The sequence below is a fragment of the Chanodichthys erythropterus genome, chromosome 16 (assembly GCF_024489055.1).
Source record: "Chanodichthys erythropterus isolate Z2021 chromosome 16, ASM2448905v1, whole genome shotgun sequence".
Classification (NCBI taxonomy): domain Eukaryota; kingdom Metazoa; phylum Chordata; class Actinopteri; order Cypriniformes; family Xenocyprididae; genus Chanodichthys; species Chanodichthys erythropterus.
In genome coordinates, this window is record NC_090236.1 from 19329485 (window position 1) to 19401573 (window position 72089).

Here is a 72089-nt window from a genome sequence, read left to right on the forward strand (position 1 = left end):
ATTCTTTGGCAGACACCATGGTTCATTCAACCAAATTTCTAAGTGAATTAACGGTGACAGGCTGGCATTATCTATTTTGTTCTAGCTTGGTGAGGGGGTGAGGCAAAGGGTGTTTGTGAGGCAAGCTTTGAGCCCAAGATAGCAACTCTACCCCTTTTAACAACCACACCTGTAATTCATTCAAAATGTCGTAATCCTAAATTTGCAATCCTTGAGAAAACAGTGCACTTAATTGTATTTAACATTGAATAATTTAGCAGACGCTTTTATCCAAAGCGACTTACAAATGAGGTGAACAATAGAAGCAATCAAACCAACAATAGGGCAACAATATGTGCTGTGACAAGCCCCAGAATAGAATAGAATAGAATAGAAAGTGTTAGTATTAAATAATCCTATGAATGCACTTAAAAAGTGCTGAATTGTTAATCAAATCGCATCAAATATCCAATCCAATTGCATCAAATCTCCAATGCACTATAAAACTTATTTGACGAGCATCAGCGACCACAACAAACACTTGCCAAAAGTCGTCCAGCCAAAAGTCGTGTAGGATGAGCTTGCCTTTAGGTCACATACAAATAAGTGGGGCAGTCGAAAATCTGCCCCAATGGCTCTCAATTAGAGCGTGCTGCAGTTCCATTTTTCACCACAGATTTACATTGGGAATTTGTGGGGCGCTGTAGAGCTGGGGAGGGCTCTGAGACCGGCTGCCTCATTTAGTATCATAATCAATGTGCTTTATTTTAATATATCCTGATTTCCTGCTCACTTTACGACTTAAAATAAGTCATTAAGAAAATCTTAAAAATATTTGTTGCAGAATGCTGAACACACTTATAATTTATTATTAATTCAGTGTATATAGAGGTCTATGTTTGGATGAATATTTTGGTGCCCTTACAGATGAACTGTGGCTGGTCTGGCCAAAGCCACTGGAAGGCAAGCCTGCAACCTTTAGCCAAAAAAGCATAATGGCTAATGCTTACGCTCCGCCTCTGGCGTTACGCAGGGAAGGAGACCAGAGGCTGTTTTTTGATTGGATGTCAATGGATGAGAGGCTTTACTATGCTGATTAAACAGCTTTTGTAGGGAAATAGCTAATCATTGAATTAAACGACAGCCTGTTTGCTAATCTTCAGCATGTTTCACACTAAACGATACATTCGTTGGGAACTATATATAGATTTTAGCCTGATAAAAGCGTATTTTTTTAAGAGAAGGCAGACTAGGGAATGTTGCGACAGGTAGGACTCATTTACGGCATTACCAACAGCAAATGTGCCACATTACTGTTTAACAGATAGAACAATAGATGTTGTGTAAAAGCCACTGGAAGGCAAGCCTGCAACCTTTAGCCAAAAAAGCGTAATGGCTAATGCTAAGCCTCTGGCTGTGGCGGTACGCAGGGAAGGAGTTTTGAACGGCGGGCACTGATGTCACTGCCATCATGTGATTAAGTTAGCTGTTACGCTTTCTCCAATGGTAAGAGATACAGACCCTCTCATCTCCCTATAATATACAATCTCTGGTCTGGCCTCTCCGGCCCTTCAGTCAGACACAGCTTTCAAGCAGCAAGAGAGCAAAACAGACACTAGGTTCCCATTCAGTCGGTCACGTTCGACGTACGTCGGACAGACCGACGAATAGGAATCTCGCCAGAGAAGCCAATCTACTTCGAGTGTAACTAAACAAGCCAATGCACATTGGCATGCAATCATCTGCATCAGCTGCTCACCTCGCAGCGCGGGTATATAATGAGCAGCAGGTGCGTTGCATCTTCAGCTTTTCGCTTCGGAGCCGAACTACTGCAAACACGGTGGTTTCTACGATCGAGTGTTTGAAGAACGGGCTTCAACGAGCCAGCTCTCTCTCTGACTGCTCTTCTCGTCCGGTGCAGGAGGAACAGCACAGCAGCGGGGCCGATTTTTTCTTCTTTGCTTTGTGTTTTGCCTTTTTTATTTGAGCAAATTAAGCTGTGTATCAGCGTGAAGGCCGTTTTCACGGCTGGTGACGGTGCGCTTTAAGAGCGCTAAAAAGCTGTTCTCACAGCTGGTAAGAGCAGCGTCTGCAAAGAGAGTGCACACGACAGGCTGCACATTCCCTGTCTGTGCTGCAGCGGCTATTCCCCTGCGTGCTTCAGCACCTAAAAGAGTCAGTCCTTGAAAGAGCTTACACGAGTAGTTCGCGTCTTTTTAAAGATGTCGTTCTACTTGTGTGCTGCTGGATGCGGTCGTTACCTGGCGCCCCGGGATGGTCACCAACGCTGTATCGCGTGCTTGGGCTTAAGGCACGCTGAGGCGGCGTTTGTGGACGAGTCATGTACCCATTGTGGGATGATGACCGTCGCGGAGTTGCGGTCTAGACTCCAGTTCCTGCAAAGGGGCGGAGTCCCGGTGCCGTTGCCTCATTCCAATCCTCCTCAGAGGGTTGCTTCGGGCAGCGGCACTGGTGACCTGAGGATCACGGTGAGCGCGCTTCCTTCGGGGAACCAACCCCCTAGGAACCCTCATCCCTCCTGCACTCCGCAGCCAGTAGAGCTGCCGGGGGAGCGCGGTGGACCACCCCAGAGGTGTGTACCATCCGTATCCTTCGGAGCTCCCCAGGATGACCGGATGTCGATCACTGCATCGGAGGGTGAACCTGATACTTCCGCGGATGACGATTCGGCGCAGCTGTCTCCCTCGGGAGTGACAACTGTGCCCGATTCAGACCCGGAAATGATGGCTATGCTTTCCCGGGCCGCCAACAGGGTCGGGCTCGTGTGGAATCCTCCACCGTGTCCCGAACCCTCGAGGTTGGACGATTGGTATCTCGGGGTGGCAAGGGCTGGTTCTCAGCCCCCCACCCCAGTGCCTTTCTTCCCGGAGGTGCATGAAGAGCTCACTGGCACGTGGACGGCACCTTTTACTGCCCGAAACCGTGTCGGTGGGTCCTCCTCCCTCACCACCCTTGACGGCGGGGCAGCGAAGGGTTATATGCGCATACCCCCTGTGGAACGGGCCGTTGCTATGCAACTGTGCCCTAACTCCACCTGGCGGGGGGAGCTGTCTCTCCCTTCCCGGGCCTGTAAGCACTCGTCGGATCTTACCGGCAAGGCTTACCAGGCCTGTGGGGAAGCTGCCTCTGCCCTACACGCTATGGCGTTGTTGCAGGTCCATCAGGCCAAGGCACTGAGGGATCTGCACGAGGGTGGTCATGACCCACAAGTTCTTCAGGAACTTCGTGCCGCGACAGACCTCGCGCTTTGTGCGACGAAGGTTACGGCGCGGTCAGTGGGTCGTGCGATGTCCACACTTGTGGTCCAGGAGCGCCATCTCTGGCTGTGTCTCGCGGACATGAGGGATACCGACAAGGTCAGGTTTCTTAATTCCCCCGTGTCCCAGACCGGCCTCTTCGGCGACGCGGTCGAGAACTTTGCCCAACAGTTCTCGACTGTACAGAAGCAGTCTGAGGCCATCAGTCATATCCTGCCGAGGCGGTCAGCTGCTGCTCCACCACCGCCCGCAGCACCTCAGACTGCTCGTCGCCGAGGGCGCCCCCCTGCGGCCGCCCCCGCTCCCGCGCCCCAGCAGCAGCAGCCTCCGGCTAAGCGGCGCCGTGGAGCCGGTCGCGGTCGGGGCGCCCAGCCCGTCCCGCCACCCCCCAAGAAGAAGGGTGGCAAGGCCAAGTCCAAGCGGCCCTAGGACGGGCGACCCGGAGATGGAGAGGACTGCTCTACAGGAGGTGGTGACCGCACCGCTCCTTCCCCCGGAGGAGGGCCGGGTGGAGAATCTTTTGTTTCCTTCTGTTTTTGTTCTGCCGCTGGCCCAACAGCCAGCGGTACCCAAATTCTCAATAAAAGAGCAGTTTCCTCTATCTCCGGGTCCGAAGAGGGCTCGGAGAGCAGTGGGAGGGCAAGAACCTCACCACTCTCATCCCCCTCTTCTCTCGCCAGCGGACAGCAGCGAGCAGCAGGCAGTCAAAGCCTCGACTGCTCCCTCTGTCCACCCGTGGAAGCAGGTAAGTGTTGCACAGCACACTGTGACGCCGCGTCGGGCCGCCTCGCAGAGAGAGCCCCCCGGGCCGCGTCCCTGCGTTCCACCTCGCTGCCCCGCTGCGGGTGCGCCTGTGGTTCCTCTGGTCCCGCTGGTACGGTCTCTGGGGGCCTGGTTAGCGCTCACCAGTCCGTCCCGCTGGCTCATTCGGACCATCAGGCTCGGCTATGCGATTCAGTTCGCCCGGCGTCCCCCCAGGTTCAGGGGTGTCCACTTCACTGTAGTGAAAGATGTCGATGCCCCTGTCTTGCGTGCGGAGATCGCAGTCCTACTGGCGAAGGATGCGATAGAGCCGGTCCCTCCAGCCGATATAATGTCAGGGTTCTACAGTCCCTACTTCATTGTACCCAAGAAAAGCGGCGGGTTACGACCGATCCTGGATCTGCGCGTCTTGAATCGGAGCCTTCACAAGCTACCGTTCAAGATGCTCACGCAGAAACGCATTTTCGAATGCGTCCGTCCCCGGGATTGGTTTGCAGCGATCGACCTGAAGGACGCGTACTTTCATGTCTCGATCCTTCCGCGACACAGGCCTTTCCTGTGGTTCGCGTTCGAAGGTCGGGCATATCAGTACAGAGTCCTACCCTTCGGGCTGGCCCTGTCTCCCCGCGTCTTCACGAAGGTTGTGGAGGGAGCCCTTGTTCCCATGAGAGAACAGGGTGTTCGCATTCTCAACTATCTCGACGACTGGCTCATTTTAGCACAGTCCCGGGATCAGTTGTGCGAACACAGGGATTTGGTGCTCAGACACCTCAGCCAGTTGGGGCTTCAGGTCAACTGGGAAAAGAGCAAACTCGCCCCGGTGCAGAGGATCTCTTTTCTCGGTATGGAGTTGGATTCGCTCGAGCAGATAGCACGCCTCACAGAGGAACGTGCTCGGTCAGTGTTGAACTGCCTGAATACGTTCAACGGCAGGACAGCGGTCCCACTGAAGTTCTTTCAGAGGCTCCTGGGGCATATGGCGGCTGCTGCGGCTGTAACACCGCTCGGTCTGCTTCATATGAGACCGCTTCAGCACTGGCTTCACGGCCGAGTCCCGAGATGGGCGTGGCAGCGCGGCACGTTCCGGGTGTCAATCACTCAGGAGTGCCGCCGAACCTTCAGTCCGTGGTCGGACCCCTTGTTTCTTCGGGCAGGAGTGCCCTTAGAACAGGTGTCCCGGCATGCTGTGGTGTTCACAGATGCTTCTGCCACCGGCTGGGGTGCCACGTACAACGGGCATGCAGTGTCAGGGGTTTGGACGGGACCCCATCTGCATTGGCACATCAACTGCCTCGAGTTGCTGGCAGTACGCCTTGCTCTGAGCCGCCTCAAAGGCCTGCTACGGGGCAAGCATGTACTGGTCCGTACGGACATCACTGCGACCGTTGCGTACATCAACCATCAAGGTGGTCTACGCTCCCGTCGCATGTCGCAACTCGCCCGCCATCTCCTCCTGTGGAGTCGGAAGTTTCTGAGGTCGCTTCGCGCCATTCATGTCCCCGGTGTGCTCAACCGTGTGGCCGACGAGCTATCACGAGCTGCGCTGCCAGGAGAATGGCGACTCCACCCCCAGGTGGTTCAGCTGATCTGGAGAGAGTTCGGAGAGGCTCAGGTAGACCTGTTTGCCTCACCAGAAACCTCCCACTGCCAGTTGTTTTACTCTCTGACCGGGGGAACACTCGGGACAGATGCACTGGCACACAGCTGGCCCCGGGGCCTGCGCAAATATGCGTTTCCCCCAGTGAGCCTACTTGCACAGACTCTGTGCAAAGTCAGGGAGGACGAGGAGCAGGTCTGGCTGATTGCGCCTTACTGGCCCAACCGGACCTGGTTCCCAGAACTCTCACTCCTCGCGGCAGCCCCTCCCTGGCCCATTCCTCTGAGGAACAACCTTCTTTCTCAGAGACGGGGCACTCTTTGGCACCCGCGTCCAGACCTCTGGAAACTCCATGTCTGGTCCCTGGACGGGACGCGGAGGTTCTAGGTGACTTACCCCCCGAGGTACTTAACACCATCACTTCGGCTCGCGCACTGTCTACGAGACGTGCTTACGCCTCGAAGTGGAACCTGTTCGCCGAGTGGTGCTCTTCTCGCCGGGAAGACCCCCGAAGATGCTCGATCGGTGTCGTGCTTTCCTTCTTGCAGCAGGGGTTGGAGCGTAGGCTGTCCCCCTCCACCCTCAAAGTCCATTCTGCTGCTATCTCCGCTTACCACGACCACATAGATGGCAAATCTGTTGGTCAGCACGACCTGGTCGTCAGGTTCCTTAGGGGGGCGAGACGGTTAAATCCTCCTCGTCCCCCCTCCATACCCTCTTGGGACCTTACTCTGGTGCTCAGAGCACTTCAGATTGCTCCCTTTGAGCCTTTGCTGTCAGCAGACTTAAAGATTCTGTCTATGAAGACTTTGCTGCTGGTGGCATTGGCCTCCGTCAAGAGGGTAGGGGACCTGCAGTCATTTTCGGTCGACGAATCGTGCCTAGAGTTCGGGCCGGGTGATAGCCATGTGGTACTAAGACCCCGGCCTGGCTATGTGCCCAAGGTTCCTACCACTCCCTTCAGGGACCAGGTAGTGAGCCTGCAAGCGCTGCCCTCGGAGGAGGCAGACCCAGCCCTGACTTTGCTCTGTCCAGTTCGCGCCTTGCGACTGTACATAGACAGAACTCGAAGCTTCAGGACCTCAGACCAGCTCTTTGTCTGTTACGGAGGCCAGCAGAAGGGAAAGGCTGTCTCCAAGCAGAGGATGGCCCACTGGATAGTGGATGCCATCGCCCTGGCTTACCAAGCTCAGGGCGTGCCCTGCCCGCTCATGTTGCATGCTCACTCCACGAGAGGTGTGGCATCCTCCTGGGCGCTGGGCCTCGCTAACAGACATTTATAGAGCTGCGGGCTGGGCGACACCTAACACGTTCGCTAGATACTATAGCCTTCGTGTCGAGCCGGTCTCCTCCCGTGTTCTCGCCTCAGGTCAGAGGCACGGAGAGGCCCCGGCTTAGTGTCGGCTTGCTGCGCTACATGCGCGTTCTATTCTCCAGAGAGTCCCTACGGGCAGACCCTGTTGAGTCCTCCGGTTACCCTTCGGCAGCCGACGTGGCGGAGCGTCTGGCGCCAGGCCTATACTCCGTTGTATCCTTGAGAACCGGATTTAGGCTGGGTTCCATATGTGTGACCCTACGGGGATCCCATATGGCTTTTTCCACGGCTGCTCTTAAACGAAGCCCGTGTCTTTCCCTCTGGGAGAACCCATCTCTATCGAGTTGGAGTCACCCCAGTTCTTCCATATGTAGCACAGCCCTACAGGGTTAGTCCATATGTACTTCTCCACATAACTCCTTCGGGGAAGGATGTGGCTTCCGCAGCGTTCCTTCAAACGAAGGTTACGCTTTCCCAGCGTTATCCAATAGTCTCACTGAATGGGTTGTGGAACAACAGTGATCGACCCTCTCTGTGTGTTAGCCCTGTCCCACCGTCCGCAGGCAAGGGGGTTCAGGTGGCTTACAACAGAGCGCTGGAGGAGGGCAGCTCCTGTGGCGCTTTGGTAGGGATTCCTATTCGTCGGTCTGTCTGACGTACGTCGAACGTGACCGACTGAATGGGAACGTCTTGGTTACAAAGGTAACCCTCGTTCCCTGAAGGAGGGAACGGAGACGTACGTCCCGTCGCCACAGTTGTTGTCCTGCTGTGCTGCTGCCTGCTTGGTTCGGCTCCTCAGTGAAAACCTGAAGATGCAACGCACCTGCTGCTCATTATATACCCGCGCTGCGAGGTGAGCAGCTGATGCAGATGATTGCATGCCAATGTGCATTGGCTCGTTTAGTTACACTCGAAGTAGATTGGCTTCTCTGGCGAGATTCCTATTCGTCGGTCTGTCCGACGTACGTCTCCGTTCCCTCCTTCAGGGAACGAGGGTTACCTTTGTAACCGAGACGTTTCAGACACTTTTATGATGGATTCATGTTTGAACGGTTTTGCATATGGGGACGTAACATTAAAACCATTGGCTTCAAACATGTTGCTTCTTGTTGGTAATATTAGGCTGAAATACCAGTGTAAATATAAGAGAATAAAAACTAATATTGTCTGAAGCAGCAGGTTTTCTCTATTCATCTGTTAAATAATATAGAAGCTTTTAATGGCAGACTACAAATATCATCATGGCTGACCAGATAGGGAAGGTTGTAATAATATGAACTGAAACAGTGTATAAGGTTTTATTATTATTATTATTATTAATTAAATTGTATTTATTAAATTTTATAATTTTCAATAAATAGAAATATATATCATTTAATAATTAATTTAATTAATAATAATTTTATAGTGAATTTGATTACTTATTGTACAAAAATGTTTTCTAGTGATACAGTCTGTTACAACCCACCTGGTAATGGGGTAGGTTGTAACAAGAGCACTTTGTACTTGACATTAATTATCACCGTTTAGGGATAAGTTGTAGAATTTAAACTACTTTCATTTGTAGATAATATGGAAATAATACATCCAACAATGGTATGTCAAATTTTGAGACAAAGCGTTGCATATGATGAAAGAAAATATGTTCCTGTCTCTCCACTTGAATAACCCCCAATCCCTCACCTTGTTGCATTGTTTGTTTCCACTGTGCGATCCGCTATGGTGCAGTAAATTGTGTGATTATTTATCACCAGGTTTTGAAAGCTATGGCTTCCAGTGTCTCGGTGGACTGCACAGATGCTAACGTGGACATTTTTTTTTTTACATGTCCCTTAATTGCAAATCCATCCCCTCTTGTATCCTTTAGGTGCAGTTGTGTGGATGTCTGATTTATCTAGTGGTGTTTGCCTGTTGTTATTTTTTAATGAGTTTTTCATAAACTAAAATTCCCTGAGGCTACAGCTGGTAAGCATTTGAATCCCCTACTTTTTTACTCTACCCTGAGTAGATATTGCATATAACACCCTGCTACTGTTTTAGTCCTTTCAAATTATCTTTAATACAATTATTAAATAGTCTCTTCTTGGTTTTAAACCACTGCTTAAAAGCAATGCTTATTTTTTATTCCACTGTCAATTTTTTCTTTTATATTTTGTTGTATTCAGTGTTAGTGTTGATTATAATAACTGCACTAGTCAGAGGAAGCTGCATAATTCCTCTAGTGGAGGTTCTAATAGTATGCTGTTTGATGGGGCGTGAGCGTGCATTTGCATAATGCTCTGTTGGTGTGAGTAATGCGTAAATAACATCTTTTGCTCAGTTTTTGTCATTACTTTCAGTATTGTATTGCTCTAAAGAAGAAAGAAAGGAGATGAGGATGGACTGGACTCATGCTGGACTGAATTATCTTGAGTATGTTTGTACCCTCATACATGCATACATGGTAAAGAAGCAGATGGATTTTCAAGTTGACTATGACAGGTAGTCATTGCAACCTGAAAATCTGTCTGGAAACACTTTGATTAAAGTTTCTTATGACCTTAAAAACCTTTGTTAGGTGCTTGAAATAACCTTAATTCTAGAAATTGAGATTGAGAGAACCCCTCCTGAAAAAATTTCCTATACGATTTTGAGAGTGTGATACTGCTTTTAATTACAGTTCAATGAACAAGAAAAAAAAAAAATGACATTACCGTTGTTGGTTTGTCGCTTTTGATTGTCGCTGGTGAAATTCAGTCATTTCAAAAGAAATTCGTGCATTCTGGAGTTTTGCATGTGTGCCAATTACGTAATTTTAATTAAACCCACAAGTTCAGGAGTATCGTATGTGGATGAAAAAGTTCACCACGCAGATTTCACCTATGTTCAAGTTGGTCATGTGGATTCGCCGTGCTGACCAACAGAAAGCTGCTTGGTTTGAAAGTGACTTCTGTGTGAGCTGTGCTTCTTACATAATTGCAAGTTCAACAGAGTTCACATCATTGAAAGGTTACTGTTTTCTCTACTAGTCCTGTCTAGTCTCCTGCGTCTCCTCTGGTCCTACACAGCTCCAAGTCCCCTACATCTCCAATGGTCCCACATAGCCTCCCTCTCCCACCTCCTTTACCAAAGACAGCCAGTCCTTCAGTCCTGCCTCCACTGCCTCCCTTCAGTCCCTCAGCTCCCCCTCTGTTGACTCCACTCTGCTGCATGGATCTTCCTCAGATCTTCTGGTCTCCAGCTCCACAAGGGGATCCCCTGGCTCCGTTTCCAGCCATATAACCCAGTGATCAGCTTGTCGACCAGTCGGCTCCACCTTGGCTCCTTGTTCCCTCAGCTCCACCTGGGGCCATCGTCCTTATGGCTTCACCAGGCTTCCTCGTCCCTCTGGTTCTGCCTTGGTCAGTTGTCGCTATGCCTGTGCCACGGACTTTCAAGACTTCAGTTGCGCTTCATCCCTTTATGCCTTTGGCTCCGTCTTGGTCCTCAGTCCCACCAGCTTCGCCTCAGTCCTTTGGCACCCTGGCTCCATCTCAGATGTTCATCACTGTGGTTTCACCTCAGCCTCCAGGTCCATCGATGTCACTTGGTCTCATCATCTCTTCGGCTCTGCCTCTGTCAGTCATCTTTGTCTAGCCTCTCCATCAGGGCTCCGCCATGGCTCCTCCCTTCATCAAGCGGGAAAGGAGGGAGGGTGGTAGAATCCTAAATTCTGTCAGTTCTTTGTTCAGTGCCGTTGTTGGTTTATGTGGTTATTTTGTTTTATGCCGTTTCATGGTAATCTGTGTTTCCTGTTTGGATTGGATTTATTTAAGACTGTTTTTGTTATATTGTTATGCATTGTGTGCTTCGTTACAGTCATTTTACAATTAAAGGCTAAAGTTCCTGCTAATGTGTTTCATCAAAATCATTCAGGGTTTGCCTCTTCAAGGTTGTTGAAGATGAGTAATTCCTTATTTCTTCAGCATCTAAGGTGAGCACACCTCACCTGACACTACTTCACTATCATACAATGCCTGTGGAATGTTCTTTCAAACCATACAATAGTACTCGTCTATTTCACTTCAAGGACTCCAAGTCTTGGCCATGATGTTTTGCATTGTGTTCAATTAATGTGCCAGAACTCACTGAATATGTAATTTACAGCTACTAAAGCTACTAAGCTACCAAAACACCCCAGGTATCACTGCCCGTCTGCTGCAAACGTGTGTGTGTTTGTGTATGTCTGCTGTTTCTTACATTTTCTTTTCTCCATTTGTGTGACAATTGCAGGGCATCACTGACATTCCTGTGCAATGGTGTTATTCGAGGACAGGTCAGAATGACTCAGTGAAAAAACAGATTAGACATTTTTTTTTTTTCTGTTTTTTTGCACATTTCCTTTGTATTGATCATTCAGGCTTTTAGCTCTTTTACAGCTCAACTGTTCATTAACACCAGCCCATACCTCCTGCCCCCAGGGCAGCACAGAAACCCCCAACCACAGGGAGAAAGCCCACTGAATAGATTTATTGTTTCAGCCCCTCCATGTAAAAGCAAGCGGTGATGCATCTTTCGATGCCTAAAAACAATGTGGAAGGTTGTTTTTGGTCTTTTTACATTTTATATTTTTTTGGTCCTTCATCCCCAATCTGTTTTTTTTTTTTTTTTTTTTTAATGAAACCTTTTATGATGGACATATGTTAAGGGCTGAGATTCAGGTCTTCAGATATTTCAAATCTTATCAAAAACAGTATAAATACATATAAATGTCACATAATTGTGGCATTCCTTATTTTATAGATGAGTCTTTGTACTTTACCTGCCTATAGAGATAATACGAGAGATAGACTACATTTAAATGCAAACTGTGTTAGAGTGAAGCTCACAAAATCTTTGAAGATAATGTCAGGCTCATATTTCACCCCAAGATCAAAAGAATAAGACATTATATTTTGCTTAATGAAAATTAAGTGTATTTTTGTTTTCATTGACTTTATGCAATCACATTCTCATTATCATAATTTAGAGAAATCAGAGTCATTACCTATAAATAAATAAATACATAAAATAAAACTAATTTTAACTTTTTTATGCATTTTAACATTGTAGTACTACAAAACAATAAAAATAAAAATAAGAATTCTAAACTGAGAGTAAAGGGGCAAAAAAAGTACAATGACCATACACATATTTATGCAATATAATTTCTTTTTCTTTTTAATCTTGTCTTTATGCAGATGTAGTTAGGTGGATAATGTTTCTGACTTAAATTAATCAACAACAGTGTCATTTGTCATTAACATGAGTACAGATCTGTGGGCCCTGAATGGGATTATTGCTTGTCACTCTGCAAATATAGTCTGAGATTTTCTCTCTTATCACTCTGCATATTTAATTACGTTGTGATATTAGCATAATATTAGGTCTGTTTTGAAGTCTTTTATCTTTATAACTATTGGTACTTGCTTATTTTCTTAGTATTTTTGTCATTAGTTTTGGAGTCCCCATAGTCTCCATCTTATTATGCTGGGGTTTTGCTGGTGTTGTTATTCAGCAGAACCTGTGTCTATCAATATTTATACTGTCATAGTGAATTTCAGAACTGTCAGTTTAGTGGTCCACTTAATCTCAGTGACTTGCAGTCTTTTCACTCTGTATTTTCTTTTCATTGTCTGAAAAGTAGAAATTTTCACTCCTGTACAAAATATATGAGCATTTCTTTATCCCTGAGATGAGAAGAGATGGCGTCAGAAAAGGTTTGCATGTTTTGATATATTTCAAGCAGGTTTAATCTGAATACACTGTAATGCTACACCTCCACTGAGCCTTTGATTTGTACTTTGAATCGTTTACGATAATATCTATGACATGCATTTAGAAAATAGATAAATGTTCATTTCATCAGTCAGATGCGTTTTTATGTCAACAGTATCAACACCGAAATGAATCTGCAGCAGTGGGATGTTATGATTTCAAAGTTATCTCACTATTGCTAGCCTCTCCAAAAATGTCCTATTGCACCTTTAATATGCAGTAATGCAGTTTCTAGAAACTACTTTTTCTCCTCAGAGCATTTCAAAGTTTGATAAGCCCTTTTCCTTACTTTATATTAGGGCAGATATATAACCCTGACATTTCTGACTTCATGCCCCTGAAAAAAAAGCATGAAAATGAATTTAAATCTATAAATAAAAAACCTGCTCATTGTATAAATTGTATTTATGCATTTTTGAATAAATTGATATATGAGCATTACATCATTGATCCTTGTAAATAATTAAAAAATCCAATAATTTGCAGCACAAAACATATCACTTTCATTTTCTGAACTTCCACTGTATGGAAGTCAATGGGAACCGTAATTGTTTAGTTATGAACATTCTTCAACATATCTTTTTTTGTTCAGCAGAAGAAAGTAAGTCATAGGCTTAGCTTGGAATTACAAGAGGGTAAAAATGTGGGTGAACTATCCCTTTAAATAATGGTTTCTGATGATAAGGGCATGTCACACCACCTGTACATGTTGACATCTGTCGAACTGACTATAGCTTCGCACGAATGATATGAATGTGCAGCAAAATTTGAGTGGATGCATGGCATTTGACATCAACAAAAAAATACTTTGCATTTTAATATTTGCATTCAGTGTTGTTTCTCCGCTGTTGTCTGTGACTCTATAGGATCAGACCTGTGACCCACTGCACTTTTGTTTTCTTGCTACATATTAACATGCCATCACTCTGGTTGGATTTTTGCGTGTATCCATAGTGAACACTGACACACTGGAAATCTGGTCACCTCATGTGGCAACACCTCGCGAGTCACGCTTGTCTGCGAGATAGAAACATGGGGAAATTTACTTCACAATGCTGCTGTCAATCACGACTCAACACTCTGGAGCAGCAGATGGTTTCGCAGATCCAAAAACAAATTCATCTGAACCCCAGCAACCGAGGCAAATAGCTCACGCGCTTTGAACAGACTCCTGCAGCTGTGGAGAAGGATGTCTGATAATGGGCTCTGTCCAGGGTGCCAGCCTTTCGAGCTCTGTGTGTCTCCATCTCCTCAGTGCTCATCCATCACACCGGGAGCGATGACGGAGTGGAGGATTGAGGGAGGTCACTCTCCTCATCGTTATTCGCCTGCTGATAAGTGCCAGCGCTCGTCTCTTGAGGACCGTGCATTTAGGGCACTAAATTTGCCACAAAGAAAGTAAGAGGAAACCATATGCCGTCTGACTTTAGGGGTTGTTAAGAGCCTCTTCACATGCTAAGGTGTGATGGAACGTTGAAGGATGAGTTGGAATATATCATGTGAATCAGGAAGGAAATAATGTTTATTAATGACCATGTGATTGATGTTTCAGAACACAAATCTGATTTTGACACACGTTTTAAAATAAATCTCAGGAATGTGAAGAAATTGAATGTCTTTAAGACAAGTTCTCTCCATTGACAGATCAATACATATTTATGTATTTCAGCATTCAAATGTTTGAATTCATTTGAATATCCTGTGTACACCTGAAGCCATTACTAGTTTGTTTGCTTCACCTGATGTCTTTATGCAATAGATCTGGATTTCAACTGGAGTGACATATTTAAAGGAATAGCAGCACCTCTGCTGTCAGTGCCATTTTAATGGTGTACTTTACATTTTAAATTTTAATGGTGTACTTCAGTATTCTGTTTTAAAATTTACAGGCCTGGATTTAAAATGCATTCCCTGCATTCATTTGTATATATATATATATATATATATATATATATATATGTGGCGACCAGGGCGGGCGAGAGCCGTGAGGGAACGGCGCAAAGCTGGTGGCGCGAGTGTTAATGAGCTTCACCTGGGAGGCGCAGCGGCCTTGAGTCCCTCACGGAGGAGCTCCAGGAGCATAAAAGGAGGAGCGACTACCGTGAAGGACGAGAGAGCATGTTATGTTTGTGTGGCCAGCAGACGTCCGCGAGGGTCTGCCGGCATTACTTTTGTTTTGTTCTTTGTTTATTTTGGAATTAAACTTTGTTTGAACGTTCGCCGGTTCCCGCCTCCTTCTTCCCATATTTACGAACTTCGTTACATTGGTGCCGAAACCCGGGAGGAAGGAGGGACATGCTGTCGGAGAGCCCTCGCTGCTGAGGGGGATCGTGGTGCTGCGGAGTTCGGGCAGCGCGGGAGTGAAGACCGCGAGAGGCTGCCCGAGGCGGTGGTGCTGGAGCATAGTGAAAGGTGGGACGGAGACCCGGATGCCGTGGTCCTGGGACGAGGTGGGGTGGCTGCCGTCCAGGTCAGGAGGGAGCGGAGGAGTCGCCGCCGTCCGCCGTGGGCCGGAGCCTGCTGCCGTCCGCCATGAAGGGGAGGAGCAGGGGACGGGGGACTCGATGCCGGCTGCCCTCAGCCGGAGGAGCCATCGCAGGCCGCCAGGAAGCGGTCGAGGATCGGGCCGTCCACCAAGCGTCCAGTGCCATCGCATGTGGCACCGCGAGGAAAAGCCTCTCGGCAGGCTGAGGACCGAGCGGCAGTGTGTCTGGGAACCGGACCCAGAATTTTTTCCCTCTTTCTTTTTCCTCTCTCCCCTCTCTCGTCCTGTCGCTCCCCTTGCTTCCGTCTCCTTTCTCTCGTCTGTCCTTACCCCCAGGTGCTGCGGCCGCCGAGACAGGCCCCGGGGGGGGAGTACAGCGCAGTCTCGGGAGTACCCCCCGGCCTGCGAGGGCCGATGGGGGTATGTGGCGACCAGGGCGGGCGAGAGCTCCGGAAGCATAAAAGGAAGAGCGACTACCGTGAAGGACGAGAGAGCACCAGGCCTGGAATTTATTTTATGTTTTGTTATGTTTGTGTGGCCGGCAGACGTCCGCGAGGGCATTACTTTCGTTTTGTTCTTTGTTTATTTTGGAATTAAACTTTGTTTGAACGTTCGCCGGTTCCCGCCTCCTTCTTCCCATATTTACGAACTTTGTTACTATATATATATATATCAGTCAAGCCAAAATTAATTTAGACACCTTGAACATTTCATTCATTACAATTTATTCACTTTAGTTTAAAAAATATATAAAAAAAAGTGACATTGATATATATATATATATATATATATATATATATATATATATATATATAAAAAAAAAAAAAATTGACAAGATCTCCGCGTTGAACTGTGTCAGAAAAAAATAATTTTAATTATGTCAGATAACACTTAAAGGTGCATTATGTAATATTTCCTGTCCGCTAGAGATCGCTAGAGGCCTATTCAAAACAAAGGTGTAGATGATGCCAAGTTTGAGCGCGGAATCTTGGGACATGTGGTCTTTACCTCAACGGCTGGTGGAAAGGAATTGAAATAGGACTCGGGAAGAAATCATGTTCATGGATGCGATTATTAATGTTACTGTAGTATGAAGCAGTGCAGGACCAAGTGTTGTGGGAGCTGAACGAGGCTGCTGGAGCGATTGCGCAACACATGCCGCGAGCAGCGGAACTTTTATTATGCCATAGTCATGAGTATGAGGTAACACAGCTCTGTTTATCATATTAGATACATTTGAGTGTGTTGAAAATTATGTTATAAAGTTACTATGTGTGTTCGCTCAGCGGCTGCTGTGAGACACTGTTGCACACAGAAGTAAGCTAGATCGATTTTAGAATATCATATTCAATGCTGGATGGCTTGTGTTGATAAATGGCATGCAATTAATTTTAAAACGTATTGTATGATGGAGAAAATGCTGCATTACTGTTACTATAAATAAAGCAGCATCTTATTATGCTATTTTAGCTACTTTACAAAATAGTGTTTTTCTCTGAGGCATGGTAAAGCATGGTGCTCGCAAAAAATCAAGAAAATTAGATTTAAAAAATAAGAGTAAACATGTTGAGCTATATAACAATAATTAGTTTTCTGTCTATAAATATATCAAAACAGTTGTTCCCTTGTCTATTAAAACATGTAATTTATTAAAGCGTCTTTGGTGTTTCCATGGTTTTTACAAAATAAAACCAGAAATAAAAACACAATTGAGAGGCGACTCCTCACACGTCCCGGAGCCTTGGTTAAAATTGCAATTTTCTCACAATTTAGTAAATAAATAATCAAATAGTTGCAAACAGTTTGCTGAAGACAAGCAGACTAAGGACATGGATTACTGGAACCATGTCCTGTGGTCTGATTAGACCAAGATAAACTTATTTGGCTCAGATGGTATCAAGTGTGTGTGGCGGCAACCAGATGAGGAGTACAAAAACAAGCGTGTCTTGCCTACAGTCAAGCATGGTGGTGGGAGTGTCATGTCTGGGGCTGCATGAGTGCTGCCGGCACTGGGGAGTTAAAGTTTATGAGGGAACCATGAATGAACAGAGCATGATCCCCTCCCTTCAGAGACTGGGCCGCAGGGCAGTATTCCAACATGATAACGACCCCAAACACACCTCCAAAACGACCACTGCCTTGTTAAAGCAGCTGAGGGTAAAGGTGATGGACTGACCAAGCATGTCTCCAGACCTAAACCCTACTGAGCATCTGTGGGGCATCCTCAAACGGAAGGTGGGGAGCAAGGTCTCTAACATCCACCAGCTCCGTGATGTCGTCATGGAGGAGTGGAAGTGGACTCCAGTGGCAACCTGTGAAGCTCTGGTGAACTCCATGCCAAGAGGGTTAAGGCAGCGCTGGAAAATAATGGTGGCCACACACACTCACTTTCGTGGCCAGCGTAATGTGTTAAGACATTAATGGCTGTGTGTTGAGTTATTTTGACGGGACAGCAAATTTATAAAAGCTGTACACTTACTACTTTACATTGTAGCAAAGTGTCATTTCTTCAGTGTTGTCACATGAAAAGATATAATAAAATATTTACAGAAATGTGAGGGGTGTACTCACTTCTGTCAGATACTGTATGTATGTATATATATATATATATATATATATATATATATATATATATATATATATATATATATATAAACTTTTCTATTATCAGTGTTCAATCTTTTAAGTTCAAAAGTACAACATTTATTTGAAATATAAACTGTTAAATGGAAGTGTATATTATCTGTATTATTATTATTATTATTATTCATTTTGGGGTGAAATATGACCTTGATGTTGAGGTGTTTCATTAGATTCATTAGACTTGAGTGAATGGAAAGTTTTCTACTTTTTGTTAAACAGATTCCTAAAATGTTTCAGGGTTGGGATGCAGCCAACCCCAATCAGTGTGCTACAAAAACATAACAAAAAGTTAGAATTGCTTTATTAATTAATTTATTTTTTTTAACTATGTCTTTTTTTGCATGTTTTATTTAATTCAAACATGGCAGAATTGATAAAATTGTGCAAAACTTTGTTTAATCTGAACTACTATTTGAACCAAAGACATCAAATATATACCATGTCTATGAACAGTAATGACTTCGTATCAAACAGCAACAGTTAAATTAACTTCTCAGCAAGTAAAGCAAAACATCAAGGGCAAAAATAAATTGCTTTCTAACTACAAAGTTTCGCAGCTTCATACTCTTTGTAGAATGGCTGTTTGGCACTAAAAGTCAGCAGTGTGGTGAGTATTCTCTGTACCTCGGAGCTGGAGAGTTTGAGCCTATGTCGGAGTAGGCAGGAGAACAAATCTAATGGCAGTGGCCCAGGAGGAGAGAGTCTATTGACCCGATATCGGATCTCCATTAGCTGCAGCAGGGCAGAGTCTTGAGATCCCTGAGTGTACGGATAGTCCAACTGTAGGATCAGATCCTGGATAGCTTCGGGGTCAAAGTGCATACTGTAACCAAACAGCTGCATGCTGTTGATCTTCATGTATCCAAAGTTCTGAGAGGAATCCATAGCTTCTAGAGGCTCGAAGTAGACCGTATCATTCCCCTGAGAGGATTCGGTCCGAATGCGGCTCCTTAGGTAGAAGTGAACAGTCTCAAAAAAGCTCTTCCACCGGTTGCCTAAAGTCAAGGTCCAATTGAAGCAATCCAAAGGAATGTCCAGCTTGGTTTTCTCCCAGTCCGGGTAGCCATTTTGATTGATGGGCATAGTCCAGCTTTCTGAGTGGCTACCTCCAAAGGGGTTGACGTAGACTGACAGCCCAGGCTCCAAGGTGGAGTTCTTGGTCATGCAGATCTGCAGCGAGATGCCCAGGAGCATATGGACACGGTTGGATTTGAACTTGTTGCTCTTTAGTGTAAGCAACATCCTCTTTCTCCAAGAAGGGTCAAACCAAACGTTGAGGCGCACGTCGTTGCTGACGAAGATTGCATGGGTAGTGATGCGGCCATCTCGGTGTTGCAGTAGGTAGCGTAGCTCCAGGTCTTGTAGGTCCGTCTCAAAGCCCAGGTAGTGGTCTGTGGGGTTGGGTACGGCGTATTTACAAACTCCATGACTGAGAACGTAACCTGGGTTGCAACTGGAGCAGCGGGTGCGGTTGTCCACGGAGCAAGAAGCGCAACGGTGGCCGTCACCCACTTCACAAGGGACAATACCCTGGCATGGGGGGTTCTCGTACGGACAGGCACAAGTCCGTAATTCCTCTGAGTAAAATCCCAGGTGGTTATTCTCACTGCAGTACAGGATGGACAGGGTGAACTGTAGCCAGTAGCTCAAGGGCCTAGGGAAAACAAAGTGAGTAAAAGATTTTATAGCTTGTAATGTATGCAAATAATTCAGAAGATCATAAGGCAATGGTTTGCAACAAACGCTGACTGCCAATAGACAGTTTTGTATAGCAACAGTACTAATTGGTTTCTAACCTTCAGCTCTGCTAATATTTGCCTTTGAAAGCACTGGTAGGACAAAAGTAATCCATTAGTGCAGCAGTAGCCTCAGAGGCTGTAGTGGGTGGTTAAACAATAGATTAGTCATTAGTCTTTTACACTCGCTTGGAGATGGGGCTTGACTAAACAATTGCACTTTCAAATCAAAATCCAGTATAGTGTAATAATAATTTGAAGTGTTTTCACAATCCCAGAGGTAAATTATATTGCTCAGAGGTTACACTTTCAAAGTTTAAGAGATTTTACTTTACATTACATAAAAGCAGACAAAAGAAACCATTGTTGGTTTTAAAACTATATGATGCCTAGGGATCCCAAATATTTATTTACTCACTCCCATTTTGGGGTAAACTATCCCTTAAAGAAAAAGTTTCCATTTGTTGTGTTTTTAATTTCATTACTGTCTGGGTGAAACAACTGAGATATTGAAGGGATCTTATTTGTGATTCCCTATGGGATGGGATAGAAAAACATAAAATTTCAGCAAAAACCAAATTAATCTGGAACTTCTTCTGAGTTTAATGATGCACAAACATTCAGAATTCCTTATAGACTAAAACTTTTTAGCTTTTCATGTAGCTTCATTTGCATAGCTTGCATAATTATACAACAAAAAATTAGGATTCAAGGGTTTAATGTGTGCCTATAAATACATTTTACCTCTCCCTTAGAGACACGATTTTGGGCTGCATGCGGCATCTCTTGCTGAGGTTGAAGAGCTTGTTAGCAGTTCGTCGGGTCTTGGAGAGCAGGAGGCTAACGCGGCTTTCTAGCTGCCTGTAGCGTTGCTGTAGAGCACTGTCTGTTCTCCACAATTGCTGGATTCTTGATGAATTTAGAGCACTCTGTGTTGGTAATTTACCCATGAAGCTCTGGAACTCATCTGATGAGATAATAATTACAATTAGAATTGGATTTGTTTATTTTTGTAATGTGTTTTTGTAAAGTCATAATTGTGTTATAATACTGCTTTTTGCTATTTGCATGGGTTACTGTAAATTATTTTTAACAAATTTTTGATTCTGTACACAATTTAAAATGTTGTTTTCTGTGATACATGTTGATATTTTGCCATGGCATATGGTGACATCATGAACACAATTCACACATGGCAACAATTATTTTTAAATACATAGTGTCTGTTTGCATCCAGGTGGAAGGCATAATGAGAGACTCCATCATCATTATAATGATGAACAGATTTAATTTAGGCTTTTATTCACATATAAACATAGATCAGTGAACATAAACAAAAGCTCAACCGAACCTGCTTCATGCGTGAGAACAAACCTCTTCTGGAAGCTCAAACAAGCTGCGTAACACACAAGAATGAACCTCATTCTTGAGCTTCCGTTTACCACAACTGATCATATAAAGCGATCATGTCTCTTCAGAAAATTTGGGCTAAACCGCTTGATTCATTTTGATTTGTTTTACGATCTCCTTATGATTTTTTTGAAGCACCAAAGTGGTAGCTGTCTATGGAGGGACAGAAAGCTCACAGATTTCATCAAAAAGATCTTCATTTGTGCTCTGAAGATGAACAAAAGTCTTACGGGTTTGGAATGACATGAGGGTGAGTAATTAATGACAGAATTTTCATTTTTGTGTGAACTAACCCTTTAAAGCTTAAGCCCTTTAAAGATAAGTAGCCATCAGTTTTAGTATTATATATTTACTTGTCACAGGTGGCTGTAGTGAAGCACACGATGAAGGAGATTAATAACAAACAGTCTTTATTTAAATCCACATGGAATACTCAGGAGACAGTAGAAGATCAAAACAAAGACAACAACAATAGACTATATGGGACAAAGAATTTAACAAAACACAGGGCTTAAATAGAGGGTACGCACGGCCAGAGTGACTGTGGTTACGCCCACTGAGTGGCAGCAAGAAATTTGACAAGAAATCTGAGGAAACTGCCGAAAGCTAAAAAAAAAAAAGAGAGAAGCAAATGGATCGCTGCAATTCACAAACAACTGAACAGTAGCGAAACATGGATTTGCAGTTATTTTGTCAATATGTTGATTTTTGGGGGGTAAAACCATACCCTATATATTGTATTGTTATATATTGTATAGACAACTCATCAATTAAATATTTATCATCTTATATTCTGCATAAATGTGTGTTTTTAAATAAACACTGACAAAGATTATACAAGTTTTAAGACAAGATGATATATATAACATTTGTATAAGTGATCACCCGGTGTTAAACCTACCAATATTGTATTTATATAAAGCGTTCACAGGCAAAATTTTGTTTTATGTTTAAATTTTTGTTTTCTTTATATATTTCCCTGGCATCAAAGTCAGGAACATATAAATGTCTGGAAGCACGATTCCTGGCAGCATGTCAATATCCATGGATTACTGGATCTTTGGTAAGTTGTAACAGGAACACTATCGAGTCAAATCTTTAGTTTAATCATTTGTTTTACTCGTGTTTTACACATTTTTGCAGTTCCCCCTATTAAATCCAGTCATGCAGCAGGCTCTTTTGCCACTCAGTCTGGCTGAGGGGCGTGTTCCGGCGGGAAAGTGACATCAATGCATACCCTCTATACATGGGGAGTGTAATTAAGGATAAAACGGAACAGTTGTGGGAACAGATTAACAACCAGTGCAAACAGGAACAGAGCAAACAGAGCAAAAAGGAAACCAAAATAGAACATATAATATACACATTACAATACTATTGTAGTATTTATTAATATTTTAAATTAGCTTCTTTTTTTCAGTTTTTATTTTAGTTTAATATTTTGCAATTTTGTTGTGCTTTTGTCTTTTTTTTTTTTTTTAGCTTTCAAATTTTTATTTCAGCTTAAATTTTAGTAATTTGAGAACTTAAAGTAGTGATTATATTAATTATTTTTAATAGTTTAATAGCTTTGGTTAATAATAACAAAACTGGTAAAAGGTAATACGTTGGACAATGTACAGTATTCCTGAGAGAGAGAGAGTCAGAATTATTTTATTAGTCAGTAATGAGTTGTTGGTGAGGTTCCCAAAGAGGGAAGTCTTGCTGGTAAAGCTAGTTAAGTAGAGTCGCAACTTAATGGGGACACCAGCACCTCATGCATATGTATGGAGGTGACAAAAATGCTCCACAGAGAAAAGGAGAAAAAAAAAGATCTTTTGGCACCTGAATCTTGAAATTCCTGGTTCTCCTGCCTCCAGGCCTCCCTCATGCGCTCCAGGTAGCTTTCCTGGGAGAGAATATCAGCCTCAGGGCAGTTACACTGGGGAAACTCCTTACTGCATTGGCACCAGCAGTCATTGTCTTTGCACACAAATTGGCCTTCAGCATTGCAGCCTATGTAGCCTAAGGCAGCCTGAACAAAGCTGCTACTTAAATAACTAGGCAGAATAGCCTGAAGTCCTAGAAGGAGAAATACAGAAGTGTGAGAGCGACCACACATGCCTTTGCTTTTCCAAGGCTGAGTGTCAAAAGGGTCTCATTCTAGTCAGCTGCTAAACCCTTTAATCTAATTAGCAAGCACAGACAACTATCAACATTCAAGTTTTGTGTATAATTAGCAGGCTAATTAGACAACGGCTTTGATCATGTTGCTACCATGGCTCATCAGACAACCACAACCTCTGAAAAACACTTAAGAATTAACAGTAGGATGAGGGGAAGTGTTTTATGAGAAAGTGTGGGATTGTGTTTCTCCCTACCTTGCAACTGAACTTTGTTCTCATGGCTGTGAACCAGTACAGAGCTGACAGAGTCGAGGTTGTCATAGTTACTGCAACCCAAAGGTCCGGTCCTGGTCTCAGTTACCTAGAGAGAAAAACAAAAAGCAATCATTGTCTTTGTCTAATAAATTGATTGAAGCAACTGGTGAAAAGCAATTATACCTGACCAGTGGGTGAACGATTTCCAGTGTAACCATCTCAACAATCAACATCAATATCCTTCAAAAAGTTCTTATCAATATAGCGGATATATGTAAGCATACGAGAGATACGAGACTCCGCTTCGCGTCATGTGTAACAATGCCCTTCAGTCGTAACTTATTCCCGATACAGCATTAGCCTCGAGTACCTTATTGCTTTTATAAAATGGTTACCACACAATACAAATATTAAAGCCAGAAATATGTATCAACGCAAATTTCATGAAGTAAAATGAAGGCTTTTTTTTTAGAAAAAAGCCTTCCTTCCGCCGAAAAAAATAGTCCCTGACCGTGAACAGCAACAGAAGTTACATGTTCATGCCATTAGATGGCACTCTTTATGAGTGTGTCAGTCAGTAGCGAAGAATTTTATATTGATAAGACTGAATTGTTTTGGAAACGAAACAAGACGCAACTGATAAATGTTTTGACTAGCGCTGTTAGTCACGTGAAAACCCCTTAAATGTTAAAAGGACAAGATGATACATAGGACTGACTTGAAAGAAAATGCTAAATCTGAATGCAAGTAATAAACTTGCTCTTCTACATAATACAGTAGGCTTCAATGAACAATATCAATTGAGAACATACAGTTTACGTTCCTAAGAGTGGTTGCTAAGGGTGTTGTGTAGTGATACACAGAACCGTTGGGTGATGTGGTCATAGCCGTGTTTTATCGTAAATAAAACACAGCTATTGACCAATCATATATATAGGGGAGCGCGGGGCACAAACTAACGCAGGGTTAGTTGTAACACGCATGGTTTAAATACTTCCAAACACGCTAGCAATAAGAAACTTAGCATATTTACTAGTTGCCATATCGACCATATAGAGAAAAAAATGCGCCAAAATTCAGAAATATTTGGAAGATACCACTGAACATTTATTTAACAATAGTAACAAAAGTAAATTTCTTACTTTTCTTGCTAATTTTTCATCTATATTTTTTGTGTTTATTTAAAATTAGACAAATCTGATATTATTTTAAACTCCAATCTGTTGTTTAGCAGATTGGGTAGTTTTTTAACGGTTCACTAACTAGCAGAAGACACTAACCAGTTTTGAACTCCAGTTGCGCTTATAGGGTTCTTTGTAACACTGCGTATTAGAACTATGCTATTCTATACAATCATGATACAACTGGCATAATCAACTTTTATGAATGTCTGTTGAGAAACCATGGAAAAAAGGTGAATAAAGACTGAGAGGAAGAACCTGAACATTCAGAAAATATTATTTCAAGAAATTTACAGCATTTGTACTGGCTCGTCTATTTATTGTTCACTGTCAAACCACAAAATTATTTAAATTTGATTTTTTTTTAAAAAATGCCATTATTTTATATGAAAAAATAATTGTCTTTTATTGACAAAATATTTTAGTTTGTCATGTATGTATATTTTTTAATTAAATCAGATAACATTTTTAGTTGTCATATGGTCATGTTACAACATGTTACAATGTGCCCCACCTATGGGGCATGTTGTCACATTTCCCTTCCCTTGTCTTGGGGTAAATAAAGAAAAAAGTATACACTGTATTAATGAAACAAAGCCACATATTTGTACCAAACACGTGTGAAATTAATGTGGAACAAAATAAATTTTCTGAACCCTAAGAACATTTAGTTATATTTTAATATATACAAATCCATCTCAGTCAAGAATTCTGAAGGTAGAATGACATCACCGCATTACGCAAAGTAATGTCTACGGGCACTAAGCCCCTTCTCATGTAAGATGCTAGTACCTGTATGTAGACTTGCTATATCTATAGGTAATAACAAAGAAGTTTCAGGTAAGTCATGTAACTCAGAAATTTTATTGATAAAATAGTAGAATCTCTGATATAAGATGGCAACACGTAAACAAATGGTTTAATGAAAAAAAAAATCTAAATACTAGGATAAGTGAGATAAAAGAGAGTTAGTCTGTGCTACACTTGGACATTATGGAGGATCAATTAACCTTTTGGGAATCTTGGGAAGAGTGTAAAATACAGGACTTATTGGATGTTGACAATACAAGAAGTCAAACTCTGACTGGGATATCCAACCTTGTGTTTTTGCATTATTTACAAAGGACAATACCTCAGATTGATAAGTACTAGTGAGATCATTGGGAAGCTTCTTGTAAAACCTCATATTTTGTAATTGGGAAAGAATGTCTTGCTGATATTTAGTCGTATCTGCCCCTCCTTTATCTACAGGTTTTATAATATGTTTGGATCATTGATCAATTCAGTCAAATCTTTTTTCTCATTCAGTGAAAGATTGTGAGAAAATTTTGTACTATATAAGCAAGTTTTCATCACAAATGAATAGCATGATTAGAAATATTCAGGCAGAAAGTACTTCTAGGTCTAAATGGTGTAGGCCTAAGAGATAATAACAATGGAAATTTAGAAAATGTCTTAATATTTCCCTGATTGTGGTTCTCATTCACTTTGCTCAGTCTATTTTCTGAAACATTTTATTTTTAAAAGTTTAGTAACAATAAAAAAAATAAAATCAGCACTTTTTGTCCATGCAAAGGAACGACAACTATCTAGGCCTACTTCTGTTTGTGTAATGATTCAAGAGTTGGTTGCATCTGGTGCTAATTTATCACGAAACTAATTAGGTTAACATCACTGTATTTAATTAACATTTTTATTATCTTTGTGCAGCCGAGAGAGCACTGTTCGTCTCTTTATTCTGCTGTGGCATAAACTATGAATTTTATCCAGCAAAATAATGTAAAAGCTGAGATAGTTCATCATTTATGGAAAAAAAAAAAAAAAAAAAAAAAGCTATAAAAAGTATTCAAACGGCATGAAGTCAAGGGCAAGAATCAGCAGAGTGTGAGAGAGACAGAGAGAGAAAAATCACAACTTCATTACACCCACAGCAGGCTCTTACGCTTCTGTTAATGCTGCTGGAGGGAGATTCATTAAATCCTAAAAATTCTCTCTGAGGTCCGAGCCAGCTCATTGTCCCTGGAAAGGCCAAAAACAATAGGCCTGTTGTTGCACTCTGCATCTAATTGTACATCAAAGAAATAAATTAGAAATATTGTATTCTAGACCTAGTAAATGACAAAAACATAATGTTTCTTGTGAACTGTGAATATGGAAGAAGGGGAGATTTTCCTTGTCTGTTTTTCATACAAAGCATACAACATACGACGTTAGCAACAGACACTTGTCTGTTTTCAAATAGCAACAAATGACCCCTTTAAAATATCTTTTTATGAGCTTTTATTATATTTTTTATATTATATGTAATATTTATAAATCAATAATTCACTGTAAAATAAATGATACATACTGCTCAAAAAAAAAAAAAAAAAAAAAGGAAAACTTTAAAAACACATCAGTTCTCAATGGAGAAATATTATGCTGGATATACTGAAATGGACTGGGTAATGTGTTAGGAACGAAAGGATGCCACATCGTTTGATGGAAATGAGAATTATCAACCTACAGAGGACTGAATTCAAAGACACCCCGAAAATCAAAGTGAAAAAAATTATACAGCAGGCTAATCCATTTTGCTGAAATTTCATTGCAGCAACTCAAAATGGTACTCAGTAGTCTGTATGACCCCCATGTGCTTGTATGCATGACTGACAATGTCGGGGCATGCTCCTAATGAGATGACCGATGGTATTTCCGCCCAGATCTGGACCAGGGCATCACTGAGCTCCTGGAAAGTCTGAGGTGCACACTGTAAAAAATGGCCATGATTTTAACGGTAAAAGACTGTAAAAATGCTACGGTGAAAAACTGTAATAGATCTAACTGTACATTTAATGTAATTTTACGGTAAAATACCATTAAATTTGTTTTTGGAATTGAAAAATAACAAGTCATTGCTTAATTTACAGTGAAAAACTGTAAATTGACATTCCCACAATTCCCTGCATAAGAGTTCACAATTGATGTATTTTTGTTTAAATAACTCTGTTTCTTCTTAGTTTTTCTTACTTTTTTTCTAATCACTTATGTACATTAGGGTTTTATGTTACATCTAATGTTGTTTAATTAATGTTTATTGCATTTTTAAAATTTCATGTGTGTTACCATGATGGTGTTTAGCATTTGTGTGAATGACACAATGAACTTTGATTCATCATGTGACACATCACCACTGTGTTTGGTGGTTGTTGGTATATTACAAAAGTACAGAACAGATATTAGTATTTCAATAGGTTGATAAATTAACATTATATCAGTTAATAAAATACGGTTTTATACCGTAAATTTAAAATAGTGATGGGAGAAATAAAGCTTTTCAAAGCTTCAAATTAATTGAACCAATTGCTTCGCAAAATGAGTCACTGTTTCGAAGTGTTCAAAACACCACATGCTGGTGACCCCTGCTGGTCAAAACCATATAATTGCAACAAAAACAGCTCTTACCAATACATTGCAAATGTTTTATTGAACGTATAATCCATAAAATGGAATTAACTAATAATCTAATACCGTTAAATATTAAGTGTCTGTATAATATGTATTGTTTTATCAATTTTCAGGGCTTGTTTTGTTTGTTCTATGGATGGGTAAGCTAAACAGAGGCTATAAACTACTATTATTCCTTTAAATTATACAAATACCCCATTAAGACTACGATTGTGTAAAACTAATCAGAGATCAGGTAATAGACACTTTTAGATACTTAATATATATATATATATATATATATAAAAATATATATATATATATAAATAAATACATTTTTGAAATAACTAGTATTTAATTAGAACCGTTAAGTTCCCTTAGTATGTTGGCTAGAACAATATTCGGGAAGTACTGTTTCGGTCTTATGTGAGTGCGTTGGTTTTGCTTATTGTAAATTCACTGGTGAGACCACTCATTTCAGCTTTTAAAATAGCACTGTATCGAGTAAGCTGGCTTCCTTCCAGAATGGGAGTGGTTGTGAGCAGTGGCGTAACTTTGTTTTAAAAAGTGGGTGGGACAGAAATGTGTATGTGTGTGTGTGTGTGGGGGGGGGGGGGGTATTGTAATTTTATTATTACAATAATAATGATATGATATTAAAACTAATATGATAGTTTCTTCCTTACATCTGCTATAATACAATATGTCTCGAGAGTATGTACATTAGTTAATAAATACGTGGATCCGCTGCTGAAAATAGATTGTCCTGATGGACTGGAGGCATTATTTTCGTTTAGCATGCAAGAGATTCAGGGTTCGAATCCAACCATGTATGATTTATTTATTTATTTTTTTCTCATTAAAACCAAAGATGTTCGTCAGTGATTGTATATCAAGAGCAGGGACACGTTTATGTGTATTTTGTTTTGTGATTCAACGTAACGAATAGAGAGTCTCTGCAACAGTTACACATTAGATTGAAGCGCTCGTCCGTGTGAACACTGCGCAGTGTGCACGAGCGCCAAGAGAACACTGTTGCGCCTCTGATAACAGCGACAACGAGCACTCAACATGATTTCAAAAACAACACATCCCAGCGCCAGATCGCCTATTAATAATACAAATTGATAATCAACTAGAGGTGTTTCTTTTGTATTAGATATCCGCGAGATGCCGCGATATGTTTCAAAAAGTGGTGGGGACAATATCGACCATTTCAAAAAGTGGTGGGGACATGTCCCACCCATCCCACCCGCAAATTACGCCTATGGTTGTGAGGCCACTGCTCTGTTGAAGGCTGGCCCTCCTCAGGCTGCCTAGATAGCCACCTCAGGGTAGAGCAGCGTGTCTCCACTCGTACAAAGTTTGGAGAGTTGTTGTGCAAGAGATGAGCGCTTGAACTTCAGATAGATGCATCGGCCCATTGGGCCGCCTGACATTGTTACCTGGGTCCACCTTAGCGGTAATTAAGGTTGAGTGATTTTGCCTCCTCTCAATGTTGAGAGTCATTCTCAGAGGCTGCTGCTCTTATGAGCCCCAGGTAGATCTATACTTATGGACTCACCAGGGTTGCCTCTATAGCTAGCCTAGGCTAAACACCAGGGATAGTGGAGGCGGTCTGCTAAAGCATTCTCACCCCTGACCCCTCATTATCTGAGTTTGCCATCCCTAGTGTTGGCCTCTTCTCTCAATGGAGAGTCGTCCGGCCAAGGCCCTCCCCTTTCTGCATTTGGGATAAAAATAGATCAGGTGATTTGGTTTACTGCCCTTTTGCAGTCTCTCTTTCTGGATGTCTCCAAGAGACAAATATAAGACACTCTGTTTCTGAGAAACAGACAGGTTGCTGGCCAGACTAGATTATAGTAAAGTAAGAAGAAACCTCCCTGGTGGCATTCGGTGTTGACTTTTTTCCCTTAAGAAGTGACTAGCTGGGGTTCCTTTGGGTTCCCTAGCCATACTCCCTTAAAGGAACCCTTCTTGTTGAATTTTGTTGGTTCCAGGCCTTCATGCATTCTGGAGGCCTCTTTGAGGCTTATAGCTTGGGCTTTGTAGGGAGTGCTGTTACTGACAGCCCAGTTGTGACCCGTAGGGAGAGTGGTTCTGGCATTTCAGTTGAAACTGCTTGATTCTGACAGTTGTCACTGCCATTCTTTGGCATGCACTCCCCTCAGCATGGCGGCATAGGTATATCATCCCCCATAGTGCTTGCTTCCGAAAGTGAACGTCTCAGGTTACACATGTAACCATGGTTCTCTGAGAACAGGGAACGAGACGCTGCATCTCCCAGCCATTCCTCTGGGCCTGCCTGCCGAACAGTCCCTTCAGGCGATAAGTGGATGGCATGTTCTGTAGGCAGTCCTTGTATACTTTCGGGTCGCACCATTATGATGTTATGGGCTGTCGACATTGCCATGATTTGATAAGCGTTTCAGACATCGATTAACGTGGAGGTGTTTCACATAGCGCTTGAGGCAGTGTTTCGTTCCCTGTTCTCAGGGAACCATGGTTACATGCGTAACCTCAGACATTTTCCTACTGGGAAGTCTAACTACTGTCGTGAAAAGGAGCACTGGAGAGAGGATTGTCCTGTACTTGAGAAGAAGGCTAGACATGAAGTTAATAAGTCGTCTAAATCAGCTGCCCCCCGTGTACATATATTTTATATATGTATATATATGTATATATATATATATATATATATATATATATATATATATATATATATATTACTGGGTTGTACTGCTCAGGAACAGCTTTATAAATTAATTTGAATCCCTGATTCCTAAATTCATCTGTTTTTGGAAGGCCAAACAAAGTGGTTTTGCTTTCACATCCAGACACACAGCATCTCTGGTAAAAGCAGTGTTTGGAGTAACACAATACAGAAGTAATTACTTTTTGCTGTAATGCAGTAATATAACGCATTACTAATAAAATGTGGATAATATTATACTCATTACAATCTCAGTAATGCCCGAAATTAAGTGGTGTTAGTTTTATTTTTTACCAACAAAGCAAGATATTCCAGCACTTTTCCAGCAACTTGAAAAAACACCTGGACCGGTGCCACGCTAACACTAAGATAACCGAGAGAGCTTCCCTGCTAACACACAACGTAACAGTATGTAATGTATTCGTACTTTTTGGTAATTTCATGACTTACTAACTGACAACATAAACAACGTCGCACGCCAGTAATTTCATTACCTTCAGATTACCATCTCACACATCTCAAAATCTCCTAACGTTATAAGATTACCAAGAGCGTTCCAGAAACGTACTGTATTCATAATATATTGGTAATTCCATGACTTACTAGTAACGTAACTACAATGTTGTATGCCCATAATATTATTACCATTAAATTACCATATCGCAACGTCGTCAGTACGATCTCTTAACGTTATAAGAAATCCAAGGACGTTCCAGATACGTACTCTATTTGTAATATAATGGTCATTCCATGACTGACTGGCAACGTCATGTGCTTGTAATTTCATTACCATCATTTACACGTTCTTTATATGTTATTTTTTACCAGAGTTTGCTATTTAAAAAGTGTAATTAAACGTCAAACACAAGACTGAAATTTCCCTGAAGAAAAAAATTGTTTCTTTTCACCAAGTCAGAATATGGATGACTGCTTTTTATATATAATGACGTGACATACAGCACACGCCTCCACAAATGGAGTGCACGTGCGCCCACAGTATGTGAGTGAAGTTAATTTTTCTGAGAGAAGAATTTATTTTTCCGAGGTGACAACGAATAAATGGCTTTTATAAAAATGTATAAAAAAAACTGAGTGTAAACGGCTTTTATTTTATGTTGCTGTAGGCTATATGTTTTTATTTATAGTTTGGGTGTATTTTATTATTTTTATTAGGATTTTTGTTCATGTTCTGTGTGTTTTTCAAAATAAATGAATAAATCGCGCTATTCGCACTTGCCACAACTTGCCACACTGCCCGACCTCCTCACTCACTTTCTTTCAAGCAAGATCCTTTTTATTCCTGTTTCTATAAAAGTATGAAGATGTACAGCGACAATGATTTTGTCCTCCATTGTTGTTTCGTATTTCTACCTTGGCTCGCTACGTCATGTCACTACTATAGCAAGCTCCTGATTGGTAAATGCTGCGCGAATTTTCGCCAAAGTTCAGATTCTTCAACTTGCACGTTTCGCGCGAATCACGCGTTATGCGCATCAAATGCCCGAAATGCTCAATTCGCACCACATCATTCGCGCGAATCGCAGCGGGATGTCTATTCACGTCTTTGCATCGACTTAACATGTAAATCACTCGCGCTTAACGCTTCCTTCGCGTCTGGTGTGAACACACCATTTAAATTAGTCTGGGCAAATGAGGACATAAATTAGGTTAAACTACCGCATGTCCGCCCATAGAAAAATAAATATAAAAATTACCAACTGATTACCAACACACAACTATTGATATACAACATTGCCACGACGTAGCAGTTACTAACTGGCAACGTCACAAAGTTATGTTATGGCGATGTATAGGCACCTTTCACTTTTCCGGTTGCCCAACGTAACTTTACGTCGCCATGACGAAACTTTGGTCACCAGATTAAGTTGCAATTACGTAACAGTTACGTAATTTTGTTAGCTGGGTTCAGGTTGGAGAAGAGAATGCGCCGGACGAGAGCGCAGGCAAGACAAAACAACAGATGCAGAAATATCAGTGTGCCGCGAGTGCACATACACGGTTTGTTTGCGCATCAATAATAACGGACTCGCGCATGCCTAATGTGCGACTCCTGTATGTCACTGTAATTATCTTTACCTTTATTAAAATTTTCATCCATCAAAACTTTATAAGCAACACTGGTTTCCGTTATCCATCTGAGAGATTTTTGCGTATGCGGTTGGGTGTTTTGATCCTCCGTTCAGTCACACAGTGCAATAAGAAACTGGCTGCTCCAAAACAACCACAGAATACGCAGAGAAGTGGTGTTTGTTAATTTTTTAATTTAACTAATATAATAAATGAATTATATTAATATATTTAAATTAATTTTAAGTTAGGCCTATGTCCAGCCCCCCTGGAGGATCACTGGCCTACACAATCATTATGCTATACCACATCACCCTCCACTGGATGTATAATGAGCAATAAACTACATTTTAGTATTTTATGCCATCATACACTACCGGTCAAAAGTCTCTTCTGCTCACCAAGGCTTAATTTATTTGATCCAAAATACAGCAAAAACAGTAATACTCTTTAATACTCTTTTATTTTACAATTTAAAATAACTGTTTTCTATTTTAATACATTTTAAAATGCTGAATTTTCAGTATCATTCAGTATCACTGGGAAAACAATGTTAAAACTAATCTTTGATGATGAACTTGAGGACACTTTGGTAGTGAAAACTGATTTCTGTTATCTAAATGATGGTATCCCTTGATCATGTTTAATTTAGGTGCCAGAAAAAAAAAAAAAAAACATCATGAGTTCATCTGAAGGTTAATGTTTTTTTTTATATTCTCTCTTTCACTTTACTGAAGAGTTAAACAAAAACTGACTGTGGTTAAAGTCTCTTTCCAAAAAAAATGGATTTACAGCTTTGATTAATATAAGGCTAGAACGAGTATTTAATGCCTACTTTTATTGTCTGTGTTAAAATTAAAAGCTAATTAAAACCGCAAGAAATCTCCACCTGATAAATTAATCAATAATCTTAATTGAAAAACATATAGAATTAAAAAAAAACAAAAAAAAAAACTATTATTCCTCACAGACAAATCATTATTCTTTTAAACACGTTAAACTCCATTAATTAGTGTAGAGCCAGACAATTGTTCAAACCACCAATGGGGTCAGTTACTGATTCCATCTGCGACTATACTGAAGACCCAGCAAAACTAATGAGGCCAATAGATTCAGCAGCAGTGGATCATAATCAAACCTCTAATTTATGCTCTCAAACACCCTTCAAATACCATCCTCCCTCACCTGCTCATCCATAAGAGAAACACTGAAGAATCATCCAACTAGCTTCATTTAACACCTTGGCTAACCTTATAATACATCTTCCATACATCTGTTTTCTTGCCTCAGAGCTCACTTCATTCTAGACGCAACTAATGAGTTGAATTAGTCAATGCAGAAAGGAATCTAAATGGAAGAGCCAGGCTGATCCATCACCGTGATGCATGTTGTGACTAACACCGACAGGCGCTTTGTCCTCATTAATAGCAACTTAGCCCAAGATCCTCTTAGCAAACGGGCTCAGACCCCAAAACAGTTTGCCTGACTGAGATTGTAAATGACTAAATGTGGCAGGACAGAGTTGGAAATGGCCTTTGAATGGAAAACTGCTGCATGGGATTAAGTCGCTGCTTTACTGATGACTGCTTGAGACTTTTTCAAAGGAAACCTTGGGTCATTCATATCTGAAGCACTTCAGTGGTTTAAGCATGGATTTATATTTAAAGGCTGTACTTGCTCTTTAAACAAAGCCTGAGCAAATGAGATCAGTGTGGAGACTATCAGGAACGCCGCAGGCGCAAGGTTATGCTGCTGATAACTGCATATTGAATAATGAACTCACCTTCGAAGCTGTAATAATTGTATGCAAGAGGAAGACGTTTGCTTGTATGTATCGCCTGCGGTTGTATGCTTGAATCCAACATAAATTCATATTGAACATCATTCCCTGTGTTGGTACCAAAGAGATGAGTTTTAAGTTGCAAAGAAACTGACTTGAGGCTTCCAAACTAGAGACTTTTGCATGATACAGGTCTTTTAAGGAGAAATATCTTCTCTGTATATTGCAGTACTGTTTAGTTCAGATGGGAATCGTAAGGAATTTGCCATTTCCAGTTCTGGTTATGATTCCTTAATGGTTGTAATGGTAATGAGTCTTTTAGTAGTGTTGCCAATTATTTTCAATAGAAAGTAGCTGTATTTTAATATAAACAAACTGTAATTTAATATAAAATATAGCTTAATGTCCAATGAAGCTGTTCTCATTTACATATTTTCTGTAAGATCAGAAGCGAGTATGACATAGTGACTGCTGTGAAAAGTCAGCAATCTAGCGACAAAGTCACTAAATTGGCAACACTGCTTTTGAGAGGCTGTTTACATACGTAGTATGTGTTCATTATATAGGCACATTGTTTTTTTTTTACAAAGTGACCTTGCAACTACATGGCCTGGCATGCATAGTACAGAATTTTTTATATTTTTTGCAGATCCAAGTGAGCTGGGATTGTTTTGACGTTGTTGTATGACAAAAAATGAAAAAAGGAAAAAACGTATCTGTTTTTAGTAAATCATTGTCATGTAAACGTACCCTTAGAAGTAGCAATAAGTGGCCTTTAATATTTATTATATAACAATACTAAACAAACAAAAAACATTTAATTAATTAATACTTATAAAATATTATTGACAAAATCATAATGTGTATCTTTAACTATCATGTTGTCATTTGCACATCCAGTCAGTAACTAACTACTTAAAGGTAGAGAGAGCAATTTCGGAGAAGCAATAGCAAGCTTTGAAAGCATGAGATCCCACCCTCCCTTCAGAGCACTCTCGAAAGCCACGCCTCCTTCAAAACACACAGCAGAGTCTGCAAAGTGTCATGAGATAAGAGATAAATTACCTCATGTCTCGAAGAACATAACATTACAATAATAATGAACATAAACAACTTACAGAACTCTTACTTGTACCACCTGACTGCTGCAGATTCATTTGGCATTGATAATGTTGACATAGAAAGGTATAAATCTGAGCTTGTGACATCATAAGCAGAGTGCCCGGAAGTATAAGAGGGTACCCATAATAATGGCATGGCAACTTCCTCTCTCCCCTGCAGGCTAATGCAGCCATAAAGCAGAGCTTTTACAGAAAACATGGCTAAGCTGTGACAATTCTTTTCTCGCTTGATACAGCTTTCAAGGAATGTCTGCCACCTTGGCATACCACTACTCTGGGGAAATGCAGCCTCAATTCTTACAGAAAAGGCTGTAATGCAAGAATGACAAACACTTAACCCCTCTGGGGTCTGAGGATTTTTGGGGCCCTGGAGAAGTTTTGACATGCCCTGACATTTGTGCTTTTTTCAGTTGTTCATAAACATATTAATAGAAAAAGTGTCATTACACTGTATTAACACAAACTACACTACCATAATATGTGAGGAACATGTATGTTCATGTTTGTGTTTTTGAAGGAATAATGTTTATGCGTGGTTATTGAAAAAAACAAAAAACTTAAGTCACTGAAATAAAGCCAAAAAAAAAAAAAAAAGAAATCTGTGTTCACAAGACTTCTGGGTATTGGAGGTTGTAGACTAGAGTTTTTGCTTCAAAATTATGTAAAAATTGTGCTGCCTACTCGTTCATTTATTACAATATATTGATTTAGTTTTTGTAAGACACTTTTGGCCAAGAAACACGGTATGCGTAGAGGCGTGAATCATCATGAATAATTGGTTATTTACACCTGAGAAGACAAAAGAATCGCATAATGAGTTGTAATGACTTGCATAATAATGAGCTTTTTCAGTCAGGTAGGCTGTGAAAAAACCCTCTGTGATCATGTCTCAAGCTCATCATTAAAATAATGGTATTCTATTATATACTTTAAAATATAATGTATTTCTGTGATGCAAAGTGTTTGAACAATTATGTTACCCCTATGACATTTCATATAGCCTTTTAGCTTAAAAGCATGCACATTTGGAGAAATATTGATGGATTCTGATATGTTTATGTCAATTTTCTGTACAGAGGAGTAATATTTATCTAATATTTATTGTCATCACTATGAGCACTGGATACTGTGTTTTCAATTCATACTTGCAGCCGGAGGGCGCTCTGTACACCTTTAGTCCACAAATGCCTCCTAAAAGAAGAACCACCATGTGACTCTCCAGGAACTAACCGAACTAACAGAGGCTTCCAGAGATCGCTATAAAATGCAGATAAACACTTTTCAAGACAATAAATACACGATTGAGACGATGTATTCATGTACTGCCTTGTACTATTTGCATCGGAATAGCGCTCGCTCCGTGGGCGTGGCCGCATTAGCGGATAATGAGCTGAATCACAGACTTCTGACATGGCTCTATTTTCATACAGATTACATAAACAGAGAATATTTGTTTTCAGTTTGACTTACACAATTTAAAGGGATACTCCACCGTTTTTTCATATTAAACTATGTTATTTCCTTAACTAAGGGTGCTTTCACACCTGCCTCATTTAGTTCGGTTGAATCGTACCAGAGTTCGTTTGCCCCTTTGGTGCGGTTCGTTTGGGCAGGTGTGAAAGCAGCAATCGCACTCGGGTGCGCACCAAAAGCGGACCAAACAAGCGTACCGAGACCTGCTTGAAGAGGTGGTCTCGGTACGCTTTCAAACGAACTCTGGAGCGGTTCGCTTGAGATGTGAAAGCAATCGACCCAGTTAACGGACCAACGAACCAAATTATATAATTTTCATAACGGAAAATATGATATAAAAATCAGTAATGTCTGATTCTGTGAGTGAGCACATTATTTACAATATCTGAAAGCCAACGATCGCCTCTGGTGTGTAATTACACTTCTCCGTGCGAGAATGCTGTCCCGACGAAGTCTCAATTCCCGCTCTGCTTCATTATAAAATTCAAATGGTCTCTCTCGACAGACACACGGACAACAGGTCGCCTACTAGACAGCGCTGGGAAATCCAGAGATGGATAGAGAGAAAGAGCGCGGGTTTGAATTTGCTGCAGCAAATATGAATTAACTGCGGGAGAGAGCTACATTTATAAAGTGTTTGTGTGTGTCTCGTCAGTTACAAATAAAGCCACAATAAACTCATGGAGCGAACTTGTCAATCATTATTTTGATGGATGACGCAGAGAAAATTCTGACCAATAAGAGGACAGTTTTACTCCCATGTGACTTAACTTAACGCATTTTGGTACGCTTTGAAATTTTGCCATGTGAAAGCGAACCGAACCAAGAAAAAAAAGCAACATTGTAACAAATTTAGTCCCTGTTTCGGAACAAAACAAGCGATCCATAGGTGTGAAAACAACCTAAGACGAATTGATACATACCTCTCTCGTCTCAGTGCGTGCACTAAATCGCTCTGTCTTGCGGCGAAACTTTGTTAACACTTAGCTTAGCCCAGTTCATTCAATAGGGGCCAAGCAGAGAAGCTACCAAACACCTCCACGTTTTGCCTATTTAAATACAGTTACTCGAGTAGTGTAACTCGACCTAGGATGGTGACACAAAACAAAACGTTGTGCTTTTCTAAGCGTGTAAAATGGATAACTATATTGTATGGCGGAATACCATAGCAAGTGCTCGGGAGCACTTTGACTTGGCGCAGTAATATCTTCACTCGTGAAAAGTCCTCACCGGCCCCCGCTCCCTCTCCTGTAAAAGTCACATTGGTTCTATTGACGGAAATGAGAGGGAGGGCCGGTGAGGACTTTTCACGAGTAAAGATATTACTGCGCCAAGTCAAAGTCGCCGCAAGACAGAGTGATTTAGTGCACGCACTGAGACGAGAGAGGTATGTATCAACTCGTCTTAGTTAAGGGAATAACATAGTTTAATATGAAAAAAAATGGTGGAATATCCCTTTAAAACCTGACATTTCAACGTTTCTTTAGACATAAGTCTATTTTTTTAGTGATTAGTATTCACTAAGTTATACTTCATTTTCTGAGAACTATCAGATTGGACTTCGTTCAGAGGGAGAAGACAGATCACGCATCATGTTAGTTTTCTTTATTTTGCAAAAAGCACAATATTTTGTTTTTACTCTGAGTGTACACAAATAAAATAAGATATTCCACAGATTAAAATGGTGTATAACTCCTAATTGTATGTGCAGAATTGACGGAGTATTTTGAGTCTCTTTCACACTGGTAAGAAAAAACCGAGGTGGTATCGCCGGCGTGACCGCCGACCTGAGGGAGTTAATTTTACAGATTCTTGTAATGAACTCATCCCCAGGCAGCTGCACAGGAGCTGCAGCTCTGTTCCATTACCCTAAGCAAATAAGGGGAGTGCTCACACCCTGCCTGTCATTCTTCTCAGAATCCAGGTAGATTTACACTACTTTATTCAAAGAATAAGTGCAGAATAACAAGGATATCGGGGCTTTAAGAAGGGAACAAGGGACTCTGCTTTAATTCCCGAAATGGTCAGGGAGGGAACACCTAATTCGGCCATAAGGCTCGAAAGGGAAGCTTGCCAAAGCTTGCCCGCTGTGTTGTTAAACTTTCCCTAGCAGCTACCATCACTGATGATGCTGCCACTCCAAGGAGGAGCCTAGCACATGGGAGGCTCAACTCCATAAGAGCCACAAAGCAAACTAAATAGAGGGGATTATGCCCTACCATACTTAATTCACTTTGCATTAACCACAAGTAAGATACCCAAGTAAGGGCCTATTATAGCTAGTGCTTAGTCTCTTTCCTAAGCACTAGACCATTGTCAGTGACAGATAATCGGGAGGGACATCCCGAAGGTGAACTTCCTCTACTTATTAGTATTGGGGAGGGAAGTGAATGAAGTAGAGGGTAAATACTCCCTGTGTAGTTCATTCACCTAGAATCAACCCTCTGGCCATCCAAAGGGAAGATATGTCCACTGGCATTACTTAGACAGGGACACAAACAAGCGAAAGGCAAGCTTCAGTTTGTCAATAACTCTCATCCACATACTCCAACCCCAAGGAGGCCGTAGGGGAGCTATCCCTACTTTAAACCCTAGTACACTGGGGAAGAGCAGCTCAACTCTGACTTAAATAACTTCTCCAGGACCCACTGTAGCAAGCACTTTAACATGGGTCAAATTTGCAAGGCCTATACAACACCCACCTAAAAGGGAGCAAATATCCCTACCTAAAGACCCAACAGTTGTTGGGGAGAGAGGTAAATGAAGCAGGGGTAAGTAATTTCCCTACATACTTGATTCACCCTGCATCAACCTTCAGGGTATCAGAGCGGATCAAGAGAATTGTCAGAAACAATCAACCTCGGCCCACAGCCACTAACCCATGCCACTCTCACTTTGGGGGGCATGTGAAGGGGGCAGGATGTCCTCAGACATATGCCCACCCTTCTACCTAAACTAACGTATTTTTCCGCCTCAACTCTCTCTGCATCTAATTCCTCAGAATTAGACATTCCCCATTAATCAGTTTCATTATTCTCTCTTTTTATTGATTATAAACTGACATGAAAGTATTAGAGCTAGCAGGAGGAATTCTGAAAGGGAAAGGACTTCCCATCAGACTCATCCCATGCTCTGCCTACAATCCCTGTGATCGATCCCGCTTTGTCGCTAAGTGCTCAACTCTAATCTCTCAAGAGAAAGTCTTACATAGGTGGAGCTTCTCACCACAACCTCATCACAAAGCATGCGTTTAACTCCCCCGAGAGGCTGAAGATGCTCCATGCAATGCTAGATTCTTATCACTGTATTGACAATCAAGCGAGAACAGAGTCTGCTGCCACGAATGCATCGCTATGAGTGCCTTCAACTCCCTCGAGAGCCAAATGTGCTCATGTAAATGCTGACTACTATCACTTGGGAGAGAATCAAGGAAGAACAAAGCTTTTTACCAGTCTCTTTCAGTCAGTCTTACGAATGCATTATAATGAGCAACTAGCTTCCTCAAGGAATCGAACACACTCCACCAGTAGCGTTTGTCTTACATGAGCATACAAACAAGTGTCTACTGAAGACAAATTAATTAATTACATGTACTACTTCTGGGTGCTCCACTTATGACAATACATGATGTATACACACACACACACACACACACACACACACACACACACACACACACACACACACACACACACACACACACACACACACACACACACACACACACACACACACACACACACACACACACACACACACACACACACAGGTGCATCTCAATAAATTAGAATATAATGAAAACGTTTTTTATTCTGTAATTTAATTCAAAAAGTACAACTTAAATATATTCTAGGCTTATTATATATATATAAATATATATATATATATATATATATATATATATATATATATATATTATATTAAATATTTACAGACTTTTTTGTTTTCTTTTTTGATGTTAGCTTGCTGCTCACCAAAAAAAATAAAAAATAATAAAAAAAATAAAAAATCAGTATCTCAAATTATTAGAATATTTATTTTCAAGTTCTATTAAATTACCATTCTCAGGGTATAAATGCTGGGTTTAGGTCAGTAATCCCAACAACAGTCATGGGGAAGTCTGCTGACTTGACAGTTGTCCAGAGGACGATCATCAAGACCCTCTACAATGAGAGTAAGCCACAGAGGATCATTGCTGAAAGAGCTGGCTGTTCGCAGAGTGCTGTGCCAAAGCATATTCATGGAGAGTTGACTGGAAGGAAAAGGTGTAGTAGGAAAAGGTTTACAAGTGAAAGGAATGACCGCAGGTTTGAGAAAATTGTCAGGCGAAGTCGATTTAATAACTTAGGAGAGCTTCAAAATGAGTGGACTTAAGCTGGAGTCAGTGCATCAAGAGCCACCGCACACAGACGTCTTCAGGAAATGGGCTGTCACATTCCACGTACCAAGCCACTTCTGAACCAAAGACAATGTCAGAAGCGTCTTACCTGGGCTAAGGAGAAAAAGAACTGGGCTGCGTTTCCCAAAAGCATCGTAAGCTTAAGTTGATCGTAGCTCCATTGAAACCAATGGAGCTACGATCAACTTAGGCTTACGATGCTTTTGGGAAACGCTACCCTGGACTGTTGCTCAGTGGTCCAAAGTCCTCTTTTCAGATGAAAGTAAATTTTGCATTTCATTTGTAAAAAAAAAAAAAGGTCCCAGAGTCTGAATGAAGAGTGGAGAGGCACAGAAACCATGTTGTTTGAAGTCCAGTTTCCACAGTCAGTGATGATTTGGGCTGCCATGTCATCTGCTGGTATTGGTGCACTGCGTTCTCTGAAGTCCACAGTCAACGCAGTTGTCTATCAAAAAATTTTAGAGCACTTCATGCTTCCTTCTGCTAACAAGCTTTATTGAGATGCTGATTTCATTTTCCAGCAGGACTTGGCACCCGCCCACACTGCCAAAGGTACCAAAAGCTGGTTCAATGACCATGGTGTTACTATGCATGATTGGCCAGCAAACTCGCCTGACCTGAACCCTAAAGAATCTATTGTCAAGAGGAAGATGAGAGACACCAGACCCAACAATGCAGATGACCTGAAGGCCGCTATCAAAGCAACCTGGGCTTCCATTACACCTGAGCAGTGTCACAGGCTGATTGCCTTCATGCCATGCCAAATTGATGCAGCAATTCATGCAAAAGGAGGCCCAACCAAGTATTGAGTGCATAGAAATGAACATACTTTTCAGAAGCCTGACATTGTTTAAAATGTTTTTTTGTTGTTGTTGTTTATTGATCTTATGAAGTATTCTAATTTATTTACATAGTGAATTGGTGGTTTTTTGTTAAATGTGAGCCAAAATCACCACAATTAAAAGAACCAAAGACTTAAAGTACTTCAGTCTGTGTGCATTGAATTTATTTAATACAAGAGTTCCACAATTTGAGTTGAATTACTGAAATAAATGAACTTTTTATTACAGACAGATGGACGGGAGACACAGATGAACGGAGATAGATGTTTTATTTTCAAACAGCAGGGTAAAGACAGTAATGCAGGTGAGTGGGTAGCAGAACACTGATGCAGTATGCAGATATAACAGGTATGCAGATAGTGGATGGTTATATGTAGGTTGACAGTATGATCACACATAGAAGGAAGGTAAACTCACACATAGATGACAAACAAGACTGAGAAGACACTGGAGTGGAACAGGTAAGAGTCTTTGGAGATCAACATGTAGTCCTTCATATAAACAAGAACAAACAACTGAGGGAGGTGAGTGGTGTGCTTAAATAGTCCTGTGTGATGAGGTGCTGATGGGGAACAGGTGTGTGTGTTCAGCTGATGATCAGCTGATAAATTACCATTCTCAGGGTATAAATACTGGGTTTAGGTCAGTAATCCCAACAGCAGTCATGGGGAAGTCTGCTGACTTGACAGATGTCCAGAGGACGATCATCAAGACCCTCTACAATGAGGGTAAGCCACAGAGGGTCATTGCTGAAAGAGCTGGCTGTTCGCAGAGTGCTGTGCCAAAGCATATTCATGGAAAGTTGACTGGAAGGAAAAAGCCAAAACTGGTTTTCTGTCAGAAAGGTCTAAATGTCCAACTGCAAGGACAGTTTTGTGAGGCTATTACAAAATGGGACTGACACCGCAGGCCCTTGTCTTCACATTAAGAATTAGGCTCAGTTTCAACTTTATTTATGACTGTCTGAACAGTCAATTTTATAACATAGCAGATTTTATAGGTAACATTAAGTTACCAATAGTTAGTTCATGATTAGGTTTAAACGAAGCTGCTGAAAAGGTCCACTAATGATTTGATGTCAAGTTGATTAAAAAAAAAAAAAAAAACACTAATTCAGATGAAACCAAATTAAACAGTGCTCCATTTATACTAATATTTTAGTTGATTACAAAATGATAATTGAACCCTTGATTATATGATTGAGAGAAAAATGTCAAACTCTGGCCCAACAAAACACATATTCCTCATGATCAACAGGAACATTGTAAAGGAATTTAGGAAATGTGAGTTCATCCATATTTTATTATGTAATAGTTGAGCAGGATTGTTTGTATGATGGGTATGCTACTATCATATACGGAAGAGGATTAGGGCCAAGCAATAATAAAAAAATAAAACCATATCGATGTAGAATAAAGTTGTTAAATTACGAGAAAAAAATCATTACATTTCAAGAAAAAAGTCAAGATAAAATGTTGAGAATAAACTCATTAAATTACGAGAAAAAACTCGTTAAATTACGAGAACAAATTTGTTAAATTATGAGGAAATGTTGTTAAATTTCGAGAAAAAAGTCGAGATAAAATGTTGAGAATAAACTCATTAAATTATGAGAATACAGTCATTAAATTATGAGAAAAAAGTCATTTAAATTACGAATTTGTTCTCGTAATTTAACGACTTTAACGACTCACAGGAGAAGAAGAAGCTGAAACAAGTGATAGAAGATTGCTCACACAAATGTAAAATAATGATGAACCCACAAAAAGGAAACTGTGAAGCGTTGGGGGTGTTAATGGACTCAATCTACTGCATATGTGTTTTGAAATCTGCATCATCATTCTGAATCTAATCCAGGTGTAGTCTTTGACAAAAATTCAATTTTCTCAATTTTTTGTTTAAAATGTTGCATTTCTTTATGAAACTTACCCACATTCAAGTGTTGATAAAAAAAAAAAGAATGCATGAAGCTATAATAAAATGTCTATTAAATTAAAGTACATTTAAAGGTATATTTCAAGTATAAAAATGAATACCTAAATTGGAGCATATATTTTAATTTTTTTCAATTTCAATTTATTTATAAAGCACAATTAAACACAACTGCTGTTGACCAATGTGCTGTACAAAATAAAAACGACAGAATCACAAAATAAACGACAGAACATCGAAACAGGGCATCAACATCACCCGTCATATAGAATAGGACAGATCGAATAAAACAGTTTTTAACTTAGATTTAAAAATGGACAGAGTTGAGGCAGTTCTAATATCCGTGGGCAAACTGTTCCAGAGTTTTGGTGCCGCTATTGAAAAGGCTCGATCTCCCCTGGTCTTGAGCCACGATCTAGGAACCACTAAAAGCCTCAGGTTGGCAGACCTGAGAGCACGTGTAGGCTGATGAATTGTCAGCAAATTTGAAAGGTAAGGTGGTGCTAACCCATTCAGCAACTTAAAAACTAATACCAATACTTTAAAATGTATCCTATACTGCACTGGTAACCAATGGAGTGACTGAAGGACAGGAGTTATATGTTCTCGTTTGCGAACTCCTGTCAGGGCTCTGGCAGCAGCATTTTGAATCATCTTAAGGCGATTTATGGACGACTGATTAATCCCCAAATAAAGAGAATTACAATAATCAAGTCTTGTAGTGATAAAACAATGTATTACTCTTTCAAAGTTTGCAAATGACAGAAAAGATTTCATTTTTACTAAGGTTCGCAGCTGATAAAAACTGGACTTCACAACTTGATTAATCTGTTTATCGAGCTTTAGGGCACTATCCAACCACACCCCCAAATTTTTCACACATGGTTTAACATAAGGTGCCAGAACACCAAGATTTACATCTCCTGTACCCTGTACATCAGAGGGGGTAAACACCACAACCTCTGTTTTTCTCTCATTCAAACTTAAAAAATTCAGAGCCATCCATGTTTTAACATCTAAAAGGCAAGCGGCAATCTGTTCAGTGCCATTTTTGTGTTTAAGAGGAAAATATATTTGTGTGTCGTCTGCATAACAATGATAATTTAAGCCATGCTTTTCGAAGATGGTACTGAGAGGGAGCATGTACAAAGAAAATAACATAGGAGCTAATGTGGAGCCCTGAGGAATCCCACAGGTCAATGGTACAGAAGATGAATGAAATTTACCAGTATTGACAGAGAAACTCCTGTTTGTCAGGTATGACTGGAACCAATGTAAAGCTGAACCTCTGATGCCCACTATCTGTTCTAAACAGGACAGCAGAACATTGTGATCTACTGTGTCAAAAGCGGCACTTAAATCTAAAAGTACCAATGCTACCGAGTCTCCAGAGTCAGTGGCTAGATAGATGTCATTGAGCACTTTTAAAAGAGCTGTTTCAGTAGAGTGAAATTTTCTGAAACCTGATTGGAAGATATCATAAATTTTGTACTCTGTCAGAAAGTTTTGGAGCTGACACAACACTACTTTATCTAAATTTTTTGTTAAAAAAGGAAGATTAGAGATGGGTCTGAAATTTGATAAGTCAAAATAATCTAAGTTAGGCCTCTTAAGTCTGGGTTGAACTGAGGCGCGTTTCAGATCCTCAGGAACGACTCCTGACACAAGACATTTATTTATAAAATTCAAGATCGTTGGACCCACCACATTAAATGCTTTTTTAAATAACCTTGCAAGAATTATATCTAAAGGTGACCCTGTTGGTTTAAGCTGCTTCACAATGTCATTTAAGAAAGACAACGAAATAGGTGTAAACTGGCTATGCACACCTGTATATTTTAATTGACCTCCAGGATCACCAATGGCCGGTGTGATGTTATGTCTAATTCCATGAATCTTATCTATAAAGAACTGGCAGAACCGCTCACAAATAGCTACTGACTCTGTCGGGTAGGTACATACAACAGGGTTTAGTACAGCATTAATGATATTAAAAAGTGTTCTTGGATTATTATGATAGCATATCATAGTAGTATACTGAAAGTGCAAAAATAATATATAAATAATATATAAAAAAAGAAAACTTGTAAACTTGCAGTAAAAAACTACCAAACTAGTAGTTTTATTGAAAGACACTTCATAGTGTACTTTCATAAACCAAAATGTACTACTAGTATTAAAATAGTAAACTACTATTATACTTATGGAGCAGGGCCGTAACCACCATAGACATTGAGGGGGACGCCCCAATAATTAGAAATGGCCAACAATGCGAGGAGCCATCAATGGCCTTACCTGTAATTATGTTCAAATCAAACCTACACCCTTCCAACCGATGGAGACAACCAGTTCCCCCATAACCCTGCCCCCTTTGGTGAGTACCTGCACTTTATTTTTTCCCACTTCAAGCACTGAATACAATTGTTCAATACATGTAGTATTATATTTTTTGTCCCATTCAGTTGTCATGGTTATCACTGTCAATCATAGCATTTTCAAATTCAATCCCACATTTAAATATGTTTGGCAATCCAAAAACTTTTCAGTGTGTAGCTATTAGCATGAGAAATACAAATTTTATAGTATTTAATTCATTCACACCACTCAAACCCTGGTTGGTTCAAAGGGGGGCGTACCTTAATGGCGGTGGAGGCGATCTGGAGGTGATGGAGCTTCCGGAGTGTGCTGTCTCTGTCGATGAAATAGGATGCAGCCAGTTGGTGGAGGGCTTCAAGGGTCAGCGAACCAGCTGTACCATTGGAGGCACCGCCATTCTGCTGACCTCTGCTAAGCTTGCTTTTGTCCACGAAAATGGTCAAGGACTCCTCACCTGATCAAAAGCCAGACAAAAATGATCATCTCAGCTGGAGAAGCTAATCAACCCTAATCATCTACAGCATGAGCTCGGCCCGTCTCGCCCGTCGGGGGCCCACAAAGCCGTGGAGCTCTTCCCCATCTGATGCGTCAGCTCTCATTACACGCATGGTACAGATGAGAGTATCCTTCATCTCTGAGTGAGGGGGATCCAGTGAAAATCAATTGACTCAGCTGGTGGGTTTGTTTGGACAGAATAAGAAAAAATGGTGGAGTCAAAAGGTGTCCTGTGGAGCATTAGCTAGACCTTCAAATGATCCCCACTTTCAGCCTCAGTCATGGTATAAAAGCAGTTTATTTATGGAGAGAGATATTGACGAATGAGAATGTCTCTTTTGAAGAGGTGTACTGTAAACAATCTCTCAGTAGGCAAGGTATAAAAGACTATGCAGAAGATGAAGAGAGCTGAACACTAGCTAAACAAACAGGGATGTACCTCACCACACTCTTCATCAAAATCAACAATGCATAATCCATTTTAGTTCTGTAATAACATTTTTATATTTCAGAATATAAAACATTCAAAGAAAAAAGTTGGAAGGGACTTAAAGGAACACTCCACTTTTTTTTGAAAATAGGCTCATTTTCCAACTCCCCTAGAGTTAAACAGTTGAGTTTTACCGTTTTTGAATCCATTCAGCCGATCTCCGGTTCTGGCGGTACCACTTTTAGCATAGCTTAGCATAGTTCATTGAATCTGATTAGACCGTTAGCATCGCGCTTAAAAATGACCAAAGAGTTTTGATATTTTTCCTATTTAAAACTTGACTCTTCTGTAGTTAAATCGTGTACTAAGACCGACGGAAAATAAAAAGTTGTGATTTTCTAGGCTGATATGGCTAGGAACTATACTCTCATTCAGGCGTAATAATCAAGGAACTTTGCTGCCGTATCATGGCTGCAGCAGGCGCAATGATATTACGCAGCGTCTCTCACAAACATCTCCATGGTTGCAGGGCACGTTCCCTGTGCAAGCAGGGGCTCACGGGCGCTGCATAATATCATTGCACTGCTGCAGCCATGGAACGGCAGCAAAGTTCCTTGATTATTACGCCGGAATGAGAGTATAGTTCCAAAGTATACTTTGGTCATTTTTAAGCGCGATGCTAACGGTCTAATCAGACTCAATGAACTATGCTAAGCTATGCTAAAAGTGGTACCGCCAGACCCGGAGATCGGCTGAATGGATTAGAAAACGGTAAAACTCAACTGTTTAACTCTAGGGGAGTTGGAAAATGAGCCTATTTTCAAAAAAAGTGGAGTGTTCCTTTAATTATATCTACAGGGAACTTATTAAACAGTGAAAAGTGGGAAATACTCCACTAGCACTTTTGTGGGGACTTTTTGATGTGCAATCTAAAGGTCATGTTACTCAAGAGCATCTTAACATACACCAAGCTTAAATTTTTTGGTCAGATCTATGGTTCCATGCACACCTGGAATTAACATGCATTTTCTGTAATTGAATCACAATCGGCACACTCATCCATATCCAAAAGCCAGATCAAAGAAAGTGTGGGTCACTGTGAACGCATTGGGAGATTGTCTGTAATGGATCCATTTACTGTAAATGAAGGTGTAAATGCAAATGCATTTTCTTTATCCGCATGCAGAGATGAAAGTGACAAGGTCAAGCTGAAAAAATCATTTTCATATTCAAGCACTGAGGTCTTTTGCTCTCACTTAATTTAATCAACAATTTGCCGTTATTTATTGAATCATTTCACTGAATTACACTCTGAGTCTCCTTTTTCTTCACTTCTAATCCCTAAGGTCTAACTTACTGAAAGGTTTTGCAAAAAAAGAAAAAAGGGTTTTATTATTATTATTATTATTATTAATAAGGGTTTTTATTATACTGTGTGTCAATTTGTTTAAAATTTGGTAAACTAGTAAAAAAAAAAAAAGTCTGAAAATAGATACAGTGAGAAACATGTTATTGCCAGTCTAAAAGATTAAGAAAACGATACAGTGAGAAACGTTATTGCCTGGTGTAAAGGGACCCTATGGTTTTTATTGCTGTAACTTCTATTACTTTGCAATAAAATGTATTGTGTTGACTATTTTAGAATAACTGAGTTAACTACAACAGTGGCCTAAAACAATTCCTAAATAGCTATTTGGCTATTGGTTAAATAATGGCCGACATGGCTTAGTTCAGAAGTTCTCAACCTCCAACTGTCCAACCCAATATTTAAAGGCCCCCTAGATACTATAAAATATATATATACATATAATTATAATTATAATATATTAATTTAAATAAATTGCGTGAACTATCCCATTAAGTTAATCCAGGAACTATGAGTTATTAGTTTCATATCTATTAGATAACACTAACCCGTGTTCAATAATGCATAGTCACGCCAACCTCTACTGAGACTATATAAAGATGTCCTTGCAAACTCAAGCACAAGACAGGAATGAAAATCTATTTTGCAGGGATAATAACTAGCTCACACATAATAGAGTTTTCTTACCTCCCAGAGTGGCAGAGAGAAGGAAATGAGTCCCGTATTTCTTAATGATGGTGTCAGTAATTTTCTGCAGGCTTGGCCTTCTCCCCAGAAGCCTGATGTTATGGATAAAGTCGGGGTCAAAGGGCACGGCCACCCCATTGCCTTCTTGCCTCTCCGCAGCAAGGCTGTTGACCTTCCATCGGCCGAACTCCCTGTGAGTTCATAATCATTTATGTGAGATGTCATATGAGCCGATACAGTAGCACAAGTAATCAGCACATCCCTCACATTAGACATTACAGTCACATTCATGTCACCCTCTCACATGTCGGCTTAATCTGGCTCTTCTCCACATCTGTTTGTTTGTTCTATTCCTATTCCAAAAAGCTCTTTTGGGTTTAACAGTGAAGCCATGACGGTAGGTGGTATTTCATTGTTTAGGGCTTGAAGAGCCTCTGTAGGGAGCCAGGTGCTCTATCTGAACACATTTTTACAAAGCACCAAGGATGTAATCCCCTAAAATCCTCTTTTAAACTCTGTTTGGTGCCTCTGCATTTCGAATTGTGCATATTAGTACCTTGAACAATCCTTCTTGTTGTTCAAGGTAAAGCTGTACTTGTAAACATCAGTTTAACTGCTCTAACCAAATGCCAAGGCAGCACAGTGTGTTATAATGTTGGTTAATTTCCTTTCGGAACCATTATCTGATTACGCCCTCACATGGGATAACAGCAATCGTTTCCTCGACTAAAGGAAGTAAACTAAAATGCACACTGTACACCCACCAAATAGGTGTTGTGGTTGGAGAACTGAATCTACTTTCTTTCCTTTTAAATAAGCTGGCATCTATTATTACGCAGCGAGAGCTTTGTTTCAAAGTTTAGTCATCCAATATTCCATTTTAATCCAGTCTGACAGAATTTGTAGCATTCCCTAAAGCTAACGCTTAGATGGTAGATCTTCAAACAAAGCATCCAACTAGTTGCTCTCAAAAAGATTTAGCAAAATTTGAGAGAAATTGTTCAACTTTTCTCTTTTTGGAAGAATTTCTAAACTTTCTTTGTGTGTGTGGAAATGACACTCTCATTTAGAGCATCACATTCCAACTCCATAACATTCAATCTGTAAAAGATACTGTAAATAATTTCACGTCTTTTGCCTTATGGGAACCTTGCCTTATATTTACATGTAGTTTAATATAATTATGCAAGGGGTCAAGTTTTGTCTCTGTTAGCAGACTCCAATTTGCCCCCACTGGTAGACAGGCTAAACAAAGTAGAGAGATTTTATATTGTAAAAGCATTCACATGTAGACTTAATTTAAATTTAAATAAAATAGTCATTTCAAGCACTTCAGCATGAGAAAGACCAAAAAGGTTTTAATAGATTTAGAAACATGACTTTTTGTATGACCTTAGCAATTTGACTGGTTGTACATATAGGCGAAGTTGGAATGTGAATGTATGTGAATATAAAAATGTTTGCTTAATTTTCGCATATTCACATTCCAACTTTGACTTATAGATCAAAAGATATAATATCATGAGCAACATTCTGCAAGGATGCAATAAACTGATGAAACGTGACACTAAAGACATGTAACAAAATGTTTCTATTTCCTATAAACATTGTTTCCTATAAAGAATCCGGAAAATCCAAATTTGGTTTCCACAAAAATATTAAGCAGCATAACTGTTTTCAACATTGACCATAATCAGAATTATTAATAAAACAGCAAATTGTCATATTAGAATGACTTCTGAAGGATCATGTGACACTGAAGAATGGAGTAATGATGCTGAAAATTCAGCTTTGCATCACAGGAATATATTACATTTTAAAAAATATTCAAAAATAGAAAACAGTTATATTACATTGTAGTGATATTTCACAATATTGCTGTTTTTACTGTATTTTTGATCAAATAAAACCTTGGTAAGCATGAGAGACTTCTTTCAAAAATCCCAACCTTTTGAACAGTATATTAATCTATGTGTCTACAAGTCTTTTCATGCATCACATACTGTATAGTAAAGGATCATTTAATATCACTGTGTCAAATAACAGCAAGTTTTGCCTTATGGGAAAATATCTCATGATTTATATACAAATGAATTTACTGTTATCCAAGCAGTGAACAAATTGCATAGCAAGCAAAAAACCATGCCTCTTTTTCTCAGGTTCCACTAGACCACACCATTAAATCAATATTTATTATTTTCTCTCATCCTATTTCCCGCATTCCCTATCTCCATTACAAGGTTATTAGTCTCCACACAGGAGGAAAAAAAAAAAATAAATAAATAAATAAAACACAGGAGGTTCCCCAACCTTAGTTGAAGAAATTTCTCTTTGGAGATTAGCAATTAAACCACAGCCCTCTGTACTAGTGACAGAGTTTAAAACTCATGGGAACCAATCCAATCACTCACATGAAGAGCCCTATCCAGGGAACAATCATGAAGGGAATGGAGGACGTCATTATCACCAATCACCCCAATGAGGGATGGTGTAAGTATCAGATGAGATGCCTGATGAGCACTAGCATTGAGCACCTAAGCCACTGATCACCACCGACAAACCAGAGAGGGCAATATGCTCCTTCACTGGAGAGCTCTCTGAGAGCCTGCGGTGCAGACCTGAGGGCAACATGTAATCAAAAGCCACAAGCTATTTTGTAATCAGAAGCAGAAACCAGAGGAGCAAATGAAGATGAGATCAAGAGGAAAATGATGCTAATAATAATCTAGAGTTCTGCTGCAAGGCTTCATGAAAGCTGCGGAGGTGTGTTTATGCATTATTACATATTGTCTGGAGAAGGTATTTTTTTAGTGATTTCTGAGCACTATGCTGAGTTTATGGCACCTGACGTCTTTTCAGCTGGTACGTTATATATAATTTTATTATGATTTGTTTGGTTATTATGTCTGAATTTAGTTTAAGCTAATATCTGAGCCCATGAGAAAAAATACATTAGCAAACATTATGAACGGTGTCACACAACCACTCGACAAACTGTGTTTATGTTGCACATCACAAGAGAGAAAAAAATGGCAAGCACTTTCTTGATCAGGCAAGCTATAATCTGAAAACTTTTTTCATAAACCTGCCTCTGAACAACTTGTAAAAAGATGACTTGTGATTGGTTGTTTTATGTCAATCAGACAGTTGTTTGAGTGGGCAGTTTTTGGCCAGAATATCTTGCGTGGTTTGGTGTGGGGGAAAGCAAATCCTGTTTGCTTAACCATGAATTATGAGAAATATCCAATAGATATAGTATTTTTAGAAAGAAAAAGACTCCACTGAAAATCCATACAGTATGCACCGACATTCAAAAACAGATGCCATTTCATCAAGAGAACACATGGTAACACTTTACAATAAGGTTAACGTTAGTTAACTACATTAGATAACATGAACTAGCAATGAACTGCACTTCTACAGCATTTTTTAATCTTTGTTAATGTTAATTTCAACATTTACCAATACATTATTAAAATCTTGTTAACATTAGTTAATGCACTGTGAACTAACATGAACAAACAGCTGGATTTTCATTACCTAACATTAACAAAGATTAGTAAATACAGTAACAAATATAATGCTCATGGTTAGTTAATACATTCATTAATAATTAACTAATGAACCTTATATTAAAGTGTTACCGAACACACTTTTATAAGGAAACATCACACTAGTCACTTCTATCCTGCAATACCAAAATGTCACTTTGATACTTTAAAATGTTTAAATTAAATGAATGAAAATTTACTAGGCAACACTTTACCATAAGGTTAACATTAGTTAACTGAATTAGCTATTTTTAACTAACAATAAAAATCCTTCTAAAGAATGAATTAATCTTAGATGTTATTTTAAACATTTACTAATACATTATTAAAATCAAAAGTTGTATCTGTTAATATTGTTTAATGGACCTGAGCTAGCATTAACTAAGAATGAAGAGTTGAGTTTTTATTAACTAACATTAACAAAAAAAATAATACATTATTCTGAAGCGCATGCAAACTAAAAGCACAGAAAACAGCGTCTTCTCGGCATGTCGACAACATGAACCAAACTTTTGCAGTCCTCAGCTACAAATACAGTGTTTGAGGGTGGGTCAAAATAGATGTTGTTTGCAGGCAGCCAATTAAAACCATAGGCTGCTGTTATGCAAATTGGTTACAAACCTACACAGGTTCGTGCAGGAAGTGAGACTGGAATTACTGACGTCTCTTTCCAGGCAGAATAGAGGGTATGCATTGACATCACTTTCCCGCCAGAACATGTCCCCTCAGCCAGACTGAGTGGCAAAAGAGCCTGCTGCACAAGAGCATCCTGCATGACTGGATTTAAATGGGAAACTGTGAAATCATGAGTAAAACAAGTTTAAACTAAGATTGGACTTGATATAGTGTTCTTTACAACTTACCAAATATCCAGTGATTCATGGATATTGACATGCAGCCAGGAATTTCTTGTCAAATCTAACTGTACAGCTCTTTTCCATTTTAGATGTGTTTTGTGTGTTTTTCGCGGCATTCACACTGAAAACCAATGCTGCCACTCACTGGGCGTAACCGACGGTGATGTCACGTGCCTCTATTGGTTCTTTCTTTTGGGAGACAGCAGTCTCAGCCTCAGACGTCACGCCCACGGACCATTGGCTGAACATCTGATGCATATGGCACACTTAACTGGAAACACTTCAGGAGTTTTGCAGTCGTCATCTGGTTGGTTGAATTCTAAAGGATGTCTGGGAGACATGTGTGTCACGTTCTTTAATGGTCTGCCTGGAAACAAATGCCGTGGCGTCACCAAACCCCCTCACGGAAAAAGAACATCATCGTGTTTACAACTGTGACAATGAATGCTTACCAGGATCAACTAAACGCTGGATTTAAAGTTTGCGGCTCCATTGTTGCTGTAAACTTGCACAACGTTCTTGAATGAATAATTTATTAGATGCACACCGGTCTGTTATTGTAGGGTAATTGACTTTACATTTTCACGCACCTATATATAACACCAAAAAACTGTGATTGGTTGCGTTACATGTCATTCAAACGTCCTCTTGGGCAGTCCTTATCCAATGAAAGCTGTGATAGAGTCCAGACCTTCTGCCATCAGTCTGAAGGTCTGGCTACGCGAGACTAGGGAGACAGTAACTACATTTATCGTGCACTTTGATCTTTGAAACTTTGCAGACCTCAGAAACATCAAATTCATTGGTTCTCGCCTGTCTTGTGACCGACTGCAACATGCCAATGTGTGTAACTTTTTAAACGAGTGATTGTGGTGATGGCTATCACCAGACCAAGCTCAATTTAAAATTGAACATTGGTCTGGGGAGTTTGCTATGTATTTTCTACTGCACAAGAGGCGTGATCAACGAGCATTATTCACACAACTGGATAGTCCTTCAACCAATCAGATCACTGATCTGGGTGACGTAATTTGCAGAGCGAGGCGAAAACTCCAGACAGGTTTAGTTTGCATTGGTTTGTAGCATTGATCAGCGGTTTGCAGAAGCAACAATGGCATTGAGCGATTTTTGCAGGTTGTGCAAAAAAAAAAAAAACATGAAAGTGAGTGGTATTTACACCCACTCGAGCGATTTGTTTGTTAAACTAAAGAAGTCATTCAGCATCGTTGAGAGGTTAAAAGGAATTGGATTGACGGTCGTGCTTGCCGTCGCTTCTCTATTGTCCTCGTGTTATACCCGCCAATAGTGAGCAAGGTGGATAAAACCAGTCTGTGATTGGTTCCCGCAAAAGTGTAACAGAAGCAGTAGAAATGAATGCACGGGTTTCCAGACTGAGTTGCCGGGCGAAATCAAATCGCCAGCAGATCAGGCTGGGTTTACCCAGTCTAGATGGATGGGATGATTTTCAATGAAAAACAACTTAAATTTTGCTCTGTTCTTCACACAAAGTTATCGTATGAATTCACAGCACTTAGAAATTTCACTGGCAAGTGGCAAAGAATAAATAGCCTATTACTAACAAACTAAAGTTCTCAACGTTCATTAATTATTTATAGAACTATAAATAAAAGCAATATCAAATATGAAGATAATATGAATATGAACAAATCTATAGTGAACAGAATCAAAAAATTTGAGTCACTAGGTTACCTGTAGCCTCGAGTTTAAAGGATTAGTTCACTTTCAAATGAAAATTAGCCCAAGCTTTACTCACCCTCAAGCCATCCTAGCTCAAGCCATATGACTTTCTTCTTTCTGATGAACACAATCGGAGAACTATTAATAAATATCCTGATGCATCAGAGCTTTATAATGGCAGTAAGCCTTACCAAATGAGTATGAGCTGAAGAAAGTGTCTCCATCCACATCCATCCATCATAAACATATTCCACACGGCTCTGGGGGGTTAAGATCCAGCGAAAACGAAACATTGAATACGGAAGGCGGTTTGGTGGAAGCTAGATATTTTACTTTAAAACTTGTTAAATATGGATATATTTTTACATAAACACATCGCTTAGATTCAGAAGGCCTTTATTAACCCCCGAAGTCGTGTGGAGTACATGTTTATGGATGGATGGATGCACTTTCTTCAGCTCATACTCGTGAACCCTGTTAATTGTAAATTATAAAAGCTCAGATGCATCAGGATATTTATTAATATAACTCAGATTGTGTTCATCAGAAAGAAGAAAGTCATATACACCTAGGATGGCTTGATGGTGAGTAAACTTGCGCTAATTTTCATTTTAAAGTGAACTAATCCTTTAAGGCAAATCAGTCATGCTGATATTCAGTACAGCAGCACTCTAGCCCGGGTTAAATAGACACTAAGAAGAGTTTAAAGGGTAAACCTTACGAGGTTAGAATCTGACCCCAGCCTCATGCACTTCGGCGACAGTTCACATAACCAAAAGAATTGCAAGAGTAATCATGCTTTCACATTACTGTTTTTCAGACCTGTCGTACCTGTATATTTTGTATCTGGTTGTGAAGCCGTGTTGGTATCGCTCAGTGAACTCAATGAATTCCTGAGAGCGGTGGAAAGGACCTTTATCGGACAGCAGCCATCCTAACGGCTCCGCGGAGCCCACATACACAGCCAGAGAGACGAGCACACAACCCCAGCGGAGACAGATCACCATCCCCTCCCATAAGAGCATCAGGTCAGGCGGTGTAGGACCAACACTCCGAGCCCACATCCTTCAGCCATACATGCTTCCTCCTCTCAAATCCCCTTTACGTCCTGCAACTCAGAATAATAGATGTTTTCAAACGACGCTCTCAAGTTAACATCACCACCACACAGATTTCGGAAAGAGGGGCACTACCTGACATGAGTTACACTTCGGGTATCCGAGACACAGACGAAATTATAAAAGGTCCTCCGGTCAGCTGTTCGCAATGGAGAGCGATCCCTTCGGAAGAGGTCTAAATTATCACGATAAATTGGTTTATCATATCAGGTGAAAGCAGGTGAGAGCGCATTCACAAATCCGCGCTCGCGCGCAATGGAAGAAGTTGATGCACGTCTGACAGAGCTAGAGAAAAAAATTCTCTACTGGAAAGGCTTTTCGGAGGAATGAAAAGTGAAAATTCTTTGGATTCCTCTGTTCTCTCGGGGGTAGCAGGTTGGATGTTCTCTCTCGAATTAGCTGTGAAATGGAATGGAGCCTGAATGCTGGTTTCCCCACGAGTGCATCTCCTGCCTTAACACTTTCACAGTGAGCAATACATATAAAGCATAACTCTTGTGCCCCCACCCTTTCTCTATTTCTCTCTCCCTGCATGCCCCTCCTTCTGCGCATTCACTTGTTTTTGTTAAAGAATGTGCCCTGAAAAAAAGGAGCCTACCTAGATGTGGGGTATCTTTCTTCCAAGTTACAGAACTTAAAAAGGTAAGTCACTTGGTTTGGCTAATGGGGTTGATTGTAACACTAGCCTTCATGTTTTTATTACAAATTACATTATCACCATAACAACATGAGTGAAAAGTTCAAATGAAAAATGTCAGAAAACGTATGTCTCCTTTTGTTTCAATAAAAGCAGCACTTGCAGGAACTCCACAAGTTTGTGTAAAACCTGACGATCATCTTCTCCAGCATGACTTAAAGAGCATCATGAATGTTTGTAGCCTACAAATGAGTCATATGATTGATTCTAAAGAAGTGTTAACAGCTTAGATGTGACAAAATAGCTATTTTTTCTTGTCACACTTGTATTAAATGCAGTATCAATTCAGATATTACTGAACATATAGAAATAACTTAAAGCTGCAGTCCGTAAGTTTTGGCTCTTTGTCGCCATCTCCGTTTGAAACCTGCAATTGCAGTTTTTTTGTAGAATTATCATCTTTACACAGGTTGTGCATCAGCACAACTCCTCAGTGTGGATGAATCTAATGTTTGCTATCAATCACCGCACCGGTGTGGATATTGTACTTCAGAATCACAGATTGTAGTCTTGGAAGTATGACCAAAATAAGAATTTTCACCAGAAAATGTCATCTGAACAAGTAAATAACAAATCTGCCACTTTTGTTCTGACCAACTGAGAAAAAAAAAAGCATTACAATAAATTGTGCTGCCAATAGTGATTAAATCTAACGATTGCTTATCTCATAGCATCTCAAACCGTGCAAATTATTATTATTGTTATACTTTGTTCTCAAATTGTTAATGTTAACAACATCAGCATTGCGTAACTACGTGTATTTATATTAGCGTTACCTATAGACTTTCTTTTACAATTTCTTTACAGTCTAATCTCTAATGTTAATTTGTCATACCATCCAATCTGCCATCAAAATGAGACGTTTAATTATTAAAGCTGCTGTAAGAAAAAATGATCTGCCACCTGCAGCATCCTCATATGCCATAGCCTACTAGATAGGACTCCTTCTTTATGTAAACAGACGTAATGTAATGACACAAAGACGAATGGCGGTATGCTCGAATTTCTCGTGGAAACCCACCTGTACCACTTGGATTTGAACACATTATTACAAGCTTATCGTTGCGAATCAGGCTAAGGTAAGGTGATAGTTTTGAACACTAGCTGGTTATGTACTTGCTCAGTGATTGATTTTGGATCATTTTTAACCCAGCTTTAAATATCTGATGTTATTATCAATTTATTTGAAATAGAAATCTTTTTTTTTTTTTTCTGTTAACATTCTAGTGAAAATCTCAGATTAATTTTACAGTGGAAATTTTTAAAAAGGAATGGGAGGTAAAATTGTGGGTCATATTTTTTTCCCATGTCGTTCCCAAGAATCAGAGAACTGTTAGCTGTGTGTGACCTAAAACTTCAAGTAAAGCTCCAACCAATTACAAAAGCAATTATAACATTAATTAAAGTGAAATTAAAAATACGCTGGACACTTCTCTATGAACACCTTAAAAGTGATCTCTGCTTTGGTAAAGTTGCTCACATTTAATCTTTATAGGCAATTCATTACCCCCAAGCTTTTGAAGATAATTTCAGATGTAATGAAAGTCTGTCAGCAGAGGCAGAACACCAAATGTTTGCTGTCTGTCTCTGACATTATTTCTGTGAGGAGCAGAGTTGACGAGGGGAAATGAGTTTCCCTTGAGGCTAAAGACTGTTATAGTTTCCAGTGTTCTGGGTCTTTGTTGTCTGTTTACACAGTAATTGAAATGTTCCTAAACCTTTGCCCTGCCTTATTCTTCCCCTTTTCCCTGTTTCCCATTCCCTCTGTCTGTTCATTTCACTCACTGTTCCTCACTTTACTCTCTACTCCCTATTCCTTCCCGACTCTTTTGTTTCTCCGCTTCCTTCGTTGTTGTCCTCATGCTGCCAGCAGAGCTCAGGGATTCAGGCACCATAGCTTATTTGTGTGGTAATCATCTCCTGCACCTCAGTAGCACAGCCGGCACAAATGAACTGATCGCAGAGGTATGCTCTCCGTTATAGAAGGAAGTCTTTTCCCCCCCGTTTTAAACCAAACCAAAAGAATGTGGAGATGTATGTATCCTTCTATCTCCAAGAAATAGGTTTGTTGGTTTGGGTCACTGCAGGACTTTGGCTGAATGCATGACATTAAATTGAGCTCTTGAAGAGTCATGGCAAGTTAAGAATTTTTGTGCAGCAGTACTTCATGACTGAAATATTAATAAAACATGCTTTGTTAGTGCAAAATATATTTCAAGTCTGTGCTGAGCAGGATTGTAATCAAGTCCCCACTTCCCCTCCTACTTGCAGTGACATTTCTTCTATTTTTGTTTCTTTTTTTCTTTTTCTCAGCGCAAGGCTGGGACAATCTGTCACTCACATGACATCACAGCAATAGCAAACCACAATGGTCCAATCATTTTCCGATTGAAAAATCAAGTCCTGCACTACATTTTTTCTTGCATCAGAAGACTTCACTTGGATATCACAGTAAAGAAGAAAAGATGATTGCAACTTCCGTTTCATGCCGCCTTTAAGTGGTCAAAAAGAAATTTGCTTTTTAACTAGACAAAGCTATGTAAAATAGAACATAGAGAGGATTACTTGACTCAAAAATGCACATTCAATCATCATTTACTTATTTCATTCCAAACAACTTTATTTTAAATGACTTTATTAAGATGTCTTTGAAAAATGTTTCAGTTGTTTTTGTCCATACAATGAAAATCAGTGGGGTCCCAAAATTTCAAACACCAAAAAGGATGTAAAAGTTCTGAAGTAATACAATAACTTTTGATGATGAGCAGAAAATTAAGTGGTTATTCACTTTTAAAACAAATCAAATCATTGTTCAGTTCATGTATACAGAGCCCAAAACAAATATACATATACATAAATAACATCAAGGCTTATTGGTGTTGGTGTCATGAAATCACACGACACACAAGAATCAACTTTGATGTTATTGACATTGAAATGGGCTCTGTAAACGTGGGTTTGTAAATGACAGAATTTTCATATTTTTTGGGTGAAGTGTTCCTTTATGCAATGGTTTATTGCTGAGTCATGATGAACTATGAGCAGTTCTTTATCTCTGTATATTTGTAGGATTAATATCATCCAAAACTCCCTTGTTTCATTCGATTTTAAGGTCTTTTGCAACCCAGTCTCATGGGAAAACGTAACTATTTTCTCAAGAAACACTGTCTAACAGCAGCGGGCAAAAGATAAGAATGAGGCAGTATCTCTTTTTTGAGCTCATTGTGTTCCCCTTGAACTCCTGAAGTGTGGGCATGAATGCGTTTCTAATTCAAAACAAAGGTGATTTAAAAAAAAATCAAAAAATAATAATATTAATAATTTGATATTATTATATTGAATTGAAGAGCAGTTAGCTACAAAAGAAAGAACAATTCCATCTCAACAGATGTGACATTTTCAGTGAAAATGTTAAATGTAACTTAAAGAAATTACTAGTATTTGAAACCATTATCCCGAACCCCTGCAGGCAGAGTCCAGGCGTGAGATCAGTTTTTCCACTTTAAATCAAGAAATACACTTGCCTTATAGTACTGATAAAAATTAGCATGATTTCTTTGAGTGATGACACTTTGTAGGAAGTTTGTGAATTGAAATGAACAATTTAGAAACAATAATGGCCACATAGAAGGCTTTGTCACGGCCGGTTGCTCAATAATGAGGAGAGAGAGAGGATCTATTTGCAGCAGCAATAGTATTTAATCAAAAAGAACTCAAAACAACACTCGATTGTTGGGAATAAAAACAGGAACAAAACAACCAGTATTATCACGACAAGGACTGACAATGAAATGAAAGAAACATGGGGAAAGTTAACAAATGCAAAGACCAGACTAATCACATAATCAATGACAGGTGTAAACACTAACAAACCATGAGTATCCATAGAAACTAACTAGAAGGGGCAAAAAGGAACAAATGAAACAGAAAACAGAGCAAAACAAACTCACAGTAAAACTCAAAAACAGATTTTAATGAGAAAAAACAATGTTCTCTCCCAAAGTGAAAGGTCTGAAAGCGGCACTTAAAAGACAATGGGAAACCATATACATTAAAATTCTTTAAAACCAGCAGATCTCTGAGACATTGGTATGATAAACTTTAAAGAAGCACAGCTGATCTTATTTACACTGAAATCATGATATGGCAATATATGTTTATTAAACCGTAGATTATAGTTGGTTTTTACTGCTTCTATGAGAATGAAGGAGCAGTACATTTAGAGGCTTATCAGAAATAAATACTTCACATTCCCTCCCCAAATGCTGTTATAAATGCAGTAAGCCTTAGGTATGTCACAGACGTGACTACAGCGCGCTAGTCAGAAATCTGTCTGAATCATCACGGTCCACTGCGGTTTTACTGTTTTGGAGGCCCCATGTAAAGTTTGGCTTGGTTGTGCACATTCACACTTAAATAGAATCTAAAATGTAAGCATTTTACAAATTAACAAGTTTTTGCATTAAAATATCTATATAATTGTATATTGTAACTACAGTTGTTGCGACTGTACATTTTTTATTGTTGAGAATATATTGTTGAGAAATTGATAAAGAGTTCTGCATTAAGAGAGAGTGGACAGGAATCGAACTCAGGTCGCCGTGAACACAATTGCGCTATATGTCAGCGCACTAAACACTAGGCTATCGGCGCCGACAAGAGTGGTCACAATTTAACCAAATTAAAATGAAGGAACAAATTACAAAGTGGCCACGATTTAACTAAAAGGAGGGAATAAATGAATAAAATATGAAATAATATATCATGGTAATTAATTTGTAATGACCACGATATGCAGTGCTATAGGTTAGGTTTATACAGTAATACTGTATGCGATAAGAAATTAAAAAAAAGAGTAAAAATAAAATAAGAGTAAAAAAAAAATGTGAAATAATATATACTTGTAACATGTATGTGTTACAGATCCCTTGTCTTCCTGGACTCCATATCCCATGATCCTCCTGTTTCATCACCTGCACTCACTTCCCTCGTCAGCTCCTCATCATCACAGATCACCTGCACCTGGACTCTATCATCTGCACTCCCTTTATAATGCACTCACTCCCTGCACTCCTTGTCCGTTCTCTGTTTATGTTAAATGTATGTTTGGTGTTCCTGCCCTTGTTTATATTAAAGTCTCTTACTATTGTGGAAATCCGTATCTGCCTCGTCTCTCTACACCAGCATCCGTAACAGAAGAACGGACCATTACCAACTGGATTTTCACAAACTGGAATATGGAGACTTCCACCAGCTCCCTGGCTTCTGCTCTTCCAAGGCCTCTCTCCCATCTGGCAGCTGGCGATCGCCTCATCGGGCTCCTTCAGGTGGGTCGTTCGCTGGAGAGGTATGTGGAGGAGTTCGTTGAGCTTGCTTTCTTGACTAACTGGCCCGACGCTCAGTTGATCGACCTGTTTCTGGATGGACTGGACGACAACACTATTCGTTTTGATGAACCTGTTTTTCGTTTCTCCTTAAGTGAAACTATCAGTTTAATTTTGTGGTTAAATGGCTCCAAATTCTTCGTGGACACGGTTCATGATCAGTGTATGTCTCCAGTCCATCCGGAAACACGGTTGGCCGGGCCAGTCAGTCAATCTCCGTCTTCCTCCGCATGCCCCTCCAGCGAACTCCCTGCCTGCCCCACACGGAACCCACACTCCTCAACTGGGTCCCGAAAGCGGAGGAGGAGGAAACAGCCTGCTCCAGTATCTCCAGAGCCCGCTCCAGTGTCTCCAGAGCCCGCTCCAGTGTCTCCAGAGCCCGCTCCAGTGTCTCCAGAGCCCGCTCCAGTGTCTCCAGAGCCCGCTCCAGTGTCTCCAGAGCCCGCTCCAGTCTCTCCAGAGCCCGCTCCAGTCTCTCCAGAGCCCGCTCCAGTCTCTCCAGAGCCCGCTCCAGTCTCTCCAGAGCCCGCTCCAGTCTCTCCAGAGCCCGCTCCAGTCTCTCCAGAGCCCGCTCCAGTCTCTCCAGAGCCCGCTCCAGTCTCTCCAGAGCCCGTTCCAGTCCCCACAGAGCCAGCTCCAGTGCCTGTGGGGATCTTAATTGTATTTGAGGGAATGAACTGGCCCTCAGCTCCAGCCGCCGCCTACGAGCCCTCAGCTCCAGCCGCCGCCTACGAGCCCTCAGCTCCAGCCGCCGCCTACGAGCCCTCAGCTCCAGCCGCCGCCTACGAGCCCTCAGCTCCAGCCGCCGCCTACGAGCCCTCAGCTCCAGCCGCCGCCTACGAGCCCTCAGCTCCAGCCGCCGCCTACGAGCCCTCAGCTCCAGCCGCCGCCGCCGAGCCTGCCGCTCCAGCCGCCGCCGCCGAGCCTGCCGCTCCAGCCGCCGCCGCCGAGCCTGCCGCTCCAGCCGCCGCCGCCGAGCCTGCCGCTCCAGCCGCCGCCGCCGAGCCTGCCGCTCCAGCCGCCGCCGCCGAGCCTGCCGCTCCAGCCGCCGCCGCCGAGCCTGCCGCTCCAGCCGCCGCCGAGCCTGCCGCTCCAGCCGCCGCCGCCGAGCCTGCCGCTCCAGCCTCCGCCGCCGAGCCTGCCGCTCCAGTCTCCGCCGCCGAGCAAAGCTCTCCAGTCTCCGCCGCCGAGCAAAGCTCTCCAGTCTCCGCCGCCGAGCAAAGCTCTCCAGTCTCCGCCGCCGAGCAAAGCTCTCCAGTCTCCGCCGCCGAGCAAAGCTCTCCAGTCTCCGCCGCCGAGCAAAGCTCTCCAGTCTCCGCCGCCGAGCAAAGCTCTCCAGTCTCCGCCGCCGAGCAAAGCTCTCCAGTCTCCGCCGCCGAGCAAAGCTCTCCAGTCTCCGCCGCCGAGCAAAGCTCTCCAGTCTCCGCCGCCGAGCAAAGCTCTCCAGTCTCCGCCGCCGAGCAAAGCTCTCCAGTCTCCGCCGCCGAGCAAAGTTCTCCAGTCTCCGCCGCCGAGCAAAGTTCTCCAGTCTCCGCCGCCGAGCAAAGTTCTCCAGTCTCCGCCGCCGAGCAAAGTTCTCCAGTCTCCGCCGCCGAGCAAAGTTCTCCAGTCTCCGCCGCCAAACCAGCTCCATGCTCCTCCACCCACACATTGAATTTATTCCTTGGACTCCTCAATATGATCCTAAACCTCTCCAAGTATTTTTTGGGGGGGGGGCCAAGTACCCGTGGGTGGGGGACATGTGGGCGCCACACATGTGGGTGGGCCTCTGACATGGACTGCCAAGGCTCCTGACCCGCCGTGGCCTGCCAAGGCTCCTGACCCGCCGTGGCCTGCCAAGGCTCCTGACCCGCCGTGGCCTGCCAAGGCTCCAGACCCGCCATGGCTCATGGATCCGCCCTGGAGACCTCCACTCCAGTCCACTCATCCCCCGGCACCTGCATGAGGTCTCCGGTTATTCTATTTACGGCGCGAGGACGCGCCTACCGGGAGGGGGAGGTACTGTTACAGATCCCTTGTCTTCCTGGACTCCATATCCCATGATCCTCCAGTTTCATCACCTGCACTCACTTCCCTCGTCAGCTCCTCATCATCACAGATCACCTGCACCTGGACTCTATCATCTGCACTCCCTTTATAATGCACTCACTCCCTGCACTCCTTGTCCGTTCTCTGTTTATGTTAAATGTATGTTTGGTGTTCCTGCCCTTGTTTATATTAAAGTCTCTTACTATTGTGGAAATCCGTATCTGCCTCGTCTCTCTACACCAGCATCCGTGACAGTATGTTGTGTTTTGTGATTCCCTGTGACGTAGTTTCTCTGTGTTGTTGATTAGTCATTATGTTCACCTGTTATCTAATCAATTAGCTCATTAGTTCCCTTTGTTTGCTACATGTATTTACACCTGGTGTTCTCCTCCATCATTCTCGGTGTATCCTCGTCAATCTATCATGAGTGTGAAGTGTATTCGTGGTTATCTCCTGAGTTTTTGTTATTAAAGCATGTTTCTTGTGATTCCTCTTTGTTGTGCGATTTACTGTTGCAACATTATGTGACAATACTGTTATCAAAAATAGTATTGGTTGATAGTGTAATGTAAATGTTGTTGCATATGTCTTTAAGGAGTTAGTTCACCCAAAAATGAAAATTCTGTCATTTATTACTCACCCTCATGCCGTTCCACACCCATAAGACCTTTGTTAATCTTCGGAACACAAATTAAGATATTTTTGTTGAAATCCGATGGCTCAGTGAGGCCTCCATAGCCAGCAATGACATTTCCTCTCTCAAGATCCATTAATGCACTAAAAACATATTTAAATCAGTTCATGTGAGTACAGTGGTTCATTATTAATATTATAAAGCGACGAGAATATTTTTGGTGCGGCAAAAAAACAAAACGAAATAACGACTTATTTAGTGATGGCCGATTTCAAAACATTGCTTCAGGAAGCTTCGGAACGTTATGAATCAGCGTATCGAATCATGATTCGGATCGCGTGTCAAACTGCCAAACTGCTGAAATCACATGACTTTGGTGCTCCGAACAGCTGATTCGACACTCTGATTCATTATGCTTATGCTTCCTGAAGCAGTGTTTTAAAATCGGTCATCACTATTTTTGGTTCCCAAAAATCTTTTCATCTTTTTTTCCCGAAGTGACGCTCGCATTGCGTTTGCATACTTCATCATAGTTGAAGTTAAATAAATGCAATATTTTAATAATACACCAATGTTTTCATTCATTTTTTTTTTCATTCAATACTTTATGTACTGCTTACAGCATCTGTTTGTACAAGAATAAAGTTCAACATAAGCCTATACTATTTAAATACCAATGAAGTGGATATACGTTTTTTATCAGTTTTATGTTGATAAACATTACACATTGACATATTATGTCACAGTCACATGGCGTCGGCAGTGTCTCAAGTTGGAAAATTTTTTTTAACCGGCACACATTGCCTCAAGTCAGATGCCGATCTGCCGGTCTGCGCAGCACTGCATAAAGTCGAACAAGCCTGACACATTCACAAAGGGAGCACATTGCAAGATCACATGAGGGAACAGGGAATCACATGACAGAAACCATGACTAATAAAAAAAGACAAAAATAAAAGACATGAAAACAAAGAACAAGAACAAAACCCAAAACCAATGTTACATTTTGCAACTACTTGTCAACTACCAGTCTTTAGAGTATTAGTAGACTGTCTTCTTAACATCTGCTAACACTTTGTTTTAATGGTCCCCAAGCAGATATTCTACTGACTATAAGTAACTTTGCGACTACTGTACATGTACATTAACATTTTTCAAATCCGTTAAAGGATTGTTACGCTGCAATATTTAGGTCGGCCGGAACCGAGAACATTTCCTATAACACTAGATATACCTGTACATCAGAATAAGAATGGCATCTCCGCTAATATCTGTCTCTCTGCTTATCCTGAGGTTTGCCGGGTGCTGGATTCAGGCCGTATCCAGATCAGATGGAGAACCTGTGTCTGGACCTGACTACAACGTAGCCCAGGAGACAATGGGCCTACAGACCCAGCTCTGGCTGCATCTATAATTCAGATTTTTAATCCCCGTATCCGCTTACATATATTTATATATAATCTATTTTTAATCTCTATAATAAAAATGTATAATTCAGATTTTGATCTCCATATCCATTTACATATATTATATATATCTTCCAAGGGGTTTTTTCCCCTCCTAGGACTTTTTTCCCAGTGCTAGCACGCTGGGTTTTTCTCCTAGGGGTTTTTTTCCACCCCTGGGAGTCAGCCGACATTGGCTTAATGTAGCACCATCTTGTATATGTTACATATTACCACGCTTGGTTGTACAGCTTATTTTTAACCACTTCCCTTTTTCTGTGCTTCTAATATGTAAAGCTGCTTTGAACAATTACCAATTGTAAAAGCGCTATATAAATAAATTTGACTTGACTTGACATGTCAACTTATTCTACTAACCTGAACCCTAACACCTAACCCTAACCTAACTGTCTACTAATAAATGCCAAAACGTTGAACTATGTTGGTAACGACGGATCTTGCGACTACAGTAAGTTAACAATGCTTTTTAGAAATGCAACCCAGGTTGCTGAAATAGTTGACTGGATGTTAGTCTGTGAACATCTTTCCCTCAACATGAAAAACTCTCCGTCTTTTCAGCTCGAGCTTTGTCCTCATAAATGCTGGACAATCAAAGGGAGAGGAAATCATTTTCCAGCCCTCTGTCTTGACTTGGCTCATTAGCGGTACTGAACGGAAACAGCACAATATGTATCAAAGCTCTGACACTGCACTGTTTCTCGGTTACTATTTCTGCAGTGCATTTCTACATGCCCTTTTGTGTCTTGAGTTACATTTCCACAGTTAAGGACTGACCTAGAACATTTTAAAGTGGGCAGAGGAGCAAAACACAAGAGCACTCACAATTGATCACACCTTTTCTCTTCTGTTACATCACTCGACAAAAGTTTTTTGAAGCATTTCAATGTGTAGCATTCAAAAACTGACTTACGGAAGACCCTTTGTAGTGGAGTCTGGTATTGCTGACGTGGTCCATTACGAGATCTGATGCAATCCTTTCAGGTAGACATATGTGGCTTGCGGTATTTATGAAGTACAGTACTGTAGGGTCTTTCTCGTGTTTAAAGTCTGAATGGATTTGGTTGTTTACCTTGAATAGTTGTCTCTAGATTCTTCGATTACTTACAACTGCAAGCAAATTAAACCCCAGACAACATGCTGGGCTACAATATCGATTTGCTTACTCAGCCTTCATGTGGGGTGCAAAATGAACACAGCAAAGCCTAGAGGAAAAAATGTAGTATTAAAAAGTAATACCTTAAAATAGAATTTTCCTTGTGGAGTTCAACAGAGTTTGATCAAATTCTGTGCATTGCCTGTTGCACATGAAATCGCCAGTAACTCCTGACCTCTGATGTGTTGAGGTGAGAGGAGTACCATCTTACAAAAAGAGCCATGTAATTTTACACATTGTAATACAAAACAATTTCATCTAGATGAACAGTGCTTCAGGCTATATTGAGCAACAGGGCCGTGCAGAAGGTCAGCTATTGTCATTATATGTTAGGGTAAATATCAAGAGTCTGCACTACATGGCATTAATGGCAAAATATTTAGAAAGCATTAGTAAAGCGGTTGCCTTAGGCTGCTTGTGGGTCAGCGTTCAGTCATGGTGTTTAATCATGCCTCGCTGTAATATGAGTCAGTCACCCACACCATTGCTAATGTATGAAAGTTTATTATAATGCTGAATCTAAAATATCGTTTTAGCGTTTTCAGTTCATTCCTATGGAAGTTGAGCTTCACGCTTGCACAGTGCATTGTGGGATTGACAGCAGACCGGAGAAAATACTGAGAGCGTCCGAGCAATGAATGAAGTCCACAGAAGAAGGTCAGATGAAGATGAATTCAAAAATAAAAGCATTTAATCAAACAAACTCAGATAATCCACAGGTAACGTAACAGTGTGTTCTAGTACAAACTCCAAAAACAAGTAATAACTGACAGCTCAGGCAGAGAAATTAAGAACTTAAAGGGGTGGTTGATTATGATTTTTCTTTAACTTTAGTTAGTGTGTAATGTTGCTGTTTGAGCATAAACAACATCTGCAAAGTTACGATGCTCAAAGTTCAATGCAAAGGGAGATATTTTCTTTTAAAGAAATCGGACAACAAATGGCTGGTAAGGACTACAACAAGCTTCTTCCCAGGATAGTAACCCTAAAATTTATATAAACCCTGCCCCTGAGAACCCCCATAACAAAGGGGTGAGGCCATGTTGTTGCAATACAGTATGTAACACAAATGCAATAGCATGTCATAAAAGCAAGATGACAACATAAGTTATAACCGTAATTAAACTAAACTATACCTATTCTATCTTCATGCAGCATATATTCTCTGGCTCTGTTGGCATCTTAAAACAGTTCCCACTTTTGAGTGATTTATAGATTATCATGACAGAATATGCTAATCAATGTCTTAAAGATAGTTAACCCCACATCAACAACATTAATTCATCAACTAACCATTCAGAAACATCCTGTTGTACATTCTGCATGTTGTCACTTCTTCTTGAGTCTTTCCATCATTGTCCGACTCCGGTTCGAACATAAAAGGCTGAACAGTTTCTGTCATTTTCAGTGAGTCTGTGTGAGGTAATAGGTGCTGCTAGTGCTAACAGGAGCTCTTGAAACTCCACCCTCTTTGCTCACCCTCAAAAAGTGACAAATTTAACATGCTATAAAAAATGATCTGTAGGTATTTTGAGCTAAAACCTCACATACACACTGTGGGGACATCAGAGACTTATTTTACATCTTGTAAATATGGCATTATATCACCCCTTTAAATGTAATTAACTAAAATGACTAGCAGGTGTGATGATCTAATGAATTACCATAGTAACAAACATGAACAAAGAACAAAGGAAATTCAATCTAAAAGTCCATGATAGTGAAACTTAATGAACAAAGGACTGAACTTTTTTTATATACTTGTAACATGTATGTTGTGTTGGGTCTCCTATATATATATATATATATATATATATATATATATATATATATATATATATATATATATTTATTTAATATATATATATATATATATATATATATATATATATATATATATATATATATATATATAAAATACAGGAATACGAGACCTAGACCTAGCTCCCTATTCATTCATAAAGATGATTTGAACACAGGAAGAAGAATTTACAATTACTATTATCATTATCAATTTAGAATGCCTTTTAGAAACTGTAATCTCACAATGTGTGATTTGAATTAAATCACAGCCCATATGCTTCATTGCTTAGTATTCAACACACACACTGCCATATTCTTCTTCATATCAGTGCTGACCACATTGTAGAACGGCCAGCTGACTTTCCCAAGGGACGTGTCTATCTGAAGATAACAACTTAATGTAAATGCAGTTATGTCAAAATAGAGGTCAACATGTAACATGAGAATGATTTACAATTCATTGTCACTAGAGGGAATAGTCTGTTCTACAGTTCTGTTCACAGCCTGTTCTAACTGCTACGGTGGGATAGAGAGAAGATTTACAGTAAGTTATGTTTAGGAAAAAATTGAGGACAACCTGTTTGATGAGCATCATTATTTTGTTTTTGCCTCAGGGTGTTTTTAATATAATGGTTCCTGCATGCTGGATAATTATTGGAAATAGTAGTTTTCTTTTCAGGTTCATAATGTTTTGCACTGGAATACTGCCAAGTCACAGTTCTTTAATTATATCCTATGTAGTTCCATGGGTAGTTATTAACCTTCGGCAGGGCAAGCATCACTGCCGCAGCGTGTGCATGACTGAAAATGAATACTTTGCTATTAACATATCACATGCTTTAGTTGTAATACAATACAGATACATAAGGGATTTCATACAGGCTCTTTTTGCATGTGCTATTCTAATGATACAGCAGCAGCTGGAACATCTGGAATCTGATGTGATTGTATCACACAATCATGTACTTCACAGAACTTGGCCATTCATTTCAGCCTTGAATGGTCTTTGGAGGCAACTAGAAAAGAAATGAAAAAGCATGCTGAGCCTAAAATCTGCTACTTGATTATTTTAGATTCCAAAGATGCTTTTTATTAACAGCAGCATACTGCAGAGTGATTGAGAGACCGGCTCCCTGGAGCAGGCTGAGTGCCATAGTGAGGGCCACAAAAAAAATAAATAAATAAATAAATAAATAAAAATAAATAAATAAAATAAAATAAAATAAAATCTATAATTTGGTTCTGTGTACAAATTTTTTTCAGCATCATTACTCCAGTCTTCAGTGTCACATGATCCTTCAGAAATCATTCTAATATATACATATATATGACTATATATACCCCTATATATTAGGGGTGTGACTAGACAGGTAGCTCACGAGACGAGATGAGACACGAGATTGAGTTCACGAGACGAGATTTTTACACACTATTTTTTAAGAAATCTGCAGGTGCATTTGAAATGGTTACTAATCATCTTGTAATTAATGTCATTTCAGTTCTACTTTCTGAGTAAGAATTATCAGTAAAAGACAACAATATTCAAGCATTGTAAAACCTTTTGCCGCAAACTCAACTGACTGGCTTCTCTCCTGTATAATTTCATACAAGTCTCTTCATACCTTGCTGTACATGATTTATGAGCTACAACTTTTGACCTCCTAACTGAACTCCTTTCCACAAAATGATCATAGAAATAAAAAGAATATAAATAATGGTAAAACTTTACAATAAGGTCTCATTTATTAACATTAATGTATTAACCAACAATGAGCAATATCTTTGCTACAGTATTTATTCATCTTTGTTAATGTTAGTTAAACATAAAAATAGTCATTCATGGTCAGTTCATGATAGTGCATTAAGTAATATGAACAAATACAACTTTTGATTTTAACAATATATTAGTAAATGTTGAAATTAACATTAACTAAAATAGTGCAGAGTATTGTTCTTCCTTAGTTCTTGTAAAGTTAACTAACGTTAACTAATGAATCCTTATTGTAAAGTGTTACCATAAAAATAAATAACAGTTTTCTTTTAGTCTTAAG

At 40.5% G+C, this 72089-nt stretch overlaps 1 protein-coding gene across 1 annotated transcript; it reads right to left on the reverse strand.

Annotated features, from left to right (window-relative positions):
- Nucleotides 1-18371: 18371 nt before the first annotated feature.
- On the reverse strand, nt 18372-56819 carry brinp3b (bone morphogenetic protein/retinoic acid inducible neural-specific 3b). Its single transcript, XM_067363359.1, has 7 exons — nt 56587-56819; nt 49650-49840; nt 46932-47125; nt 23341-23446; nt 22805-23041; nt 20315-20537; nt 18372-19488 (listed from the first exon to the last, which is right to left on the reverse strand). Exons 1-7 carry the CDS (start codon nt 56817-56819, stop codon nt 18372-18374), a joined length of 2301 nt encoding a protein of 766 aa, XP_067219460.1.
- Nucleotides 56820-72089: the final 15270 nt, after the last annotated feature.

Coding starts and splice junctions, on each gene's coding strand:
- brinp3b (XM_067363359.1), bottom strand. CDS start 56,819: ATGTGGGCTCGGAGTGTTGGTCCTACACCGCCTGACCTGATGCTCTTA. Junction 49,841..56,586: donor ACCAGATACAAAATATACAG/GTACGACAGGTC, acceptor ATGAACTCACAG/GGAGTTCGGCCGATGGAAGG. Junction 47,126..49,649: donor TCTCTCTGCCACTCTGGGAG/GTAAGAAAACTC, acceptor GCTTTTGATCAG/GTGAGGAGTCCTTGACCATT.